The 56,960-nt window shown below is 32.9% G+C and overlaps 6 protein-coding genes across 9 annotated transcripts; 3 read left to right on the top strand and 3 right to left on the bottom strand.

Annotated features, from left to right (window-relative positions):
* Positions 1-16,491: 16,491 nt before the first annotated feature.
* LOC8277778 (transcriptional corepressor SEUSS) lies at positions 16,492-24,529 on the top strand. The gene is made up of 10 exons (XM_015719899.3): positions 16,492-17,036; positions 17,531-18,943; positions 19,030-19,149; positions 19,450-19,498; positions 19,618-19,832; positions 19,931-19,999; positions 20,802-20,899; positions 21,267-21,360; positions 22,291-22,360; positions 23,358-24,529. Exons 2-10 carry the CDS (start codon positions 17,873-17,875, stop codon positions 24,317-24,319), a joined length of 2,748 nt encoding a protein of 915 aa, XP_015575385.1. The 5' UTR covers positions 16,492-17,036; positions 17,531-17,872; the 3' UTR covers positions 24,320-24,529.
* Positions 24,530-26,730: 2,201 nt separating this feature from the next.
* On the bottom strand, positions 26,731-28,218 carry LOC8270413 (thioredoxin M-type, chloroplastic). Its single transcript, XM_002520199.4, has 2 exons — positions 27,788-28,218; positions 26,731-27,177 (listed from the first exon to the last, which is right to left on the bottom strand). The coding sequence occupies exons 1-2, from the start codon at positions 28,017-28,019 to the stop codon at positions 26,858-26,860; spliced, it is 552 nt and encodes a 183-aa protein (XP_002520245.2). The 5' UTR covers positions 28,020-28,218; the 3' UTR covers positions 26,731-26,857.
* Positions 28,219-37,986: 9,768 nt separating this feature from the next.
* LOC8270414 (mitogen-activated protein kinase kinase kinase 3) lies at positions 37,987-40,563 on the top strand. Its single transcript, XM_015719885.3, is given in 11 exon segments — positions 37,987-38,330; positions 38,333-38,382; positions 38,467-38,554; positions 38,647-38,709; positions 38,851-39,011; positions 39,107-39,182; positions 39,282-39,341; positions 39,456-39,563; positions 39,660-39,890; positions 40,005-40,109; positions 40,194-40,563. Coding segments are annotated over 11 exon segments (1,197 nt in total). The 5' UTR covers positions 37,987-38,081; the 3' UTR covers positions 40,200-40,563.
* A 437-nt stretch (positions 40,564-41,000) lies between these two features.
* Positions 41,001-43,870, bottom strand: LOC8270415 (ribosome maturation protein SBDS). The gene is made up of 5 exons (XM_002520201.4): positions 43,660-43,870; positions 43,441-43,570; positions 43,120-43,320; positions 42,690-42,857; positions 41,001-41,752 (listed from the first exon to the last, which is right to left on the bottom strand). The coding sequence occupies exons 1-5, from the start codon at positions 43,791-43,793 to the stop codon at positions 41,315-41,317; spliced, it is 1,071 nt and encodes a 356-aa protein (XP_002520247.1). The 5' UTR covers positions 43,794-43,870; the 3' UTR covers positions 41,001-41,314.
* Positions 43,871-43,980: 110 nt separating this feature from the next.
* LOC8270416 (small RNA degrading nuclease 5) lies at positions 43,981-50,715 on the top strand. Its single transcript, XM_002520202.4, has 14 exons — positions 43,981-44,243; positions 44,528-44,584; positions 44,667-44,732; positions 45,223-45,356; positions 45,454-45,566; positions 46,408-46,515; positions 46,601-46,671; positions 47,511-47,570; positions 48,215-48,270; positions 48,389-48,449; positions 48,578-48,845; positions 48,963-49,144; positions 49,238-49,533; positions 50,398-50,715. The coding sequence occupies exons 1-14, from the start codon at positions 44,121-44,123 to the stop codon at positions 50,519-50,521; spliced, it is 1,719 nt and encodes a 572-aa protein (XP_002520248.1). The 5' UTR covers positions 43,981-44,120; the 3' UTR covers positions 50,522-50,715.
* A 1,544-nt stretch (positions 50,716-52,259) lies between these two features.
* On the bottom strand, positions 52,260-56,150 carry LOC8270417 (scarecrow-like protein 1). 4 transcript variants are annotated; one of them, XM_015719908.3, is made up of 4 exons: positions 56,109-56,150; positions 55,530-55,586; positions 54,338-54,386; positions 52,260-54,222 (listed from the first exon to the last, which is right to left on the bottom strand). In XM_015719908.3, exon 4 carries the CDS (start codon positions 54,166-54,168, stop codon positions 52,489-52,491), a length of 1,680 nt encoding a protein of 559 aa, XP_015575394.2. In that variant the 5' UTR covers positions 54,169-54,222; positions 54,338-54,386; positions 55,530-55,586; positions 56,109-56,150; the 3' UTR covers positions 52,260-52,488. The 4 variants fall into 4 exon arrangements, with proteins under 4 accessions (XP_015575394.2, XP_048227037.1, XP_002520249.2 ...); XM_048371080.1 differs by having other exon boundaries at positions 56,069-56,109; XM_002520203.4 differs by lacking the exon at positions 56,109-56,150 and adding an exon at positions 55,840-56,024.
* Positions 56,151-56,960: the final 810 nt, after the last annotated feature.

Genomic DNA, 56,960 nt, shown 5'->3' with positions numbered 1-56,960 from the left:
TTATTATTATCTTTCTTATATTTTTCTTTTTATGGATGTGCTGATTGAATATTTGGTCGAAGAGTAATTTAATCATAAGAATACAAAAACACATCTGTTAGATCTTTCTAACCGAATCATAAAAGAGAGAAAAGGAAATTATATGATAGGTTTTATTTTTGGGAACCTATCTCAATAGTGGTAATTTCGGATGACCCTTGAGCTTGCATATTATAATAGAATTTTAATAATTATAGCTTCACAAAAGTAGTTTATTAATATAATTTAATTAGTCTTCTTTCTGCTTAAGATAAATGCTAAAATTAAGTAATTAAATTTTATTTTAATTTTTATGTGAGAAATTTTTTTGCCAGTCAGTCGCTATTAGATAAAGGTATGACAAATTAAATTGATCGTACATAAACATATAGGCATCCCAAATAATTTGATAAAAAAAATTAATTATATATCTGGCTGAAATTCATAAAAGAATTTTATTGGAGAAAAATATATGAAAAAAAATGTAAAATGAAAATGATAAAATTAAAAAAAAAAATTAGTGTTATAGAATGTATTGACTTACTAATATGTAATTTATTTGAAAATTCTATATGTATATTGTTAGAATTTAATTTAGTTATAATAATATAATTTCAAAGAAATTTAATTATGTAAGATTTTAAATTAACATTCACTTTATTAAAGCCCATAAACTTAAAATTTATAAAAAAATTATATAAATTTTAGAAATTTCAATCAAATAAAAGTTAATGCATATTCTTATATTCTTAAATTATTTTCTATGTTAGACTTGGCTGCTTAATATATTACTATATTAATTTTTATATATCACATTCTAATTATTATTTTAATTACATAAAAAAGTTTTTTAATTATATTTTATATAAATTAAATAAATAATTTGTATTATAAGTATTTTTTATTTAATTTTTTAAATAATATATATCTCTTATCTATCAATTTACAATATAAATGAATATGTTTTCTAAGAATATTATATATAATTTATTTACATTCTGTTCAATTTACATGTTGAAAAAACACAAAATCATATTGGCCATGCCCATACTTTCTTATAATATATTAAAAAAATCAGAAAGTAAATAGATGATTTTTCTTTAATTTTTATTGTTAGATATATTTTTTAAAAATCACATATCAAAAGGAGCGGATGAATAATATTAAATGCCCTATTTTTAACATTGTCAAATATGATGACCAAAATTAGAGATGATAATTCCCTCAAACTAATGAAAGAATAATTATTGATTAATAACACCCGATTTATTATTTTATAAGTGAAAATATCAGAGCGGAATATGGACAATGCAGATTAAGAAGGTAGATAGGGATATACCGAATCGGACCTCAAAAGAAATATTTTCTATATTTTTTATATTATATTAAGGGTTAAGAGAAGACAGAGAATCTTCTTTTAAACCACTTAAGGGTCAGGGTCCAACTGTCATGCTTCGTTGATTTATAATATTACCTTTTAAACGGCCGTTATGCTCTTACTTGCCTTAGTAATGCCTTTTTCTTCTTCTTCTTCTTCTTCTTTATAAATAACGGACTGACGCTGTTCGTTCCGTCAAACTCCACGTAACTCCTGACCCCACTAGATCACCACTCGTGTTATACACACATACACATGATGTGATGTTATATTATGTCTTTTGCGTAGGCACATACATACATGCATGGATGCATTAATTTGACATGATCGTTTTTCTAGGTCAATATTGAATTTTCTAATTTTATTAAACTAAATACTTTTAATTTTTAATTTTTATTAGTTTTTATAATTTTATATTTTAAATTGATAATTTAGAAATATAAAAATATAAACGATTGTAAAATAAATAAAAACATAATCAAACAATAGAAATTTTTAATCCGAAAGAAATAAAAATATAAAAATCTGATAATAAATAGAAATTTCAAAGTTTAATAAAATTAAGAATTTTACTTTTATTTTTGGTTTTCTAGGAAGTCCTGCTCCACCTGTCGTCACTGACGTCAAATTTAGGAAACTTGTTAAAAATCGACGATTTAGTCCTTTTAAATTCCGATTGTACCCATTATGTGTATAAGTAAATGGTCAAAAGTATCAATTGGACCCTGGAATTTGTGTCTAATTAGCAAGTGATGGCAAATGAACCTTTTCTTTTAGCCAATTAGCACTATACTCTTTTTCTATAACTCAAATACACCCAAATAGAGATTGAAGTGGCAACATGTTATACATATTACATTTTTTGAAGATTTTTTTTTTAATCTTTTTATGCCAAGAATTTCCAATTTTGTTTGACATAATCAATTCTTTAACTTTTTTATTCCAAACATTCATATTTAAAATTTTTTAAGAAAAATGAAAGATTTGTGAGTTATTTCATCTCATTTTAAAAAATAAATTAAAAATAACATAAGATTTTGAAAAAAATAATAATAAAACAACATGTTGAAGACAAGGATTGTGCAAAGAATAATATAAATAAATCAATTGTATTTTAATAAAGCAAATCAGTTTGAACCAAACAATATATTTCATCATCTAAAATAGACCTTTATATATATGACTTTAAGATTTTGCTCCTTTATATTATGATAAATGGAGCTAAATGTAAAAGGAAACTGAAAATAAAAATAAAAGAGAAGAAATCATAATCAATTAAGAAAAGTAAAATCGAGTTAAATTGGATAAATTGTGAAATATTAAAAATATTGATCTATAGTATTTTTAATAGTATTATTTATTTAAATAATATAATTTTTATAATAAAAATAATTTCAAAATATTTAAATATAAAAAATAAAAAGTTTCATTTAATTTCAATGAAATTTTAAAATTTAAAGTTTTAAGTAATGGATATATAATTAAAAATTATATAAGATTAGAATATATTATTTTAAAAAGTTGAGGTTAAAGAATCAAGAATAATACATTTAAAGTATAACTCAAGTGTTAAAAATGTTTATTTTAAAAATAAAAATTTTAGATATAAGTTATTTTCTGTATATAAATATTTATAGTAAATATAAAAAAATAATTATTCCAATTGGCTTGACCTTCCGAGAATAGGAGAAGGGAGGATTTTGTTCCTGTACATGCAGGTTCTCTTGGTATTGGCATTTAATGGGCCCGTTAGATTAGTGGGTCCTGTAGCAAACCAAATTAAATGCGAGTATTGCAGATCAATCACAGTTGGATTTGTTCTTGATAGACGAAGATACGTTATGATGCGAATTCCTAAAAGGGATCGTGTAGATTGGACGATCCAAAATATTTTCTAGCTGATTCTGATTTTGGTTATTTTCAAAAGCCTCCAGAGAGAAAATAAAAGGAAAGTGTGGGGACAAATTAGGCATTAGGGTATTTCAGTGAAACATTCCTCATTGCAGCTGTGATGGTTCACTTTCACAAATTTGACGCCAGAGGATAATGCTTTTAGTTCTCAAAATAACAACTTAATTGTAATCGTGGCAAAGAAGAGAGCATAGCAACGGATGCAGGATTTATTTGACTTGTTAACCGCTAACTCGGACGTTGTTTGATTCAAAGGTTTGATATAATTAATAGTTATTTTTTATTAAACAGTTATATTAAAGTGTTTGATAAAGATAGCAGCTAATTGAAACTTAAAAAATCAGTAGCTGATAGTCAATTTAGTATCGATCAACTACTGATTATATCAGTTATATTTTTAATTTTTTTTTACTTGGACACTATTATCTCTATTAAAATTTATTAATAATAATTTATTTTAAATTGATTTCATATAATTAAATTTTAATTTTAAAATAAATAATTATTATTTTTAATAATCATATTATAATATTTAAAATTAAGAAATTTATTAGTAAAATTAAAATTTTTATTTTTATTTTTAAAATAATTTTTATAAATATTTTTAACAGTAAATACAATTGAGCTAAGAAAATTAACTATGATATCTTTAATTATTATAAGTTATTTTTATTAATTTTAATCATTAAATATAATCTAATAAATTAAAATATATTTAATGATAACTTATACATTCAATGGTCATTTAACATATTAATAATAACCGTTAATAAATTTAACAAACTGCTCCCTGCTTCCCTTTACTCTTTCCATATTTCATATTTTCTCATCCTTTTTTTTCTTTTTAATTATAAACTCTTCCATCACCATTCTTACATTTATATAAGCAATTTTATCTCTAGAAATAATTATCGTTTATTATTTATTCAGACCATAATTAATATACTCTTATAGCTATATCAATTAAAGAGTTTAATTTAAATAAATTTACCTAAAAAATAATGATTTATTTATACCTTATTAATATGTATATATCTATATATATCAAATTTTAAATTATACTAAATATATAATTCCCTTTAAATTTCCTGACTTAATTGAAAATGCATCATTTTTTTTTAATTTTAACCGGTTAAAAGAATAAGTTTTAAGAAAACTTGTCAAAATAACAATCAGAATTTAAAAATTATCGTAGTATAAATATTTATTTAAAATATAGTCACAATTAAAAAAATAATTATAGCTCAAACAACAATTATTTGCAGTGTAAATCATATAAAATACCATATTAATCATATTTAGAATTAGAAAGATATATAATTGGTAAACTAACTTAGTCAAATATTATAAAATTAATATATAAATCAATAATTACTAAGAAATTTAAAATAATAGATTAATATAAAATAAATTAGAAAATATTAAATCACATGATCTAAATACCAACTTATCATTGAAAGAATGTTAAGGATTATTAGTGATAGGTTAAGGATGGCAATTAGTCTGTTACCGTGGATATACTTTGTATTCCAATTCAAACGAAACGGAAATAATTATCTCGCTAATAGTAACGAGATAAAGACAAATTTAAGTTATCTCATTTTAAATTATTATGACATTCTTTTGAAAATTTAAGTCTTTTGGTAAGAATTTGTGTTAATTAGTAACACAATCGATAATTATTAGAATTTCTTAAAAAAATAAACAGTTGTATAATGGTGTTATTATTTTAAAAAATATAAATAATCAGAATCACTTAACATTTTTATTTTCAATTTTAAATTTGTAAACTAATTTTATAATGTTCTTAGTTTATAGACTTTTTGTTTCAAAATTTTAGATTCTTCTATTTATTTTAATTTTATAAAATTATTTTATATTTTCTAGACTATAAATATATGGAACTTTTATAATTAGGAGGGGCTAAGAGATTGTCTTAGTGGCCTACGTGAATAAATAACTTGTTGTTAGTAAAACAAATGTTCTTAATTAGACAACCCTAAAAGACTAACACCTTCTTTAATTAATTTTGACCCAAAGCTAATGAGATAACCTCCGCTAAAATTCTCTAATCGACTCAATCAAGGGTATTATTGCAACCTTTCTTCATATTTTGATGGCCAAAAAGGGGGAGCTTCCTTGTTTCTGTTATTTTAATGCCCGACTAGCAAATTAGTAGAGTTATGATAATGTATTTCTTTTATTTAGTGAAATAAAATATTGCATACTTATTTATTGAAATAAGAAACACTATGTTCTTAGATTCCAAAATTCACCAAATCACAAACTTTTTTTTTTTTTCACTTTTTTTCCCTTGTATCAAGATTGTATTATATGAATTTTTCTAAACCATTATTTGGTTATAATATAAATAATTTGCTTGTTAACAAATTATTTTGTTTTAACCTAATGTGAGATGATATTTAAAATAATTTCAGAAATTAAACATACTTCCTTTCATTTTCGAGATAAAAGGTTAAAAATCTGTCAACACTCTAAATATGTAGATTTATTCATTAAGAATAGCAGTAGAAATCAAACATATTAAGGCATCTAAAAAAAAGTAAATATGATCGTATATATTAATTAAAATATATTATATTTTGTGTAAAAATATATTAATTTTAACTATTTTAACTCCAATCTCTCAACGAGTGAAATACTCTTATTAAATTTGTAAAAATTATAAGTTAGAGGATCACAAAATATATATGGAGAACCATTTCAATACTCATAGCTCATTTGAGACTATTTCTTTAGACAAGAATGCATCAAAGATAATAATATTTATAACAAATAATCATAGAGTATTCTTATTTAAATATCCAATTTTCTACACGTGTATTAATATTTAGTAATAATTAATGAATAAAATAATAAAAGTTTGAAATGAGGTTAAGACTCAAGAGGGGCAATTTTGTCAATGGGGGAAAGAGCTGAGATATGGGAATGTGTGGGTTACATTCACCATCATTGGAAATGATTTCAATTGATAGATCATAGAAAGCTCACAAAGGCACAAACTGGAGGAGAGAGAGAGCGACTGTCAGTATTTGACAAATTGGTAATTTCAAAAGGAGGCAAAATCTTTTATAGCCTGTTATGGGGATAGGTCAAGGGGCGGTGGGATTAGCATATCCCTTCCCTTATCGTTTCTTTGTTTCTGTCATTTACTATTCTGTGGGTTTTTCTTTTGTCTATCTGCTCACAGCCTTCGTTCTATTTCCTTTCTTAAAAGTAGAGTTACCCACAACAACACAAACTAGCCCTTAAAATATGGAAAAAATATCAATACTGTGCGCCAAGTTTTTTTTTTTTGTTGGACAACATTGGGCGTCATATTCATTATAATTGGAAGAATTTCAAGCAAATTATTATGGAATCTGATTCTTTTTTGAAAAGCAAATTAATCAACTTGAAATAAATAAAAGATGTTTTGCAGAAATAAAATCAAGTGAAATGATTATTTATAAATTCTCATAGTAATTTCTTTTAGAAAGAAAATATCGAATGCTGCTATATTTATTATTGCAATTTACTTTTGCTTTTATCATTGATGTAAAATAAATTAAAGTTGAATACGGGAAGTCTCTTTTTGTTCCATTTTATTTGTAGGATAGAGATGCGTATATTGAGTTAGTTATATCATTATAAGAAAAAACAAATTACATTAATATAAAGAAATTTGCCGTCATATCTTAATATGAAGAGAAAATTTTTTATCGAATAAATTACAACAATTTTTAGGGTTGTAAATTGATCGATTGATCCTTGAGTTCTTAAAGTTGGATTAAAAATTGCTCAAGTTAGTTTAGAAGACTCATTTAATTAACAAATTAATCTTAAATTATATAAAATTTAAGTTAGTGAATTCACAAATATGTTTATTTATTGAAATTAGTCGTTTATCCATGCGTTGCACGCCATTATTATTATTTTGATTATAAAATTAAGTTGATAAATATAATTTTAATAAAATTTTCGATATTTAATATTAATGTATAAATTTTTAAAAAAAATTAGAAAGCTAAGTATTTTTTAAATATCCTTAACTTTTTGAAAATTTTAAGATTTTATCAGTGCAATGATATATAAATTTATTTATTAATTAATATTAATATTACATAAATTAATATATCAATATAATTAATATTACTATTTTATTGAATATAATATTAAAAATATAATTTAAGATGTTATTTTCTATTATTAAAATTATTATCTAATTATAAAATTAATTTATTGGTTAATAAAATATTAAAATATAACTAATATGCTAGTAGGATATAATTATTACCTCATCTTGTGCTCTACAATTTAACCATATATTCTTCTTACTATCTTATTAAAATATTTTTATGATTTAATCTAATATTATTTAATAATAACAACTCAAAAATTTATATAATTTGATTTTTATGGCTTTGTCCCATAAAATACTATTTTATATCTTATTCAATTATATTATAGAAAGAGATTTCAAGATTATAATTCTATAAATAATGAAAAGTTGGGTGTATGTTTGCTTGTTGCTTTTTAAAATGCTATTTAAATATATATATTATAATTTGAAAAAATTTGAAAGAAAATACTAAAATGATCTAATATCGAAATATTTCGTTCCAATAATAAATTCGGGATATAACGAATGAAACAGAATTCATAACTTTGCTTTAGAGTGTTATTTCTTTTCTTTTTTTCCCTACTTTAGCTTTAATTTTTCTATTACATTTTTCAATAAAAAATTAAGGATATTTAAAAATAGTTAGATTGCTATTATTTTTAAAATTATTATAAATCAAATATTTAATATTAAATTCAATTATATTATAGAAAGAGATTTCAAGATTATAATTCTATAAATAATGAAAAGTTGGGTGTATGTTTGCTTGTTGCTTTTTAAAATGCTATTTAAATATATATATATATTATAATTTGGAAAAATTTGAAAGAAAATACTAAAATGATCTAATATCGAAATATTTCGTTCCAATAATAAATTCGGGATATAACAAATGAAACAGAATTCATAACTTTGCTTTAGAGTGTTATTTCTTTTCTTTTTTTCCCTACTTTAGCTTTAATTTTGCTATTACATTTTTCAATAAAAAATTAAGGACATTTAAAAATAGTTAGATTGCTATTATTTTAAAAATTATTATAAATCAAATATTTAATATTAAAAAAATTATTAAATTATATCTATAAATCTGATTTTATAATTAAAATAATGATAATTACCGTGCAATGCTCTGGTAAATTACTAGTTATATTTACATTTAAAATCTTCTAAAAATATTTTAAATTAAAATTGACATGGAATCTGCTAAAAAATTCACGAAAAATTGTCAATGGAGCAAAATAAGTAAAAAGAATTAATAATAACTATAAGCAAATATATTCTACATCCTATAAATACCAATATATAATGGAGAATTGACTTCATTTTCTTCCTTTATTATTATATATATATTTATCGTATCTTATATAAAATATTAAATATATAATTCAGCTTATCTAGGAGGTAATTCTATAAAACTTTAAAGACATTAATTAAAAGATAATTTTAAAAATAAGCAGAATAGTTAAGGAAAAACTTAAAGATTTTAAAAAGTAAGTATGAGAATCATAACTAATAGAAATTGGAGTCAAGTTTATAAAAAGAATAAAGAATCTTAAAATATGACTTTGAAAACTAGTAGGATAGTCGGCTTTGTTTAGAGATAGCAGTCGGACGGATATATTTTGGTAACTGACCCGACCGAATTCTAATATGACAAATTCAGATAATAATATATGAATTTGGGATGAATTTGGAATTTAATTTTACTACCAATATCAGGTTCAGACTTGAACTTATAGGTATCGATTATCTAAACCTGATTATATTAAAATTATTATATTATTTTTATTTAGAATATTATTTTAAATTTTACTGAATTTATGTATGGATTATATTAATATATTGAATATCTAAATTTGATTAATTTATATTTTGTGTTTTCTACATTAATTTTTATTAATATATTTTAGAATTTAATTATTATAAACGGGTTCGGTAAATGGATTATCCTTTTAATTATCCAAATATTTATATAAATGGGTAGAATACTTGCTATCCATAAATATATTAAATAGATTTTAAATTTTTAATCGAGTCTGGATAGTATGCGGGTATTTCTATTCAGGTTTATGACGGATTCGAGTAATGAAAATAATTTCTTAAATAAGTTTGGGACGGGTGCAGATACATGTATTTTAATCGGATTCGAATTCGAGTATCCTTAAATGGACGGATAGGTAGATATCATAAAAGAGAGGTGCATGATACCAAGCCGAGAAACTTTTGCAACACCCTCTATGTGCCGATCACTAGAGCATCGAAGGACCCAACGCCTAGCTCAAATGGAGAGGCCTAGCTTGATTTGAGAAGTGCTAATTGAGTTCGGATAGACTTCATCCAAGAACGCCCTCCCCTAAAAAAATAAGAAAAAATAAGTGCTAAGTTTCGAATTAGTGAATAAACCGAAATAAAAGAAGAGATGTTTCTCACTCGGCGCCTAAAGCGCACTATACTCCACTTCAACAAATTAGAGTTGAATATCCTTAAATGGGTAGATACCTTATCTGTCACCATTTCTAGCTCTGTTGGCTATAAATATAATTGTTATCGTGCTTAAGATTTTTTGTTGTGTTATTATTTATATTTTTAAAATATTTCTATATATGGAAAATATTATCTTAAAAAAGAAAATATATTTGATTATTAATGCTTGTAAAGCCTATAAACTTTAAATTTTATTAATAACAAGTGAAAAAAAAACACACTAATAAAACTTCAGATTTCTAAAAAAGATAAATACAAAAATGTATCACGTGTTTTCAAAATTTAGGTACATATTTTTCACATAAATGGAGATATATAGTTACAAATTTTCATAAAAATTCACCATTAAAAAGTTTCAACTTATAAGGATTTAGTCATTTTCATTATGATCGATCATCATTATTATATTGCTTGTGTTTAATAATATGAGTTTAGAGTTTAATAATTTCTAATTTTATTGTTTGAATATTAAATTGCGGTTTAAGTAGTTATTAATATAATAAATTAATTTAATGGTCAACTCATATTATCAAGCACAAATAATATAATAATGATGGTTGATTAGGATAAAAATGTTAAATTCTCATGAATGCAAATATTTTAATACAATATATCGTGTTCTGTTACAATATGTACCGCACACATCTATTTATCTAAAGGGAAAAGATAAATATTTTGTTTAAAAAACAATACTTGAAATTGAAACTGGTCAAGCTACAATATATCATGTTCTGTTATATTTTGTGTTATTATATTAATATTTATTAGTATATTTATAATTTAATTATTGTAAACGGATTCGGTAAATAAATTATCCGAATATTTATATAAATGGGTAGGATACCTGCTATCAATTTAAATATCCATAAATATATTAAGTAGTTATTTAATTTAAATGGATTTTAAACTTTTAATCGAGTTCGGATAGTATGCAGGTATTTCTATTCAGATTTAGTACGGATTCGAGTAATAAAAATAATTTCTTAAATAAGTTTGGGACAGGTGCAGATACATGTATTTTAATCGAATTCAGATTCAAGTATCCTTAAATGAACGGATAGGTAGATATCATAAATGAGAGGTGCATGATGCCGGGCTGAGAAACTCTGGCAACACCCTCTATGTGCTGATCGCTAGAGCATCGAGGGACTCAACGCCCAGCTCAAATGGAGAGGCCTAGCCTGATTTAAGAAGTGCTAATTCAGTTCGAATATACTTCATCCAAGCCCCAGCCCCTTTTAAGAAAAAAAAAAGAAAAAACAAGTGCTAAGTTTCAGATTAGTGAATAAAACGAAATAAAATAATATATGTTTCTCGTTCGGCTCCTAAAACGCACTATACTCCACTTCAACAAATTAGAGTTGAATATCCTATCCATTGCCATTTCTAGCTCTTTTGACTATAAATATAATTGTTATCGTGCTTAAGATTTTTGTTATATTATTATTTATACTTTTAACATTTTTCTATATATGGAAAATATTATCATAAGAAATAAAATATTTTTTAATTTGATTATTAATGCTTGTAAAGCCTATAAACTTTAAATTTTATTAATAACACATAAAAGTGAAAAAGAAAACACGTTAATCGAATCTTAAATTTCTAAAAAAGATAAATACAAAAAAATATCATGTGTTTTTAAACTTTAAGTACATATATTTTTCACATAAATAGAGATAAATAGTTACAAATTGTGACAAAAATTCACCGTTAAAAAGTTTCAACTTATAAGGATTTAGTCATTTTCATTATGATCAATCATCATTATTATATTGCTTGTGTTTGATAATATGAGTTTAGAGTTTAGTAATTTCTAATTTTGTTGTTTGAACATTAAATTGTGGTTTAAGTAGTTATTAATATAATAGATTAATTTAATGGTCAAATAACAAAATTAGATGTTGTTAATTTTAAACATATATTATCAAGCATAAATAATATAATAATGATGGCTGATTGGAATAAAAATATTAAACTCTCATGAATGCAAATATTTTAATACAATATATCGTATTCTATTACAATATGTGTAGAAAAATATAAACCTGATAGAGCAAAATCACAGCTAATAATTTGAGAAAATAAAGATAAATTAAGATAAAATACATAATAGAACACATAGATTTACGTGGAAAACCCCTAAACAAATTAGGGTAAAAATCACGGGCAAGAATAGAAGAATTTTACTATAAGAAAATAATAGGAGTTACAAACTCTCTATTTATAAAGGAGAAAACATTAAAACTCTCTCTTTATAATAGGAGAAAAATAATTGCTTAACTCTCTAATATTTTTCTCTTATTTTTTGGGATGATAGAATAACAAGGTGAGACCTCTATTATATAGGCTTGGAAGGTACCTCAACATTGTTAACTTAGCAATGTGGGAGAAATATCCCTCAAAAATTAATAACTTAACAATGTGGGAGAGATACAAATCCCTAAATATCAACAATCTCCCACTTGAAGATTTGATTGAGGATCGGTCGGATCTTCACACCGCTTCTTCTTCCTTGCCTTTCCATGCCGCTTATACTTTTATCGAGGCCACTAGAGAATTGACACCAAATAAATTTATCGGTGTTAACGCCGTCAAAAAAATCTGCTAGGTTGTCTTTAGTATGAATTTTTTGCATATCCACAGTGCTCTCTTCCACTTTTTCATGAACGAAGTGATACTGGACTCGTATGTGCTTTGACTTTGAATGAAAAGCTGGATTCCTTGTGAGATGCAAGGCACTCTGATTGTCACAGAACAGAGGAATATGCTCTTATTCGTGCCCGAGTTCCTCCATCATCATTTTCAACCATACTGCTTCCTTACTAGCTTGTGTAGCTACTACATATTCTACTTCTGTTGTTGATGTCGCCACAACTGACTGCAATTTTGATACCCAGCTCACAGCTCCACCAGTAAGTGTGAACACATACCCTATAGTAGATTTGCTTTTATCAAGATCACCTGCATAATCTGAGTCAACATATCCTCTGATAATAAAGTCTGATCCTCCATAACACAATGCAACATCTGAGGTTCCCTTAACATATCTTAGGATCCTCTTTATAGCATTCCAATGCTCTCTGCTAGGATTCGCCATGTACCGACTTACTACTCCCACTGCATGTGCAATGTCTGGTCGTGTACAAATCATCGCGAACATTAAACTCCCCACTACTGATGCATACAGTACTCGAGACATTTCCATCCTTCCTTCTTCACTGCTAGGACTCATACTGAAGGATAATTTGAAACTAACAGGAAGTGGGGTAGAAATTGACTTACAATCTTGCATATTGAAGCGTCGCAAGACCTTCTTCAAATAATTTTTCTGAGAAAACCAAATCTTCCTATTATTTCTGTCTCGGTAAATTTGCATCCCTAGAATCTTGTTTGCTGGTCCCAAGTCCTTCATTTCAAATTCTCTAGCCAACTTTGCCTTTAGTTCTTCAATATGATCTTTGTTGGGGCCTGCCACATTTCCTTAAGGATTGGAATTCTTTAGACTTCAACAATCCCTCTTCAGGTGACCTTTCTTACCACAATGGTAGCATTTATAATTCTTCTTACTTTTTGATTTTGATCTACCATGATTGTGACTCCCATTTGGACCACGCCTGATCTCACTCTCATCACCATCAAGGCTTCCACCCTGTTGTGAACTCACCGCTTTTCTTCCTTTTTCCTTCGCCGATTTTCTTCTTCAAGAATAGCGGCTGCTATATCATCAAAGACTAGAATTTCGGTAACAACATTATTTGTCAAACTGATGATGAGTTGATCATACGAATCAGGTAGACTTTGGAGTAGAAGTTCTACACGTTCTTGTGACTCTATTTTATAGCCCAAAGATGTGAGTTGAGAAAATAGAGTATTCAAGACATTAAGGTGCTCTGTCACTGAAGTAGATTCTGACATTCTTAATGTGTAAAGTTTCCTCTTAAGAAAATTTTTGTTGTGTAATGACTTGGCTTCATACAGTCTAGTGAGGTGGTCCCAAATCTCCTTTGCCGTTTTCTTTTCTTCTATATTGGACAATATCCAATCTGCAAGTGCCAGATGAAGGTTTGCAATAGCATTCCCATCCATCTCGTTCCACTTATTATCATCTGTGAGTGTTGTCGGTCGTTCACTGATAGCCGCAAGACAATTGTCTTTTCTCAATACAACCTTTATCTTTAATTTCCACAGTGAGAAATTACTCCCGTTGAACTTTTCAATCTCAAATTTTACCGCCATTGCTTTTATCACAAATGGTGCCTTTTAGCTTGTAAAATGAACCGCAGTAATGAACACAACTCACTAGGTAAGTTCCCAGGAAAGACTGGAGGGTCACAAGCGGATCTCTTAAATATCAATCTCCTTAGACAGAACCTTCCCTAAATTGTAAGTATTCTTACTACTCCACACAAGCTCTTTTGCACCAAAGAAACCTCAAAAAAATCCTCTTCTGATGTGAAAGATCAGACTGAGCTACAATCACAAAATTTTAAGGAATTTCTTACCAACCAAGCTTTGATACCAATTGTAGAAAAATATGAACCTGATAGAGCAAAATCACAGCTAATAATTTGAGAAAATAAAGATAAAGTAAGACAAAATACACAATAGAACACACAGATTTACGTGGAAAACCCCTAAACAAATTATGGTAAAAACTACGGGCAAGGATAAAAGAATTTTACTATAAGAGAATAATAGGAGTTACAAACTCTCTATTTATAAAGGATAAAACATTAAAATTCTCTCTTTATAATGGGAGAAAAATAATTGCTTAACTCTTTAATATTTTTCTCTTATTTTTTAGGATGATAGAATATCAAGGTGATGCCTCTATTATATAGGCTTGAAAGGTACCTCAACATTGTTAACTTAGCAATGTGGGAGAAATACTCTTCAAAAATTAATAACTTAACAATGTTAGAGAGATACAAATCCCTAAATATCAACAATATGTACCGCACAAATCTATTTATCTAAAAGAAAAAGATAAATATTTTGTTTAAAAAACAAATACTTGAAGTTGAAACTGGTCAAGCTACAAAGTATTTTATTAAAGTAGAAAAATGTTAAAGTAGAGTATTAATTTGCAAAAAAATAAATAAATAAAAAAAGAAGAATGGCATGCTAACGAGAGAAAAAAGAAACAAGAAGGAGACGAGAAAAGATTTCCAAGCAGTGACGGTACCTTATGTACAACGCCACCTTGAAAATTTGATTGTCCGGAGGCGAAAGAGGGTTAAAAATAGTTAAAAGTGGGTCTAGGACCCTTCAACGGCCATGATTGAGACCCTCAAACGAACAAAAAAGTGTTTTTATTTTATTTATTGATCCAATGCAATTTAAAATGCTTTTTCACTATTGCAATTTTGCTCGTATCTTTGGGCACATTATTGACCCAATGTCTCTCACCATGTCCTATTATTATTATTATTATTATTATTATTTTTCTTCAAAATTATAATGGTCGAACTCCAATACAGAAATAGATTATAATTACCAATAAATAATTAATAAGGTATATGATTTATATAATATTATAAATTATCTCATGGGAAAAAGATAGAAATTGGATGGATCCAAATTTATTATAAATTTTTGATTCATAAAAAAATTTAATATGTAAATTTATTTTTGATACATAACACTTAAATAAATATTATTTAAATATTTATTATAATTTATTAATTAATAAATTAATTTTATATAAATTATAATATTTCGGAGCCCGACTTCTTATCCAAGATACTGATCGAGAAAGTCATAAAGGAACATTAAATATAATTTTAAAAAAGTATTACTACAATAAAAAAATATTCGAGTCTTAGAAGTTTAAGTGAAAGTTTATTAAACTAATTTCATTAAGATGGTGGGAAATGGAGCTAGACAAATTCTATATGGCACAATTTTAACACTGCCAAGGTAATGAAAAGGAGGGAGAAGGAAAATGTATTTCAAAAAGAAAGAAAAGGAGTTGAATTATCCACTCTCTTATTTTAATTATATGACAAATAATTATTAAAGGAAAAAAATTAATTAGATTTTAATTTTTTGTTAAAATCACAAAAGAAAAAAACAATAATTAATTGTATCTTTCCATCAATTGAATTTTTTATCCTTCAAATTAGAATGTAAATAATGTATTCTTCTTATTTTTTCTAAAATATTTTAATAGCTAAACATTATTATAGATGTTACCTTCTTTTCTCTTTTTATTATCTTGCTATCTATGTATAGTTTAAGGTACCATAATAGAGTGTAAGCAAGCACACATAAAACCCTCCAACATCAAACCCAAGAGGACAATTCAGTAAATAACAACCAACCCAATGCCACTTTTATTAGCTCAAGAACCTACATACATAAGCTACCTAATAGTGTATATATATATATATAAATATATATATATATATTATATTATAGGATATAGGACAGTTGTTTATAATCATGCCATCTATGTATATATGATGATGATCGTGACAAATTGGATGGATGTGATGCATACATATCATCGCATAGAAGAAGAAGGAGAGGAGGAAAAGAAAAGAGAAAGAATAGCATTTGACTTCATGTTATGTGTGTATATATATTTTTAGAGAGAGAAAGGGAAAAAAAAGAAAAGAGAATGAAATGAAGAAGAAAGAAAAATTCAATTGAATCGAATACAATTTTGACGTCCGCAAGGACACAAACACTCTCTTTCTCTCTCTAAACATTCTCTCTCTGGGTACTACCGCAGCAGAGAAAAACAGGGCAAAGCAAAACAACTCATACTACTGATAGAGAGAGAAAGGCCCCCCTCAAAAAAAAAAAAAAAAAAGAAAAGAAATTATAAACCCCCCAAAAAAGAAGCCAAAACTTAAAAAAGGTTAGATTTTTGATAATACTGAGCAAGCAAAACCCTAGAGTTAGTTTAGGAGAGACCCTTTTGGACGTTAAATAAAACTTCTTCCTCTTCTTCTTCTCTATTCAATAAAAGGAGACTTCCGTTTATGTGGGTTTTGTTTTTTCTTTTGATGATTATAGAGATTTTCTTTTTTTGCTTTTGATTAGAGAGAAAAAATAAATCTTTGCTGCTTGCTTCACTGTTCTCTCTCCGACTACAGTTAATTTACACTGCGGGTAAGTTTTATTCTATATTTGTTAGTTTCTGTGTTTTTCTTTTTTGAGCAAAGACTTTAGCTTTAGCTTTGGATCTTTGATTTAGTTTATTAAGGCTCGATCGAGCTGATTTTAATGGTCAGTTTTTAAGCATTTTCCTGGACTAACTATTTTGCTTCATTACAGAAAGTTTTTTTGTCTTTGCAGTCATTTTGAAGTTTAATGTTTTGGGTTCGCTGTTTAGACTTGCGTATTTGGTGTAGATAAAAAAAGAAGAAGTGTTTTCTTGTATGGGTTTTGTTTAATTTTGATTGAACTTTTTGGGGTTTTTTTTTATATAAATTTTTTGGCGTCATGGGTTTGTTCTTAGGAGTTTGATTGAGCTAATTTATGGTCAGTATCATGTGGGTTCTTAAAAGCTGTATTTGGCAGTGGGAATTTGATTTCTTTATTGTTCTACTGTATTTGGAGGTATTGTTTATTGAACTGGATCTAAAAGTGCTTCTGTAATACAGAGATTTATGCGAGGGGCAATACAAGATTGCTGGTCTTGTGAGGATTTAATGACTCTAGGATGTTCAGAACCAAAGCATGTTCCTTTGCTTTTGTTTACTTTCTTCTGCTGCTTGTGTTTGGTAAAAAGCAATACCATCTGCTCAGGCATAAAACCTACTCATTTCGATTGGTGCACAATAAGGAATTTGAAGTCTGCAGATGTGGAGTTGAATGCTTAGTAGGTTCAGCTGTTCGCGGGCTTTATTCTGATTGTTGATGTAATTTTAGGTTTATTAAATTCATGGTGTTTTAGATAGTTGTAATATTTCAAAGAGTGTTTTTAGATTGTGATTCTTGATAAAATGGTACCCTCGGGGCCGCCTACACCGATTGGTGGTGCCCAGTCTGTTTCTCCTTCACTTTTGAGATCGAATTCAGGGATGCTAGGAGCTCAAGGAGGTGCTCTTTCTTCTCAAACTGCATTTCCTTCACTAGTGTCTCCGCGCACTCAGTTCAATAATATGAATATGCTTGGAAATGTACCCAATGTATCCTCCTTCCTCAATCAGTCTTTTGGAAATGGTGGTCCAAACCCAGGGCTTTCTGGTCCTGGGAGCAGCCAGCGTGGAACTGTTGACAGTGGGGCTGAGACAGATCCACTTTCAGGTGTTGGTAGTGGAATGGGTTTCAATGCTCCTTCATCGTCATTTGTACCATCAAATATGGTTAGTCCTGGTCCATCTGGTCAAGTTCAGGGACAGCAATTTTCAAACCCTTCTGGCAACCAGTTGTTGCCAGATCAGCAGTCCCAACAACTTGAAGCTCAAAGCTTCCAGCACGGTCAGCAAGCAATGCAACAGTTCTCTGGCCCTCATAATACCCAGCAGGTGCAGCAGCAACACCAATTTCAGGCAATTCGAGGAGGATTAGGTGGGGTTGGACCTGTCAAGTTGGAACCTCAGGTGACAACCGACCAACATGGAGCACAGCAACAGCAAGCGCAACAGCTGCAGCCATTGAGAAATCTCGGTCCAGTCAAATTGGAGCCACAACAAATTACTATGAGAAGTTTACCACCGGTAAAACTGGAACCCCAACATTCAGATCAGTCATTGTTTCTGCATCAACAGCAGCAACAACAGCAGCAGCAGCAACAACAACAACAACAGCAGCAGCAGTTCCTGCACATGTCAAGGCAGTCTTCTCAGGCTGCTGCTGCACAAATCAATCTTTTACATCAACAGAGAATAATTCAGATGCAACATCAGCAACATCAAATTTTGAAATCAATACCATCGCAACGTCCTCAGTTATCACAGCAATTTCAACAGCAGAATTTGCCTCTGAGGCCTCCAGTGAAACCAGCATATGAACCTGGGATGTGTGCTCGTCGTCTTACACATTACATGTATCAGCAACAGCACAGACCTGAAGTAAGATATCCTGGTTCTGCAGGTTCTATTCCGAGTATATGTTTTTGATTTTTTTTGGTTTGTAATCATGCCTTATTGTCATGTAGGACAACAATATTGAATTCTGGAGGAAATTTGTGGCGGAGTACTTTGCTCCTCATGCAAAAAAAAAGTGGTGTGTTTCAATGTATGGAAGTGGCAGACAAACAACTGGTGTTTTCCCTCAGGTCTGATGCTCAAGAAAACCTAACAACGCTAAACAATTTTTGACACACCTTGAGCGCTTTCGAAGTTGCTATATGAGTCATAACTAGACAATAAAGTCACTTGTGTCAAGGATCTTTGCATGTTTATACTGCCTTCCTAATTTTTTGTATGAATGCTTTCTGTGGAATAGAATAACAATAAAGTCAGAATTCTCATTTATCTTTTTTTTTTTAAAAAAAAGAAAAATCAATGCACTTATTTTTGCTGGAGCCAATTAATATTGTAAGTCATAACAGACATCTTACTTGCAACTTTTGCAGGATGTATGGCACTGTGAAATCTGCAATCGCAAGCCAGGCCGTGGCTTTGGTATGTTGCTTTACCTTTTTCTGCTTCTTGTTGCAATTCATGGATGAGACTACACATAGTTTTAAGTACTATATCCCTCTATAGTACTGTTATCTTATTCTGATCTACCTGTGCTTCAGAGGCGACTGTTGAGGTTCTTCCTAGGCTTTTCAAAATCAAATATGAAAGTGGTACCTTGGAAGAGCTTCTTTATGTTGATATGCCCCGTGAATATCAGAACTCTTCCGGTCAAATTGTACTGGACTATGCAAAAGCAATACAGGAAAGTGTTTTTGAGCAACTTCGTGTTGTCCGTGATGGTCAGCTGCGGATAGTCTTTTCTCCAGACTTGAAGGTTGCATGTGATTCCTTTTAACTTTCAATAATTTGTGAATTGTTGAGGCATTGATAACCAAATTCGTTCCATCTCTGCTCTTTCATTCTTTTGGGCAGATATGCTCATGGGAGTTTTGTGCTAGGCGGCATGAAGAGCTTATCCCCAGAAGATTGTTAATCCCACAGGTTAGCTGCAAACTAAAATTGATTATCAATACTAGTTTTATTTTCTTTTGGGGACAACTGGGATCTGAATGGAGTTTGAACTCTTTCACAGCCTTGGAGACTCCAGTAATTCTTAAACAAAATATGCGTATGTATTTCGTCTGAATGGAGTCTTTAGTATCTGCAAGTCAGTTGGTTGAATTAACTTGTTTGTATTAGTTTTGAATTGAGCTTATGTTGAAACTAATGATGATAAAATATGTTTAGAATTTAGATCCCTTGTCCTGAATTTCGTGCAGAGTACTATTATCAGACTACTGGAATTTTCACTAATAAATCATGAATATTAATAATCCCCTGTGTTTGGTTGCATTCCTTGCGACTGTCTGAAAAGATGCAATAAATTATGGCATACATTTTGAATGTATTTTGTGTTAATGAGATTTTGATTGTGAGTGATGTGACATGACTGGTTCATACTGCATTTTAGGTAGTTGTAGTGCTCATGTCTTCTCGTCAGTCTGGATTCTCTCCCTCTCTCAGTGCCAAAGGTTCTTATTTTATTCTTCCAAAATGCGCTCTCTCCCCAAACCCAATGAATGTGAAAGAATAGCTATTAGAACATTTCTGTAGCATCTAATTTGGAAGTGAATATAGCCGAAGTTTTCTATGGGATTTGGTGTTAGTTTGATTACCTAGAATATCACGTTTTGAGTCCTCTTGGTGATCAAGCAGTATTACATATCTGAGATTTCACTTTTTATGTCATATATCAGGTGTCATTGCAATTGTTCTATCTTATATCGTTTTTCTCTTTTTGCAGGTCAGTCAGCTTGGTGCTGCAGCTCAAAAATACCAGGCAGCTACTCAAAATGCATCTTCCAATGTGTCTGTCCCAGAGTTGCAAAATAATTGTAATCTGTAAGTTATTTATAGGCACATTTTTCTGAAACAATGCGCCCATTTGGTTGTGCTTTGATTGTTAAATTTCTTTTCCTTGCATAAAAAATTGAGAGCTTGTTGGTTCCTTGATGTCCTGAATTGTTAAATCAACAGAGCATGTTCTTTGTTTCTTTATTCTGATGCTTGCTCATTTCCATTGTTCATTATGTTAATAGGTATGTTTAACTTATTGTGGTGCATCTGCACACATGTATGCTTTTATAGATCCTGTGTATATTTCATTTACAAACTGTTGACATACAAGTGCAGCAGTTGATTTGATGTTTTTGACAATGTATTGTGTCTGGCTGCTTCTATTGATTATTGGTGTGCTATATCTTTGTAGGTTTGTTGCATCAGCTCGGCAACTGGCAAAAGCCTTAGAAGTGCCATTGGTGAATGATTTAGGATATACAAAGAGATACGTGAGGTGTCTGCAGGTGACTTTACGAAACATCTTTTACTCATTGTGGATCTATGACTTTTAGGATGATCATCAAGGTTACAAGTAGTGGTAGTGACTGGGTGAGTTTGCACTTTGGCATCGTAAGAATTTTAGATTAGGGAAGTGGCCTCCTGGATGAGTTTGCACTTGGGGAGTCGTAAGAATTTTTAACTAGGAGAGGAGCCTCCTGGTTTGAGTTACTGTATATTTTTCCCCCCTAACATATCTGCATTGTAATTTTAAATTTCCATTGTATTGTTGGATTTAATCTCGATGTTTTCTCCTATACTGCTTTTTGCTGTTTCTATGGAAAATAAAATATTCCTCTAAAATGAGCGTTGCAGAGAATTGTGAGGAACTGCCCTTATTTATTTTCATAAAACCCAGCAGTTACGAGACCACACTGTACTTGTTTGTGATTCTTTACTTTCCTCTTAGAAATAGATACTCCTTTTCTCTCTCATTTGCACATTCTACAGCCTAGCCCTTTATCCTCTAATATGTGTATTTTTAAATTCTTTTATCTATTTGGTTTATCCCTCAAATTTAAGATACTTTTTCTGTCGGGATTTTAATCATGCTTGTGAGTTTCTGTCTCAATTACTGGCTTGTTGCTCTGAGCCTTGAGATGATTTGTCAATAATTGTTGAAATTTCTTTTGATAACAATCATGGCTGTAAATCAGTCATGGTTTTGATAATGCAGTTTTTAGTGCATCTACATGCTATATCATGGATTATAAACAGTTTCAATGTTTTAGTTTGCCTGTGCATTTATAATATTATTAAGGAAATGGCCTTGAAAAGGGCAATCAAATGATGGAAACTTTGTCATAGGATTCTGTTACCAAACTTATACTGCTGGTTTTCTCCAGTCTTGAGTGATTACTGCACTTTTCTTGACAATCTGTTCAATATTGTTGCAGATATCTGAAGTGGTAAATAGTATGAAAGACTTGATAGATTACAGCCGAGAAACAAGGACTGGACCTATGGGTAAGTTTGATTACTGTTTCTTGTAGTTCTTATCTGTTCTTCAATCTTTGACAATTCTCTTGGCATAATCAGGGCATTGATTCTGAAAATTTATGTACTTGTAGTATTTTTTCAATGCAATATGTAAGAGTCTATTGGGGTATGTTATCATATGGGTGTTCCATTATTGATGTCCATTTGCTTATAGAATAAGGTTGTTTAACTTCCTAGATGGTTAAAACTAACAAACTATATGTATTTTAAAATGCAATGAACAGTATTAGCATATTCATATTTCAGGTTACCTCTTTATCAGTAGCTTTCTTCTTGTTCATCATTTGGAGGATTTGTTTCTTTTCAGGTGTAGACCTTATTTTGTTCCAAAGTTGATGACCTGTTAGTAGTAATAGAATCCTCAGAACTTATGTCTACTTCAACCAGACCTATGGTGATATCTGGGTGATGAATTTGTTCTAGTGTATTATCATTATCTGATTGTATGATTTTGTGCTTCTCATGTCGTATGACTTGTTTTGTGATTCTTTGTCATATGTAATGTTTAGGTGAACCATAGATGAAGTTGTTAGGGGTATCATAGGTGAACTAAAATGTACCGATAGTTCCATCTGCTTTTCTATTTCAGAAGGGCCTAGAGTAAAGATGGCACAGAAAAAAGGCAGGGTCGTTGCCCTTCAACTATTAACGTAGTTGTATACCTGTTTGCATCAACTTTTTTGACCCTTTAGGACAATGAATTGTAATTTATTAAATTGCAATACTGGACACCTTGGGAACGTATGTGCTTGCAATGCAGTGTGCTTTCTAGGAGGTGAATTTTCTTATGTGTCTGCTGTCTGTTCTTTATTTCTTTGATCTCTTTACTGATTTGCCCTGTAGTATATGCTTCTTCTCCGCCTTTTTTAGTTTTCTCATCTGTGCTTTAGATTATTTGTTTTCGTATGAGCATATAATGTTTCATATAAGGGACCCTTGATCTCATTTAATTGTTTGTTCTCAGAGAGTTTGGCAAAGTTCCCTAGGAGGACAAGTGCCTCATCTGGGCTTCATAGTCAATCTCAACAGCCTGAGGAACAACTGCAGCAGCAGCAGCAAACAATGCCCCAGAACTCAAACAGTGATCAAAGCTCCATCCAGGCTGGTGGTATGCAAATTGCTGCTAGCAATGGTGTGTCTAGTGTAAATAACTCCATCACTACAGCATCTGCATCTACCTCTGCCAGTGCTATTGTTGGGCTTCTCCACCAGAATTCTATGAATTCAAGACAACAAAGTTCTCTGAATAATGCAAGCAGCCCATATGGAGGAAATTCTGTTCAGGTTCCATCTCCTGGGTCCTCTAGCACAATTCCGCAGGCACAACCTAATCCTTCTCCTTTCCAATCGCCGACGCCTTCCTCATCCAACAATCCTACACAAACATCTCATAGTGCCTTAACAGCTGCAAATCATATTAGTTCTACAAATTCACCGGCAAATAATCCATTGCAACAGCCAGCTCTTTCTAGTGATGCTGACCATAGTGATTCTCAAAGCTCTGTTCAGAAAATCATACATGAAATGATGATGTCCAACCAACTTAATGGCACAGGTGGTATGGCTGGGGTTGGCCCTTTGGGCAATGATATGAAGAATGTTAATGGAATCTTGTCAACAAGTAACAATGGGGTTGTCAATGGAGGAAATGGCCTGGTGGGGAATGGGACAGTTACTAATTCTGGAATTGGTGGCGGTGGATTTGGCCCCATGGGTGGCGGGCTCGGGCAATCTGCCATGATTAATGGAATTAGAGCTACAATGGGAAATAATTCCATGTTGAATGGCCGGGTGGGGATGCAATCGATGGTTCGAGAACCAAGCATGAATCATCAACAGCAGGATTTGGGAAATCAACTGCTTAGTGGGCTAGGAGCTGTTAATGGATTTAATAATCTTCCGTTTGATTGGAAACCATCCCCTTGAAGGCTCCATCAATGATACTGATGTTTCAGTACTTTGATTGTAGCTGCTTGTGCAGCATGAGCGTGGGCAGAATTTCCTATAGCCCTGGCATCGCACGACGGACTAGTTATCAGGGCTGACCTGCCACCTTGTACTAATTTCAGAGAAAAAGTAAAACATATAGCATAGTGTTTTATCAATGAAATGTTAAATCCTCTTTGAGTTGCTTCATTTTCTTCTAATTGTTTTTCCTAATTTATGATTCAATACAGCATCTTTTCCAACTTTTAACAGTCTAGGAAATGGATTCAGGGAGGAATGGTTATCTGGTTGAAAGCTCTTTCTCTGTGTAGTTCCTGCTTATTTTCCAGGTCATATAAAATAGCGTATGTATCTCTCTCTCCTCTCTATCTGGGTGTGTATATTCATGATGTGCCTGATAGCAGCATCGCTGTAGAATAATTCCATTAAGCAGTGGCTAGAGTGTTATGTTTACTGCTATATCTTTTAGAATGATCTTCAGTTTTCCAATGTCGCACTCTTATTTCCTTCTGCGCTGCCTGGTTTACTTGTCAGCAAGTCCGCAGGTAGTTCCTAGTTCCAGTCTTTTTGCCAGGTCGTGCCGGCTTGTAATTAATAATAATGTAATTGTCGTGTAATTATTCCAAGATAATTATTATTATTTTTTTAGCGAGTGACCTGGTCTTATCATTGGTCAGAGGGGATGCAAAATCAGATGAAGAACATGGTCTAATCAAGATGAGCTGTGGTTATATTTTTCTTCTAAAGTTGACTGGAATATAATCTTGTGGGGCTGACCTGTTTATGCTTGGATTCAGCTCTGGCTCAGCCTTGTCGGGCTTAATTTTCTGGTCAAGCCCCTCTAATAGTAATAATTTTTTAAAATACTAATTATTAATTAACCCACATCCAAATTTTGTGTTAAATCAGGTCGGATCTTAATGGGATCTATTTCCCAAGCCCATTCCACTTTCAAATTCATAGGAAAAAGGTTATTGTGGAGGGCTTTGATGAAATTCTGTTTTCGCTTGAAAAGAAAAAGAATTGGGCCTCTTTTGATTAAAAAATACAAATATTGGGCGCTTTTCGAATTCGTCTTGAAGAAATTTGCAGTGCACTCTTTTTCTAAAAAAAATATTTATTTTTACGGTCACCTTTTCCTTTTTAAATTTATATGGTTTTTTTGGAATTTTTATTTATACAGTTTTTAGAATATAAAATATTGAAAATATACTAAAAAATATTTACCTAAAAATTATATGAAAGATTATTTTTAATTTGTTTGTGACTTCAATTTTTTTAATTTTTTTTAGTTTTTTAGAATTTCATAAAATAAAATAAAAATATACTTAAAAAATACCAAAAGTTTATTTATTTTAATTTGTATTATTATAATTCTTTTAGAATTTTGTTAGAAAAAGATATAAAAATATATCTAAAATATATCAAAAAAAATTATTTTTAATTTGTATTATTATGATTTCAATTCTTATTTTATATATTTTTTATTTTTTAAAATTTCATTAAAAAAGATATTAATGATATGTTTAAAATATACTGAAAAAAAATTATTTTTAATTTATATTATTATAAATTTAGTTCTTATTTTATATCTTTTTTATTTTTTCAGAATTTTGTCAAACTAAAAATACTTATCTAAAAGATATTGAAAATTTATTTACTTTAATTTTTTAAATTTTTTTTTTGAGAGAAGAATACTAAAAGTATATTTATAAGATACCAAATAGATATATTATGAAAATAAATAGATATAATTCTTAATTTGTATTATTGCGAAATCAATCAAATGAGGTATATTTATTATTTTTATTTTATATTTTTATGTTTAATATTTATAAATTAAATGATATTATATGTTCTTACAGTAATTAGTGTTTTGATGATATAAAAATATATTTATAATATTACCAAGTGTAGTTTAAAATATATGAAAATATAATTAAAATAAAATAAAATAATTATTTAAAAATAACAAGATATAAAAAATATTATAATGTAGTTAAGAAAATCGAATAAATAAAACCTTTTGAGAAAAGAAAGTGTTAAAAAAAATTATAGAAAAAAAAAAGAGGGTAAAAATAAAAATCTTCCCCCACGTTCCCGTACTTCTGTAAAAAGAAACCCTTCCACTTTATCTCCGTACCTTCAGCTTTTCAAATCTCATAACAAGAGCTACCTTTATTCTGTTCTAACAATTAGACCTTTTCTTGATTAATAATTTCTGTGGAAAAAAAAAAAAAAAACTCAAAAAACTCTCTTTTTCTTTTTTAAATGACAAATATCAATATATTATCTCGAATAGAAACATTATCCAATCGGAATATCAGTTGTTTTTTTCTTTTTCTTTTTACATAAATAATATCTGAACTGAAGATGTAGACAAGTATTCATGTCTGAAATATGCAGAAGTGAATTTAATGATTGAAAAGTGAGATTTACATAAGATAGAAGAAAGATTGAAGAGTGTCATGCAAGTGATTTGATTGTCATAGTCGCTGCAATCTTGAAGTTGTGGTTTCAGGCGTCTACGTATTTCTCTATGGTACTGGACAGAGTAGTCTTCGGCACTGCTCCGATGACGCTTTCTTTCTTCTCTCCTTTGTTGAAGAAGAGTACTGTTGGTATGCTCCTTATTCCATACTTGTTGGCAATATTTGGGCATTCGTCGGTGTTTACCTTGAAGCAAGCAATCTTCCCGGCATATTCCTTTGCCAATTCATTTATTACCGGTGCTATCATTCGGCATGGTCCGCACCATGGTGCCCAAAACTCCACCAGAACAGGGTTTTCGCTGGCAATTACAAGACTCTCCCAGCCTGAATCTGTCACTGCTTGAACTGCAGATTTTTGCATAAATCACTTCACATGCAGCATATACACAAATGCATTTGTGATACATATTTCCCCTAACAAGGAGTTCACAGCAAAATTAACCAGAAAAGGAAGAACATTAGCAAATTCAGAAATGGGCTTTCTTGATGATATTTCGGGTTCAAATATTTGCGAGATTTCATCACAAAGTGTCAGTTGGAAATTTGGATTAGATTCCAGTTTCAGATGGGATGTTCTTCAATTCCATTTTTCTTTTTTATAGACAGACGAAACATCAAAACTTTAACAAGTTAACGACTTCAAAGAAAATACAATCTTTTTTTCTGAACCCACAAAATTAAAAAGTAACTAATTACATGATATGAAAAGCAGAACCTCAGTCTTCCCTTTTCTTATATGAAGCCTATATAACTTATAGAGTTACCATTATTTATTAGCAAAACTAAAATTTATAAGATCCTAAAATATTTGAACTTATAAACAAAGTTTTCAAGACTGATTACTCAACCCCAAAGGTAGAAGCAACAAAAAAAGATTCATGTAGATGTATAATGAAAGGCAAAATAGTAATCAAGAAGTGCTAAGTAGCTATACAATACTGCAATTTATATATACCTTCATCTAAAGCCTCACGAGCTTTGCAGACAATGCGAGAATTTTGGCTTCTGCTTCTCAAATGGGGAAAGAAAGGAGAAGATGAAGATGCTGACGAAGATAATGATAAATTGGATATATTCAACCCTTTACAATAAGTTGGCAAATAAATCTTGTCTACATGAAAACATTGCATCACACCTGCTCTTGCACTACTCACTGTACTCACTTGAAAGCAATTCTTCATAGCCATCTTTCTTTATGTTTCTCTCGTTTTTCTTTTCTTTTCTTTCCAAAGAAAGTATCTGTGATGAGAAAGGAGATGTGGCCTTGAGTCCCCTGGATAATATTAAGAAGAGTCTATTCCAAGATTTTTATTTATCCATTTTTTCCCTTTCTTACATTTATTCCTTTTCAAATTCTGATCTCTAACTTTTCTATCTCCACTATTTAGGAGTGGATATTCTTGTATTTTATTGTTATTATTATTTTTCTGAGGTGATAGATGCCTTATATTTCATGTGGACGACATTTCGTTAAGCTATCACATGTAAAAATCCAATGATCCAAAGGTTGAGGTTTTGTAAGAAAAGAAAAATCTGCATTGCTGAATTTAGTGACTCCTCATTGGTTGACCATATGCATCTCATCTACTTGGGTGCTTTGGATCATTCTTTGTACTCATCGGAACCCTGGTTTGTTGGTTTGGATACAGACTTTTGACAAACTTCCAAGGAACTATTTAAGTGTTTTTTTTTTGGCATTGGGGTAATAGATTAATACATATGATTATTGTTAATTTTTCTATTCTTTTTTTTTTATTTTTTTATTATTGCAATTATGCGATAGATATATAATGACTCAGTTCTTATATATTATATTATAAAATTATTTATCTAATTTGATATATATTTTTATCTATATATCAAACTGATCGATGATTGACATATATATATTAATTTTATACGTTGAAAATGTATTAATTATCTAATACGAAAATATAAACACTTATATATACATATCAATTTTTTATTTATTATATTTTATAAATAAGATTTAGATAAATATTTTTTATTATATTAAATTTGAAAAGCTAAAATAGATTTGAAATCGATAAAACAAAGAATAACCATATTTTTATACTTCGTATAAAAGTAATAATTTATCTAATTAGAAAAAAGAATTTAAAGCTGAAGTCTCTACATATATTTTCTACATAACAGTGAAAATAGCTACCCCTTACACTCTCAAAACCTTTTAGATGCAACTTAGTCTGAATTATTAACATAGTTGATATTGATTCTCACATGACAAACCGATCAGACCACACCCTTCGTGGGAATGGTGAGAATTTGGAGTCAATCTCTGTTATGTGATGAGTCAATTTGTTGTTTATGTTATGAGAAAAGTATGAATTTGTTCAAGGGCCTGGACTGTTGGATTCGGAGAAAGGCTTGAATTAAGAGTTTTAATTTAATTTTGGGCTCTAAGTGCCCAGCTCTTGAAAAGAACAATGGCATCATTTTCAAACGATCTTAAAAGCTTTCCCATCTCTACGGATATTCTTGCAAAATTGTGAGGTGTAAAAGGTGCAGGAGTTCATGTGGAGGACAATTGTGAAAGTGATATATCAGTTGGAAATATCAGTAGGGTGTCAAGTTGCATGCTACAGAAAAGATTTTTCATGACTGGGGACACCAAAAACTTCCTCATCCATTAGGGTGCCGGATGATCTTCATCACTAATGATGGATTAAGTCTCTGGAGCCCGTCTAGGGCTTACCTTCTTATATCCTAGGCATATGGACAAGATTTTTATATTTTTAATTTAATAAAAATTTGAAGAATTTTTAGTAACCCAATTTGAAAAAGAAAATGAGCAAGTCAATAAAATGTAGGTTTTGGTATGGAGCGGATGTATAAGAGCAAATTCTTTATAAATTTCCTTAATCACATATATGAACGGTCATAGGGTAGGAATTCTTCAAGACTCAGACCAACATATCCCATTTCAAAGAAGATGAATTTGCTGAATTTATTAAATGCTATCTGGTGGGTCTCTCCTATTCTTGGTTCCAAGGTGAATAACCTCGAATGACCGGTTTCCTTTGATTCCCATACTTAAATTTAGTTTGATTTTGGCATTCCGGAATTCTTCATGCTTAATATTGCTACTGGTCAAATTAACACTCTAAAGCTCCACAACCTTCAAAAGATCTCTAACTTCACAGGAAATACTAGGAAATTCCGTGTCAGGTATAAGGGTAAATTATTTAAGACAACAGGAGAATACTCACGAGGGTAACATACAGTATAATAATATTTGATTTTTAGAGATATGATTTGACCCTAAATCATTGAGATTATAGACTATATCATTAAATTTTTCTTCTTTTTATTTTTATTTTTTGGAGAAGTTTGATTAACTTCGGTTTAGTTTCAGTTTACTTAATTTATGTCGTTCTTTATAGAATAGATGATTAACTTTGGAAGAACTCAACCCTCACTGCAACTTGCACACAAATGAAAGAAGATCCTGTTATATGTCTGATAATCGAGAAATTATTAGCATCTGTCTGAATCTAAGTCCCAGCCCGCACGCACTGATGAGTGGTGCCTTTCGTTCAGTGAATTGTATTAGAAAATGTTGCAGGGAAATAAAAAACAAGTTGCTCCACATTGAAACCATAACTCATTAACACACACTTGTATACTAACAGCTGCTGATAAATACCAAAATCACGCAATCATGAGTGTTTAAAATCTGAGTGGGAGATGTTATTTAAAAATCTTTTGTTTTTTAGCTTTTGTTCTGCTTTAATATGAGATGATAGAATCAGTTGGAACCCAAGAGGCAACAAATGTATATGTGTGCTGATGAGTAACAAAGATCTAATAATAAAATTTCTGTGGCGGGTGGGCGTTGTTTCAGATTCTTAATGTCCATCACAACATTTCTGTTTGATCATTAGATTTACTGACGACAACATATATGAATTGAAAGGCCGACAAATAATGGGATAAGTATAAAAGATTTCTTCAGTTGAAAGGTTCGCAAAACGGATGTGATCCTCTCGTGTTGGCATAAGCATGACATGAATCCTCCTTTTATTTGTAATAACATGTGAACTAGTTTATTGCCAGATAAATAACATTTAAGAGTAATTATTAGTCTATTAACATATAATATTTTTATAGACTAAATATAATTTTTTTTTATTAATTTAAGTATAATATGTCCAAGAGCATGCGGATGAGATGGTAAACGTCGATATGTAGCTATGAAACTCTTGAGGTAGTGTTTTCCTATCCTTGAGAGTTACGTCGACACACTAAATTAACTCTTCATATATATACATTAAAAAAATAATTTGAGTGTAATAAACTAATGGTAACTAAAATTCTTTCAAAATATCTTATTAAAAATAATTACAAATTTGAAAATTTTCATATTTTAAACAAATAAAATATATTATAATTTCAATATGTTTTTCAAAATAAATAGTCGAGATATTTTGTAACTGCTTCAAAATGTAAAATAGAATTTATCTGGTTAAATCTTCGAAATGGTCAATTATACATTAGAATTTGTTATATATTAATTTCAATTGCTTATTTTGACTTTAATTATGGGATTATGCAAAACATGATGTTTTCACAAACATTAGAGAATCTAAACCTTTTCTTTTTCTTTTGAAGAAGATGGACCCTAGATACAATTCTTTGAATTCAAATGCTACAAACATGAAAATATGCACATAGACCGACAAAGACAAAATATAAAATATAAAATATTAATTGAATTCATAGAGAACCCTTGGTTTAACTTCATAGCAAAAGCAAGTGAATGAAAGGGGATATGAATGTAAATATTTCTTTTCTTTGTTTCTTTTGGTCCAAATGTAGTCTATGAAGTAGGGAGCGTACAACATATCACAACAGTCCAAATTGAGCTATCCTTACTCGCATGAGGATGAATAAATTAATAATAATAATGAAAATATTTATTTAGATTTGACATATGCGCATCAAGTAATAGAAGAGTAACGGTAAGTGTGTTTTACATTTTTACGTTGATTCACACATATTTTATTATTTAAAATTAATAAATATGTGTCAATCATTTCTCGATTTGATATATAAATATAGAACGTGAACTAATTTTTAGTTAAATTTTTGTTATAATAATAATAGAAAATTTATTTTTCTCATTGTTATTGCAAGAATGTGCATGAATGCATGACAAAGTGTGTCAGGCCAATTCAATCTTATTCTGGAACTATTTAGAATCACATCTAAAGCCAGCCGCCTGGCCCCAACTATCTAATCTGATGTTGCTATGTCCATTTAGTTTTCAATAGGCTTTCAACTCAAGTTGCTTGCTCTCAGACACGCGCGTAAACAGGCAAAACTTTCACAATTGCATATCAATACATATACATAGTTGAGAAGATAACAAGAATAGTTCTGTTCAATTTCTATCTTCTTCTTTTTCTCTGTATGTGACAATGCCATCTTGGTGGAGAAGAAACTCTGAACATAATCATAATAAAAGTAGTAGCAGATCATCAGAAACAAGAAACAAGTACAAGAAAGAAAAATGTAGAGATAAGCTGAAGACAAAGAGTTTCGACGAATCAATCTTGCTAGCTCACGATTTTTCAAGAAACCACAGCCTTGATTTGAGACCTTCTTCTCTTTCTGTTAGTGGGTACTCTTCGGCTTTTTCAGGGTTTGACTCAGGCATTGGAAGTGAGATCCCAGAAAAGAAAGCTTACATTCAAGAACTAGCTCTTCCTTGTATCTCTCATCTTCTATTTCTTCTAAGGATATGAAGATGTTGATCCTGCTGGTAATGATCGTGGAGATTTTGCTTCTTTCAGGTTAGTTTCCTATACCTCCCCTGTTTTCTCCTCACTTATTTTTATTTTTCTTTTTTCCCTCTAGCTAGCAACTATAACTTTTCCGGACATGACAATTGATAATACAACTCGACTAAATCGAATTTTTGCATATTTAGACTTCCCAACACTATGTGCCAGATCTTTTCAGTATCAAAATTTAAGTTCATCAATGATGAAACTACATCTACTAAACAGAATGTTGACGAAAACAGAAAATAACAGCTCCTTTTGGTCTCAGAGGCTGCACAAGCTAGGTTGCTTGTGCAGACCTTTCATCCTTGACCAAGGAGAAAAAGGAGCATCCTTTCCTGGCAGGAAAGGTCACTTCCACCTTTTCTCCAAAAACTCAGAAGTATCCGTTAGGAAGAAAACTCAGAATTCCAGCATGTATATATTTCCATCACAAGATGTAATAAACTCAGAATTCTTGTAACACAAATATTCATCATTGTTATATAAAAATTCACATGGTATCAGAGCTGGTCTAAAACATTCTCCTGCGAGGCAGCCACAATTATTTTGAGTGGTCAAAATCCATTTCCATTGCCCTTAGTGGCAGAAAAAAATTAGGTTTCATTACTGGAAATAAACAAAAACCCAAACCCATAATTCGAGAAGCTCCAACAGACGAAGAACTGGACAGAATGGAAGAGTGGCAGACTAATGACCATCTGGTCATGTCCATGCTCACTAATACCATGGAAAGCCAGATTTCCCGACTGTGTATACTCATGGAGTCATCAAAGGCAATCTGGGAAAAACTAAAAGGCCTTTACGGGCATCAAAACAACTTTGCTCACATTTTCAGATTAAAGCAGGAACTTTCTCAAATCACTCAGGGGACTAAAAATCCCACAGAATATGCAACGGAGATATTAACTAGATGGGAAGAGTTACAAAATTACCTTCCTCCGTCTAATGATCCAGAAGAACTCCAAAGAAGGGCAAAACAAGATTTGATTTACACTTACCTCGGAGGCCTGGATTCAAGCTACGAAAGCTTGCGTTCTTAGATCCTCCTCGCCTCTCGGCTGCCGTCAATAGACGCTGTGATAGCGACTATCCAGCACGAAGAAACCAGACGGAACACTATGAATGGGTCATCAGAAAGCACGGACAACCACTCATACCTCACCCGTCGAGACCAAGGCCGTCCGAGAGGAGGGCCGAGCGCCATCGTGCGATGTGACCACTGCAAAAAGCAGGGTCATCATCGCGATGGCTGCTGGCACCTCCATCCGCAGCTAAGGCCATTAAGAGGGTGGGAGGGGACTGGCTCAAAGGGAGGCGAGAGGAGAGGCGGGGGAATGAGAAGGGAAGAAAACCCTAGAAAGGGTGTGGGAGCTCATTCGGGAATGGGGGCGTCATATGCCGAAAAATATATGACGCCCCGACCCGAAAGGCAACCCGAATTTCTAGGGTTTTCTCGACCCGACCCGGAATGAACCAAATTAGGCAACCCGACCCGACCCGACCCAATGATCCATGGTCTTCATGGGCTGGACCTCTCCACTGGGCCAGGCCCATTCTTCACTCAAGCCCAGCAGGCCCATGGGCCAGGCCCATTCTCCAATCAAGCCCAGTAGGCCCATCCAGCTCCACAGGCCCATCCGGGCTCCCAGGCCCAGCCCACCAGTCAGGCCCAAATGACCGAATTTTTGGCCCAACTCCAAGCCTTGATTCGGCAACCACATGGATTCGGGTCGGTACAACCCGAAGGGTCAGGTTCGGTTCAAAACAATTTGTTTCATAATGCTAAATCTTATCTAAATACATGGATTATTGACTCCGGTGCCACTGATCATATGACTTGGGATCCTGCAAATTTAAACAAAATTCATTCCATCAAGGATCCTCATCATGTGACCGTTGCAAACGGGAACAAGGTCAAAATTCATGGCCATGGCACCACAAATTTATTTAATTGCAACATTAATGATGTTTTATTTCTGCCTCAATTTAATTCTAACTTGTTATTTGTTAGTAAGATTACTAAAAATTTGAACTGCAATGTCATTTTCTCACCATTTTCAGTCTCCTTTCAGGATCGAAATTCCGGAAAGACGATTGGTAAAGGACACTTAGAAAATGGCCTCTACTACCTTCATAGTTCTTCCCCGCAATGCCTTATATCAACCACCCCTGGCATGCTCATGCATCAGAGATGTGGGCATCCCTCCGACTCTGTTCTAAATAAGTTATTTTGTTACAATTTAAACTTGAGTAATTGTGATGTGTGTAAATTTTCTAAACACACACGATTGCCTTTTTCCTTATCTTCTAGTAGGTCAGAAATTTTTTTTGATTTAATTCATTCTGATGTTTGGGGACCTGCCCCCATTACTGCCTATAATCATTTTAGATATTTTGTCACTTTCATTGACGATTACTCTCGTAACACATGGATCTATTTATTAAAAGAAAAAAATGAAGTTTTCTCTCGATTCCAAGAATTTTTTAATTTTATAAAAAACTAGTATAATGCAAAACTAAAAATATTTCGTTCCGATAATGGTACGGAGTATGTAAATCACAACTTTTCTAGTTTCTTTAAACAAAATGGAATTTTGCGTCAAACCACATGTGTTAATACTCCCGAACAAAATGGTGTTTTTGAACGCAAAAATCGACATCTTCTCAATGTCACTCGCATCCTTCTTTTTCAAAATAATGTCCCTTCTGTTTTTTGGTCGGATGCTCTCTTAACTGCCACCTATCTCATCAATCGATTACCTTCTGTCACCTTAAAAAATATGAGTCCTCTAGAAATTCTCAAAGGCCGTCAAATAGATTTAGGTCACCTTCGAGTCTTTGGTTGTGTGTGCTATGTCCATATAAAGTGTCAGCATAAATTAGACCGCAGCTCTGTAAAAACCCTCTTTTTAGGATATTCCTCCACCCAAAAAGGATACAAATGTTATGATCCCGTGACCCATAAAACCTATGTCTCTCGTGATGTCAGTTTTGTAGAGAATGATCCCTATTACACCACTCCCACCAGCACAGACTTTCCCAGTGGTCCCCCCCCCCTTCCTTATTTTCGCTTAACTCGATTTCCTCTTGCATTTCGGACCGGGCCTTGGGGAGTCCCTCTCGTCTCTAGGCTAATTCCTTCAGGGGGAGACAATCCTATTCCAGAGGTCCAATCTCAAGAAGTAGCAGAAGAAGAAATTGCCTTGCGAAGATCTACCAGACAAACCAGACCTCTTGTGAAATTTAGAGACTATGTGTCTCATTCGGTAACATACTCGATTCAGAATTTTATTTCCTATAATGTCTTATCTAATCAATACCGCAACTATCTATGTCAGATTTCCAAACTCGTTGAACCCGCTAACTTCTATGAAGCCAACACTGACCCCACTTGGTGTAAAGCTATGGAAGAAGAACTCCTTGCTCTAGAAAGGAATGAGACATGGAGCATTGTTCCACTTCCACAAAATAAAAAACCCATGGGATGTAAGTGGATTTACAAAATCAAGTTCAATAGTGATGAAACCGTTGAAAGATACAAGGCAAGACTTGTAGCCCAAGGTTTCACCCAGACTTATGGGGTTGACTATCAAGAGACGTTTGCTCCTGTAGCTAAGATGAATACGGTCAGAATCCTTCTCTCAATAGCAATCAATCAGGGTTGGAATCTGTTCCAAATGGATGTCAAGAATGCCTTCTTACAAGGAAACCTAGAAGAGGAAGTTTACATGAAGCTACCTCCCGGACATAAGTCAACCTCAGATTCTTCCCTGGTATGTAAACTAAAAAAGGCAATCTATGGCCTGAAACAATCCCCTAGAGCATGGTACGCCAAACTCAGCCGTTTTTTATTAAGCATTCGTTTCAATAAATGTGAATCGGATTCATCTATGTTCGTTAAACAGACTAACAAACATACTATTGTTATTCTAGTATATGTTGATGACATCATAATAACAGGTAATGATGATCAGGGATAAAAGAGGTCGAACAGAGCCTAAAAAAGGAATTTGATATCAAAGACCTAGGCCAACTTTCTTATTTCCTCGGTATAAAAATGGCAAAATCTGACAAGGGATTATTCCTATCTCAAAGGAAATATACCCTTGACCTTTTAAAGGAAACAGGAAAAATAGGAGCTAAACCGGCCATCACTCCAATGGAAACCAAAGTCAAACTCAACCTTGAAGATGGAAAACCCTTAACCAACGTAGGGCATTATCAGCGCCTGGTAGGAAAACTGATTTATTTGACTGTCACTAGACCTGACATTTCATTTGCAGTTAGTATGGTAAGTCAGTTCATGCATGCTCCTCGCTTCAGCCATCTCGAAGCCATAGACCGGATCCTTAGATATCTCAAGAGAACTCCCGGTCAAGGAATCTGGATGAAGAAAAACAACTCCACAACATAGTTGGTTTTTTCTGATGCAGATTGGGCTGGAAGCTGTGACAGGAAGTCAACCACTGGTTTCTGTGTCTTTGTCGGAGGAAACTTGGTAACATGGAAAAGTAAAAAACAAAGTGTGGTTGCTAGATCAAGTGCTGAAGCCGAATATCGTGCAATGGCATCCACAGCTAGTGAACTCATTTGGATCAAACAAGTTCTCAAGGATATAAAGATTGAAAGCGAAGAACCTATGAAAATGCATTGCGATAACCAAGCTGCCCGTCACATAGCGTCCAATCCAGTATTCCACGAGCGAACTAAGCACATCGAAGTGGATTGCCATTTTATCAGAGAAAAAGTCCAGAAAGGAGAAATTGAAACACCTTATATTAAGAGTCAAGATCAGCTAGCAGACATATTCACAAAATCTCTCGACAATCAGACTCATTACTCTATTCTCAGCAAGATGGGCTCGATAAACTTATTCAAACCCACCTTAAGGGGGAGTGTTGACGAAAACAGAAAATAACAGCTCCTTTTGGTCTCAGAGGCTGCACAAGTTAGGTTGCTTGTGCAGACCTTTCATCCCTGACCAAGGAGAAAAGGGAGCATCCTTTTCTGCCTTGGAGGAAAGGTCACTTCCACCTTTTCCCCAAAAACTCAGAAGTATCGTTAGGAAGAAAACTCAGAATTCCAGCATGTATATATTTCCATCATAAAATATAATAAACTCAGAATTCTTGTAACACAAATATTCATCATTGTTATATAAAAATTTACACAGAATACAGGAATTTTGTTTATGGGGCTTATTGACCTCCTAAGTGGATGGTGGTTCTATTATCTATCGTCAGAAATTTAAATATCAAAAAACGGTTTTGGTCTTTTTGATACTAAAAATAAATATGATCACGATGAGTACCTCTACTTTTCTACTTCGTTTTTGGGGTGAATCAATAAATCTTTTGGAAAAAATCATGTCCATCAAATGTTTAATGTACCATATTGAAATATATGATCCCTTCTGCTTTTAAAAGAAAGAATTGAAGGATGTTATATGATGCTTGCAGGTTAGTTGAAGAAAATAAAAATAACTCAAGGTCAAGAATTTCATGTCCTGGATCAAAAGCTTCGAGAATACAGGTATCACCTTTACCTCCTCCACTAGTATGGGATGCTGGTACGGAGTCCCAATCGGAAAAGCACGAAAACCGAAAACATCCCCGTCATCCTTTGCCTCTTCCCCCAGGTTCTCCTGTGAAATCTTCTCAGAATCTTCAGTCAAGTTGGAAGAAGGGAAAAAGCTTCTAGGAAGAGGGACATTTGGCCATGTTTATGCTGCATTCAATAAGTAATCTTTTATCTAATGATAATCAACACTATGGATTTTTTGCAAGGGAGAAGCCATTTTAATGCTGTGATGTTTTGTTTGCAGTGATAATGGACAAATATGTGCAGTGAAAGAAGTACGGGTTATTTCTGATGATCAGAGCTCAACTGAATGTCTCAAGCAACTGAATCAGGTATCCTCCTCTCTTTCGCAGTCGCCTCAATTTTAAGCGTTGACAGCCTGAGGCAACTAACTTGCTACTGCTTTCTCTTTCTGTATGACCAGGAGATTGCATTAATTAGTGAACTGTCACATCCGAACATTGTTCAATATTATGGAAGCAAAATGGTATTGCATTCTTTTATCTTTCTTCTCCCATTAAAAATAACTGATATCATATTTGTGTCAATGTTGATACTTTGGTTGAACTAACTACTCAAACATGAGATCAGGTGTAAGCATGTCACATAACTAAATTCTTATTTGCAGGAAGAAGATAAACTCTCAGTCTATTTGGAGTATGTTTCTGGAGGTTCAATCCAAAAATTGCTTAACGAATACGGTCCATTTTCGGAACCTGTAATTCGAAGTTACACGAAGCAGATTCTTTGCGGGCTAGCTTACTTACACAGACGGAATACAGTGCACAGGTATTTAAATTTTCCAGCAGTTTTAGTGCTTTGTCAGGCGTCATCCTTACTCTGCTCACCTGAAATCCCTCAGGGTATTGTATTTTCACTGGCAGGGACATTAAAGGCGCAAACATACTAGTAGATCCTAATGGTGATATTAAGCTTGTTGATTTTGGCATGGCCAAACATGCAAGTCTCTTCTTGTTAAGATCAATCCACTTTTGCTATTGCTAAACATTCTGTTTATTCTACAAGCTGTATCTGATCTCCTGTAGCTTAAACATCCAGATAAAATCAGTTTCTTCGATGCTTTCTTTTAAAGGAAGTCCTTACTGGATGGCACCTGAGGTAGATCCATTATCATCATGTCTTTTCTTTCTAGCTATGTTCAAACTTATCATTTCTGTTTCCTCTGCAACTTTATAGCTTTGACAAAATTTGAACTGTCTGTAACATTTGCAGGTTATAACGAACACTAGTAGCTGTAGTCTTGCTGTTGACATATGGAGCTTAGGCTGCACAATTCTTGAAATGGCCACTTCAAAACCCCCATGGAGCAAGTACGAGGGGGTATGATATAGTAACTAAACCACTTCATGCTTTTTTCTTTCACCAAGCAAGCAGAAAATTGTAGGTTCCTTCTCATAGAATCCTGTATCTGATCAGGTGGCTGCAATATTTAAGATTGCCAACGGCGTGGATTATCCTGAAATCCCCAGTCACCTGTCCGAGGATGCAGAGAGTTTTGTAAAGCTTTGCCTGCAGAGGGATCCATGTACACGCCCCACTACTGCACAACTGCTAAATCATCCTTTCATCCAAAATCAAGACATGAGAGAAGTTGCCAGTGTTTGTTCTGTTGATGAAGCCTGCTCTCCATGCCGTAGACATTCCATGGTAGTATTAAAAATGCTTAGATATCTTTGAGAATTACTTATAACAGAATCGTTCTTGCACTGTTCTATTCTTGTTCTTATATGTATTATTATTATCTTGTTCTTTTACAAACAGGCAGCTCCATGTTTTGGCTCCCAGCAATTAATTTCTCCCATGCAAGGTAGAAATCACAGGATAAAGCATGTCCTTGAACCCTCAAGAACATTGAAGATCTCAATGGTACCATTGACCCGAAATCCCCTCATTTCGACAAAAAGATCTAAACGTCCTTTATTTTAACTCAAAATGTAAGTTTATCTGCAGGGATGAAGTATTGATCATAGCACAAAGCCCAATTTACCTTGCGGCAGGTACCTTCCATCTCCCGGTTCCATCATAACTGTGAAGCGCAGAAAAAGACCTCAAAGTATAAATCTAGCGCGTGAAGCTCGGCAGTGAGCTTGAATGCAAAAACCTGCTTGCTCTATATATATCTGAGTTGGGGTGCATATGCATCACTGGTTTAGTAACTCATGGCGCATAGTTGCCTACCTGCCTTGAAGGTGGGTAAGAATTCATCACACAGGATAGAAAGACTTTTGGGATGAATTCTGTTTCATTCCACCACATGGCCTTCTTTAGGTCCATCGCAACAGAAATACAAGAAATTCCAATGTTGATGGGATGTTATGGATGCAAAGACTTTTGAAAGTAATTTGTTCAACAAGCGTGTACAGAGAAAATAAAATGGAATAGAAGGGCACTAGCAGATCACCCTGGATTTCATAGAAGGACACCTTGATCATGGAAGAGGTCATCGCAGGTGTTTTTTGAATCAATCTATGTTAAAACAGCAAACTGTCACCCACTGTTAAACAGTTGAACTTAGATAGGGAATCACGATGCACATGATGCCATCCTCTAAGCATTAAGAGCATTTCGAAATAGTTTCAGAGCAGATATAATTACCCAGATTATTCTATGTGATATTTGACATGGAATATGTTAAAGGGAAAGGTTCTGGGCCTTGTTTCTGTAAATGCACACCAAAGGAGGACCTTGCTGTTCTTAAAATTAGAGGAAACAAATGTGCCACCAAATGAAATAACGGAAAGGAAATAAAAAATGGGATATTTGCAACAATAATTACTCATTTCACAGATTTCAACGAAGACAGGAAATGTGTGTTATCCACAAAATAGAGAGACAATACTTGACATAATGTTGCAATCCTGACTTTCGATATTTGGATGAACAGATTCTGCATTATGCAGAGCCTACTGAAAAATTAATAAACTAGAGTATAACCTGCATTCAGTTAACTATATCAGAAGACAGATTAGCAATGTTTATAAGCAAATTTAAGAGTACCATGTCACATGGCCCAATACTGTACAAAATAATGCCAATCTGCATTCAGTGATCAAACAGGGCTCTGCCTCATCTCAAAATGAGTAATCTTTCAGATCTGCCTTTGAGTCATCCAGTTCAACATCAGCTAAGCATTCCTCAGCTGTGAGAGGTAAGAGGTGCCTAGTCTTGCGCCTCAAATTATGTTTGTGCCATTCACTCTTGAAGTGATCCCTATACTCCTTGGCGTCCCCAACAAAAGCATTGCATGTGTTGCACTTGTGTTGCTTTACCTCCCCCTCATTCTTCTTCTCCGCAGAGATGGTCTGCTTTTGTATTTTCTCACTCAGTTGAACCACCGAATCAGTGGATTCCTTGGGTATGCTTGCTGGTACATCTTCATAATCATCATAATCATCTACATGAGCGTCCCCTTCAAAATGCACAGACATGGCGAGAATTTCCAACCTGCCCTGCAGATTCCTCACCAAGACATCACACTCTCGAAAGAGACCTGGATCTAATTCACAAATCTGAAAACACAATGATATATAATTATATAAGCAAAGTCTAGAAGAAGGTTAAGGTTGAGATCAAAAGATGCATCTAACTAGCATGTGAAAAAGTACATTACCAAGGAGAAAAAATAACTAGCGAAACCTAAAGTAGAAAAGTAGCACAACAGGATAAGGAATAGCAGCTTAAATTTGGTTAGCAACTACGGTTTCTCATTCATCAACAGATTGTGAACAAGTTAAAGACCGCAGAACAATTACACAACTTGTGTATGAATGGAGAAACAGTCACAGGGTAGCTCACTTTGGTACATGCTAGCAATCCTTTTTCCAATGTCTACATTTTTACACCAAGTTGAGCAGACAGGAAAATATAGTAGTAACTAAATTTACAGAAATTCCTGAAAGAAAGAAATTTTTTTGCAAACTATAATTGTCTCCTTAAATATACAGGTTTTAATCCAAGGACAAATAGTAAATCTCAATCACTCTGTAAACACAAACGATAATCGTCATCTTTCATCTTCTATAAGTGCAGTATTCTACTGCAATCAACAAAAACTAATCTAAGAAGTAGAATTGGCAATATCTCTTGAAAGCAAACTTATATCAGAAGTCCCTATCTTATATCAACAGCCTACTAGTTTGATAAGTACTTTTAACAGGATGAAAGGGAAAAAAACAAAAAAAAGAACAAGTTATTCAGAGTAATCCTACAAATTCCTGGTACATTCATTCTAGACAGCACTTACTTGTTTCAGATATTACCAAAAAACCATTGAACAGCCTGTACATTTGTTGTAAACACCATTTACTTGTTCGAGATATTACCAAAAACCATCCAAATTAGGGCTACACTCAATCTGGGTAGAGGCAGTACATAGGTAAGAAGATAAAACACATGAAAAGTGAAAATACAATTTACATGAGATTAACATGGCAGACTGAAACTTACAACAGATAGCTGACTCCCAGATTCATCCTTAGAAACCACAGTAGCATTCCATGTATTTAACTTTTCCAAAAGAGAAGAGATATTAGGTTCAGAAATAGCAAGTCTCAGTCTCATTGGAGACCGTTTTATCGGAAAATGCTTTTGAAGCTCCCGAATAACCTCCAGAGCCTGCACAGGACATTCAGTTAGCAAATTAGAACTTCTCCATAAAACTAAGGCCCATGTCAACAAGTTGCAAAAGAGAAAAAAAGAACAGCATTAAAATCCAATAATAGATTGATAACATGGAATAGAAAGACAACTCTATCCTAACAAAATCATAGGATAACCAATAAACTAAAAACATAGTCACATTGTACATGAACTAAAACTTGAATGAGAAATTATTGATAGCATTTTTCACATAAGACTTGATAGGGTAACAGATAACCTGCTTCTTGGAGCTGCTATGTGGATCAACAGCAAAGTGAATTTCATGCATAAGCCTCTCAATCATACTAATAGTATAAGGGCGTTGAGTTTCAGGATTCACTGTTTTCTGCATAACCATGGTTGCTATATCCCTAAACTGACTTGTTAATTGAGATTCCCTCTCTTTCCCAGCAACTTGAAGCTCCCCTTTCTCCAATATCTATTCATCATCATCACAATTAAAACAATAATTCAAATCATAAACAAAGACAAAAACTTGCCAAATAAAATGAGGAGGTTAAAAACTTTGATAATGGAACTACTATTACTATCATTTTACCTCAAGACAAATCTTGGTTTGATCATCAGTACCAAAAGCTTTTTCTAAATCTTTAGACTTAGCGAGAACTCCTTTTGAAACATTTGAATAAACAGTATGTGACTGTAACACTTCATCTAAATCTTTCTCTCTGAAACAAAAACACAACCCAGTTACTAATTATGCAAAACAAGGAAATGATTATATTATTATTAAGAAGAAAGATCATTTATTACTTACACGCCAGAGCGCCAAGAAAGGACCTTGTTTTTGTAACAAGCAATTTCGAATCGAAAACCATGTTTCTTTAATCGAACCACCGCTACGTTTGTTAGCCTTTTTTGGCCTATTGGTTGCATCAGTGATTTCGACATTTCTCTTTCTAATTGTGGATGTCCCGATCTTTTTCTTTTAACTTCTTCTTCTTCTTCCTTTTCACTCCTGCACCGCCACAATAAGAGCGAAAGTGTGTCTGGAAACCTCGTTGGGCTTATTTAGGGCCTAGTTTTCAGTCTTGGGTCTGTTCAAATTATGGGCTGAGCTCAGCCCACATAGTAGGGCTTATATTTTCGATTTTTCCGAAGTTACAATTTAAAGAATCTTGCTTTCTGCCAACTGCGAGGCTACCCCCCACCTATGTGGTACTATTTATTCTCTTTGTGAAGAGAAACGGAAGAAGGGAAAGCAAAGAAACAGAAACCATGCCATCTCCATGTCCATCTCCAAAGCATGAGATCCAAGCTGTATCTTCTTCAAAGGAAGATGATTCAACTGATAATTGTAACAACATCACCAACAATTACTTCGATATCTATGGACCACAAGTACTCTTTCTTTTGGTCTTTCTTTCTTGCTCGGTGAAGTTATATGTTTGTTCAGTTATTGTTAGTTGATATGCTTAATTAAGTGGAAAGAATGTGAACGGAAACTTGGTTTCCTGGAAGTAACTTACAAAAGAAAATGCGTGTGCTTCATGTTAACTTCCACTTGTATGATTTGCTTTAATGCCCAAATGATGTCTTTTTTGCCTTTTTTTTCTGGGATTTTATTGAATTAGGAATTTTTGGGATTGTGATTTTTTTTCTTATATAAAATGTAAACTTTGCAGGCAAAAGCTGAAATTGTTTTTAAGATGCCAGAAGCTAATCAAACTTTGAATTTGGAAGTAAGTTCTTTGTTTAGTCTATTTCTTGAATCTTTGGATAAAGCTTGAAACTTCTATGAATGGAGTTTCTGTTCTGAAACAGGACGTTCAAGGGCTTGTAACCTGGGTGCTTGCTGAAGGGTTCATGCCGTCATGGGTATTTATTAAGGTAAAGGACATATTTTTTTCCCTTGTCTTCTGCTTTAGTTTTTTATTTATACACATCCTGATTATGTGTTTTGCAAGTGCATATACCTGAATAATGTGTTTCTATGAATTTAACTGTATTTGCAGTTAAGAAAATGAGTATAACTGTAATCAGGTTAGGTTTGAGACCGTTTACTTTTAGCCATGTGGGGTCTTCAGCAATGAGTTGATACAGTAGAGAGAGAGAGAGAGAGAGAGGAGTTTGAAGAACAACCTGTCCTTATCTTTTGGGTCTTAACATTTTGGTTTTGATAAGTAAAAATATTGTTCGTCTTAAAGCTATACAGTCTGGCATCATATACATCATTGGGCTTGAGTCTTCCTAAAGTTCCTTGCCTTCATATGATCCGTTTTGAATGACAGTGCATGCTAGAGCTTGATAGAATAGTGTTACATCCTTCTTGATAAGTACTATATTCTGAATTTATCACTCAGCTTTTTGTTTTTTGCAGAACAAGCCTCTCATTCCAAAAGTGGCTATGCTTTTCATCCCTGGCCTGGATGCATCATTATATTTATCACACTCTAAGTTACTAGCTAGTTTTAAAGAATACTGCAGCAATCCAAGGGCCCTTTTAGCACTGAGGTTAGCAATGCTTCTGCTTTCTTTTCCATATTTTGTAGTGTTGTGGTGTCATCCTTTACTATGAAATCTCATGGCTTTTGGTTTTATTCTTTGCTAGCTGTGTATCAGATGTAATGCAAACAGTTGATGCACTTCTAACATGCAAGATGAAGAGAAAGAGAGATAGAGCTGATTCATTTTCAAGGAAATCTATGCAGACATCTGAACAAGGTTTTCATCTGTTTCGAGAACTCGGTTTATTAAATTCACTCATTATGCGTTAATTGAATTTCTTATTCATGATGGGATTAGGCATGTTACAGGTTTCAATGATTGTTTTACTAGGAGATTGCTAGTTTAACTAGTGTGAGTAGAAAAGCAAGCCAGAAGCACCCAAAGATGAGCATTTGTACTTTTGTGGGTGTTTCAGTAATTTGCATGGGACAAAAGCAAGGTATACAAATTCAACATATGCTTGTTCATAGTGTTGTTGTTACTTTGCATTCTACTCACCCTGGCTTGGCTAGCAGTCTCTGTTTTAGCATAAGGGCCCTTTATTTGTGAGGATGTGTTTTAAATTGCTTGCTTTCTGTCACAATCCAGACATTTGATTATGAGATGCAAGAGTAGGAATCACTGGAAGTAGTTAATGGACCAACTCCTTCCCTTCAAATACAGGAAAACAATTTAGTGGAACCTCATGTGATATTGGAGAACCAACAGTGTGACTGGAGTCCCATTGTAGTCATGCAGAATCCTTGTCTATTATTTAGACGGCTTTTGCCTTTTCACATGCAAATCATTTTGGTATATGTACTTTTCTCTTAATGCTGCATATCACACCAATTGGGTTTTATTGAAAGTGATATGCGCCATGGAGTAAATTAGGAAGTGAAAATACTTTATTCATGTTGTTTGCTCATGATCTTTTATTGATCTGGTGGTAAAAATATCAATATGAAGTAAGGAAATAAAAGATTGCATGACTATTTTGAAACAGTAAATAACTGCTTTTTAAGGATTTACTACAATTCATATGTCAAGGTAACAAAAAGTTATCAATTTCGCGCAGGGGATTTATCATCAATTGAACTCATGAAAGACCTACCTTTCCCACCGACATATTATACACTTACTACTAAACAACTTGAAGAAAATGATTATCCTATTAGTCAACCAGGTAATATGACTCGCTAAGATTTGATTTTTTCCTTTTACCGTTTGCTTTTTCCCTGATCAAAAACTTTTTTGATGATTTCATGTAGGTTTTGTTTCTACCCTTCCTGCACCTTCAGGTTCTTCTGCTTATGATATGCTGGCACTTGATTGTGAAATGGTATTGTGTTGTTCATGAAATAATATTTTGAAGCATCAGAATAGGCATTGGATATCCTCATTTAGTATAAAGTTATATGGATGTTGCAGTTGGAAAGAGTATAACCATAGAAAAGAATATGGCCAGTTTATCATTTAATCATGGGTCTCAGATGTTTTGTCGATCAGTTGGGTATACAACAGGCCATAGCCTTCCTTTCTTTAAATTTGGTCGCACTTGAACAAGTCGGAATCGGGCTTTAATCACTAGGGCATCCCCTTAGGGAGATTATTACTTCCCATTTGTTTGTGATGTTCTATCTTTTGCTTAATGAAGAGACAAAAAAATACCAGGTGTGATAATGTTTGAGGAGAGAGCATTATTTACTAGAGTCAAACGAATTTTTCACCATCTTGTTAGTTGTGAAAATGTGGTTTAGTTCAGCCAATATCACCCTTGTGATTTCTAAAATCTCAGTGGAACAATGCATATTATATTGGTACTCTCAAAACTTCCAATGTTTGTATTGACCAAAACTGAGAATTATATAGTTCTTGAAAATGCGACTTCTAAAAACAAACTCGCTCTTCTGATTAAAGTTTAAAGCTGCTTCTTTAATGCATGTTTACATCTCCTTGAGAAGCAGCTAGAATTGCATAATTCATATCCTCCATTTTGAAGAATGATGTCAAATATAAATCTATGTCAATCAATGCATGAGAGAGTTCTAAGTTCTTTGTTTGATTGTCTTGTGTTTTTATGGATCATTAAGCTTACAAGTTTGGTGCATAGCAGATGATTGATAGTGTATACTCTTAGTGACTTGATCTTTTCTATTTTTCTTTGGTTGTATTCAATAGTGTATCACGAAGGAGGGCTTTGAGTTGACAAGAGTGACAGTGGTGGATGTTAAAGGACAGGTATGTTCAATGAATGTTTTTTTGCTGTCCATTAGAAAAGGAAGTTTTATTATTTTCAGATTGGTTATGGGTGTGCACTGGCATTAAAACCTGTACTGAAAGGCCCTAATTGTTGGCCAGTTTCAATAAAGCTTTTGTATGATGTGAAAATTTCCTTCAAGTAGTTTCCCTTAGCATTTGGCCACAAATACAATATTCAAATCATACTGGACTACCTTCTTTTCTTCGAACTAGCATTCATATTGAATCATTGATTTACCATGACGCTGTTCTTAATAAGTTTTGAGAAATTTGATAAAAAAAGTAATTGATACTAATATGTTTTCGTGATTTTTTAAGAAGACAAGAAGGATATAGCGAATCGTATTTTACTTGTCTGAAAATTCTGATCTTGTGGTTGGTGCATTAGATATTTGTTTCACTCTGTATCCTTCCAGATTAGATTTATCAGCAGTTGTTATTATTATGATAATTCTGAGAAATGTAGTAACGATATTTTGTTCAATTGAAATAATGGTCTAAAATTTTTGGATATCCGAATTCTTAAAATGAGTTATAGCCTCTTTTAAGTTCCTGGTTTACTGTTAGCCTCTTAAACTTACATGTATTTAATTCCACAAGTAACTTTGGTTGACCTTTTGCAGGTTGTACTGGATAAATTGGTTAAACCATCAAACCCTATCATTGACTACAATACCAGGTAGGTTAATGCTTGTTAAACTTTATAAGAACTTTACTTTTTCTTGATTATCTTCAACATGCTCAAAACATTTCAGTTCTAATATTTAATCAATTAATCCTGAACTGAATATGTGCAGGTTTAGTGGAATTACATGTGAGATGCTGAATGGGGTACCTACAAGCCTTAAAGATGTTCAGGTTTGATCCAAGTTCCTTTTTCCTTTGAATTTTATGTTAGTGTCTAATTTCGGTATGCTGTTGCTTTAGCTATCAGTTTCTTCTTTAAAATTCTTTTATTATTATTTACTGTTGCTTCTTTTATTCAGGAAGATTTCTTAAAGCTGGTTCACAAAGAAACTCTCCTGATTGGCCACTCCTTGGAAAATGATTTGTCAGCTCTAAAAATCTCTCACGGATTGGTAATTGATACTGCTGTGCTATACAAGCATCCCCGAGGTGGATCTTATAAAACTGCTCTTAGAGTTCTTGCCAAGAAATTTCTTTCTAGAGAAATACAGCAATCAGGGGATGGACATGACAGTATTGAAGATGCAAGAGCAGCTATGGAACTAGCATTGTTAAAGATTAAAAATGGCAAGTAAATTTTTCCAAAAATAGCATTTGCCTTTTTTCTTTTGGTTGGTTTCTCTACATTATTCTTGGTGTTATATATATATCCTTGCAATCCTTATGTAAGCCTTTGACCGTTAGGACCTGATTTTGGTTCTCCTCCATCATTTGTACGGAGAAAACTCCTCACTATTTTAAGTGAGTCTGGTAAAGCCTCCTCTGTTATTGATGATGTTTCCATAGTGAAGCGGTATGCTTCTGAGTCATCTCATGCATTTCCTGTGTCTTCTGATGATGATGCACTCTCAAAGGCCCTTAAAGAGGTATGTAATTGACAGTAACCAGCACGTAATTATACTTCCCTTCTCTTTTATCGTTGGTTGCCGGAGGTATACTAATTTGAATAGTGGCTGTAGGTGAAGAATGATCGTGTACACTTTGTCTGGACCCAGCTGTCAGAGTTGAATTCTTATTTCAAGAAGCAAGCAGATGATGAAGGGAAAGTAAATGCTAAACTGGCCGAGATGATATCTTTGCTAACATGTCAAAAGAAATCTGCAAATACAAAAGGTGTCAGGTGCAGTATGACATCTGAACTAAAGGAAATTCTTATTAGGATGGATGCAAGGGTGCGTTGTCTATATTCTGCATTGCCGACTAACACAATGCTCATAATTTGCACTGGACATGGAGATACAGCAATTGTTAGAAGGTTTGCTTTTGTTCTATGGCTAAGATTTTCTGTTGTTATGCTTCTTGTCACCAGTGCTTTCATTACTGTATTGTAGAGTCTGAATGCGTAGCCAAGCAAATTAGATCGTGTCAGATTGTGGTTTGCCCTCAAATTTGACTGATGTATATTGGGTGTTATTTTCAAAATCTTCTTTTAACAGGAAATTAAACATGGAATACAAATCTGGTTTCTAAACTCTCATAGTGGTGATGGGAATGCCAAATTTGTTATGCATACTATGTTTCACTGGTGAAGAACACATCAGATGTTTAGAAAACATTTTGTTTTTCTTAGTTCTTCCTGTCCATGCTATTTCAATCTGTTTAAATCAAGCCTATGCTTAGTTCTTGGAAAGACTTGTGATTTACCCACCTCTGAAATCTGAATACAACACTGAATACCTACTAAATAATATCTTGTGTTGTCCTCATTGATGCATTTCTATTTTAATTGAGTTTAGTTTTGTACTTTGAAGAGTCAAATTCCAGTGCACTGGCCAGTCTTTCATTCCATATTCAGCTTATTGTAATTTAGGCATTGCTTGTTTTGCAACTGCTCCCATATTTAATGCCCTTTCAATTACTGGATGGAGCTTAATGAACGATTAATCCATGCCCTAGTCTGAGGCGCAGGCTATGTTTCACAGCCTATGTTTGAACTTTCATGGTTAATGCTTAATGCTTAGGATTTTTTCACAGGTTGACATCAATACGAAATATATAGACCTGAACTGGCACATTGTATTTGCCGATTATACTGGTCTAGTTGTCCAACCTTTATATGTTGTATGAATTCTCATTTCATGCTTCTGTTGTTTCTCCTTTTCTTTAAACATGGATGAAGACTGCGGAAACTGCTCACAGAAAAGCAAGAAACCAGGATATGCCGTGAGAAGATTGTAAAGGTCTTGGAAGAACTTCAGGCCCAAGCTGAAGTAGCATTGTGTTTTGTAGGTGTGAAGAACTGAATAGTGAATATCTGCTAAATATATACTTCGGCAGTATTCTCTCTGCTAATGCCACCAGGACTAATTTTAGTACCAGCTTTTCACAATTTTGGCGGAAAATAGTCATTCATTGAATGGTTAAGAAATGTTGTAAATTTTAAGATGTAAACATGTGTTAATGCTAATAGAAAATTTGTGCAATTTTCTTTTCTAAATGTTATTTGTTCAACTGTCTCTTATAATCTAGGAAAGAAAATCTCTGTAAGTGGGGATGATGTAAAGGCTTTCTGAGGTATCAAATGATTATCCTGAGGGAATGATAATTCTGCTGTTTCTTTTGTTTTTAATAATGGGGTTTGTCAGCTTGTCTAGAATAATTATTGAGGAATACTGGGATCTTGATCAGAAAATGTGACTGTTACCTGATGAACCAAGAAGAATAAAACTTGGTTGACTTGCAGACAAATTGTTTTCTGGGGTTTTCTTTAATTATCCTTTTCTTTTCCAGTTCTGAGTTGAGTGGAATGCTCAAGGTTCCAAGGTTAAGCGATGGACATAGCATTAAAGAGAAATATGGCCACATTTTATGGCATGCTCCCTCTCCCTCAAGAAAAGTAGCAACATTTTTTGACTTGTTAAACTTGATGGAGACAGACATGATTTCTTTGGATAGACAGTTAGGATTAGCATAACGTTGAATTTTTCTAGTCAGTCTTTCACCGTACATCTAGAAGTAGAATGGAAAAAAGTTTGTGGTGGCATACTTTTATTTTAGTGGAGTCCAAGAAAACTTTTCCCAGTTCATGAGATCCTTGAAAAACAGTGGGAGGGGTAATACCAGTTCCTCCTCTTTTATTTGACACTGTTTTAAGAAGTGGGTGTGGGTGGAATAAGGGGCAGATGATAGGAATTGTTTAGTGGTATCTTTTTCAGGATTTCTCATAATAAAATGATGTCTTCTCTAGAACCAGTTGGTAAGGGTGTAAAGACAGAGACAGACCAAACAACAAGAAGAATTTTTCTCAAAATTGCACTCATACAAACTACAGTTTCCTAAATGGGAAAAATAAAAATATAATTAGATTAAAAATAAAGAGAAGACCCTATCAACTTTTTTTTTTGGGGGGTTTTTATTTCCTTTTTTCAGTGCTCAGTTTTAAGGGGAGGAAATTGCTAAGCAAATAAACTTCGACTTAGTAGTTTGACATAAACAAACATGTTGGTCCACCATTAGCTAAAATTAGGTCTAAAAGAGGAATTTTCTGTTCAATGCCCATCGTTTTTCCTGACAGAAGTTTTAGTGTTAAATTTCTATAGATATCAACGACTATAAGGATTTGATTTGTGTATATTTGATCAAACATCTAAGTTTCCGCAATTAAATTAAGCCTTCCTAATTTCCTGAATTTTGGTGAGACGAGGCACATAGATTAGACAGCTCTTGATCTCTTAACTCATTCTGGAAGCCAAAGCCAGAGGTTATGCTTAATGGATTTATAGTATGAAATAGTTCCCTGTTCAATGTTTTGTTTCAACTTTTCAAGACAACAAATTTCAAGAACCCTAAAGCCAGGAGCAGCATCAATAGAGAGAGATTCTATTTTTCTGAATTAATGCTGCTGGAAGCTGGTGCCAGGATAAGGAAGGTTGAAGCAGGAATGATAAAATCAAGGCCAATATGACTTCTGAAAATAAGCAGTGCATGCATCTAAAAGCCTAAAGTATAGCTAAATAAATGAGGATGAAATAAGCAATGATGTTTAAAGCAGCAAGAGAAAAAATTAAAATGAAATAAAAAGGAGAAAAATAGATAATGTTAGATACTTAGCAATCTCCCCTACATCACTCTAGCAGGTTTAATTTGCATAACTCCAGGAAGTACTTATTAAACATCATACATGAGCATACATCTTGATCTCACACAAAAATATGTATACAGCGACTAATCAGTCGAAGATGTGGGCCAAATGCTGCTTCTGCTGTACTAATCACCTCCATGCCGAAGCAACTATCAAGCTTTTGTCTTCCCACCCGAAAAGTAATGCACCCATTTCCTCCTTCAACTTGTACCTGTCGCAGTACTGCTGCTTTATGACCTTTCGAATCATATCCACCACATTAGGACCCATTGAACTTGAAGTGAAGCCAGCCATTGTCATTCTTGCTCTCCATTTACCAGCAACTTCATACCGCTCGATCCTTTCGTCTCCCTCGCATGCTACTATGTTTACTATGTCCCGTGCCAGGCACTGCTTTTCAACATTCATCCTGTCCTGACTTTCCCTTGGGAGAGTTGCATCAAGGGACTCAAACACAGCAGAGTAGTAATTGTAAGCTTCAACAAACCTTGGGAAAAAGGGTGCTGTATTAGTGTTCACATCTTGTTCAACTACAGTTACAAGTTTTGGATTTAGGCTTTTAACCATTCGCAGAAGCTGATCTCGCTCATTTACTGTTGATACACTCTCATCAGGCATGTGGTGGAGTTGGAAAGCAAAATTCACAACAAGTGCTTCCCCTGCCTTGCAGTCCAACATTGAAGGACTAACAAGTGAAGTCTTGGAGGCAACTGCATGAAACTCAAATGGCACCTTAAGTGCTTCTGCTAACTTCTCAAGCCTTTGACCGATGATCTTCAGGCCACCAGTCGAACGTTGAACTGACTCAGGATCATCAATGCCAGTTAGCCTCAAGTGCGGTGGCTTACCTGGCTGATTGGCAAGTGTTTGTATCAATGTTATGTATTGACTCCCTTGGTTTATGTCAAAATCTATTATATGAACTCCCTTTTCACCGTTAAATGACTCAATCATTGCTCCATTTGCAGCCATAAATCCAAATTTAAAACAAGGGCAAATCTCAAAGAGGATTTGCATAGCTGCGAGCCTATCAGAAGAAGGGGGTTCCTTGCATTTCAGTGCTTTATATAGATATTTGCCAGAGGCAGCCATGCGAGCTGCAAGACCTTCCACCATGTATGCTGCAATCCTCGAAGAAGGATCTCCCTGAATCGAGACCATCTGACGGAGCTCATTTATTAAAGCATCCGCTGCCTCAATATTATCTTCTGCAAGTGCATTAGCACATTCCAAAAGTAATCGCTTGGGAGCCCGAGGAGACAATTGTGATACTTCTTTATTACTGCTCGTGCTGCTTGAGTTAGAATCTGAAGATGAAGACTCCTTCGGTGAGTCATGGAGCATCACATTCTGGATTGGTTCACACCACTCACCATCAATTTCCATGCTGTGACTATTGCCAAACATGTCATTGTCATCATCATCTTCATTATCATCCAGCAGTGCTCTCTCGAGTTCCTGAAGCTTTAACCTCATCTCATCTGCATCATAGTCCACTAGATCTGGGCTTTGAAATTCCACGTAATCTGATTCAGTTCTTAGCTGGTAAGAGGATGCATCTTGTAGGTGAAATGAATTCCCGGAAATGCTTGAACTAGATAACTGTATGAGTTCGTCGGTTGGGGAATCAATGAAGTACTTCTCGTAACTCTCACTAGAGTAAGACTCAGTCATATAAATTGTCTTCCGCTTATCAGTGCCAAACATTTGGGTGGACAAGCCAGAATTGTCATTGCTCCCGTTCAGTGAGAAGAGCTTATGATTTCGGTATGATGTGGCAGAAAGCTCTGCAGGTCTAACTAATGACATAACTTCTCTAAATTAATGCAGTCTTCAAGATTGATGGATGTATCACTGTAAGACCTGCATCAATCACACAAGTTTAACAGGAAACAGCTTGTTAATATTTGTCCAACAACCAGACAGCACACGCTGATATATTCTTTATGAAGACAGAAAAAAAAGAAAGAAAAGGCACCTGGACTTGGCTTCTTGGACTTGAAATGACCTTGCAGTTTTCTAGGATCCTGTATTCCTCCATGGGAAATGGAAAGGAGCAGTTCAGTAAAGCAGCAGCAAAAACAATACAACTTCATCATCTTATCTACATATCCAAAGTGCATGTGCACCTACCTGTACTTATAGACACAACAAAGAATATCCTTCGCAGAAATTTATACACAAAGATCAATGAAAGATTAGAGGGGAGTTTTCTGCATTACCCCTTAGGAAGAAATGAACATTTTATACGCAAAAATCGAGAACTACACTAAAAGATTTCAAAAGGGAGGAAAATTTTAAAAGCTATCTGAAAAGCTAAAATTTGAAATATTGACTCGAGCAGTATTTTAATGGAAAAAATTCAAATTCTAGTCCTTCAGTTAAGTAACTGAGATCACTGAACTTCAGGAACTTTAATCAAGGTCTAACATTTTGAATGTAGCCTGAATTCTTCATTTGATTTAATTGGTTGGCCACAAATTCCTTACAAGCAAGACTTCGTTTTCAAGCCTAAGAGAAAATTTGACAGCTTCTAAAGAAGATTGCTTTCAAGGAAAAATAAAATTGATTCTATCATGTAGATATCAATTCTGTAACCCCAGAAGACACAAGGACTAGCATATCATCAATCAAACCATAATTAATAATCAAGTTATAGATCCAAACAAATTCTGCTCTTTCGTAGATATATTCAAAAGAAGAAGAAGCATGGAACAAATTGTGCGTATTGAGGTAACAAGCACGCAATTCAAGAAATCGTCTTTTTTTAATTCTGTAAATTATATTCACATTTAAAGCTCGAGACTTTTTATGGTTAGAAAGTAAATAGTTCAGATCATCAATAAGGGTCTCTCACTGTTAGGAGATATGGTTGATAAACAATAGACAAACTAAATAAAATCTAAGCTTTCAGAAACGGACAAGACTTCTGTTTTTCAATCAAGGACTGAAATTACAACAAAAACAGTAAGCCAAAAGCACTTCAGAGACCTCAGCAATAAATTCTTGTAAGGTTGAAACATAGAATTAGCTTCCAGAAATAAGAGATCAACGAAAACCTCCCATCAAAGCAATCAAATAAAAAATGGCCTAAGCTAAGAGAAACCAACCCAATTTAGCTCATCAACCATACAAGGGCTAAACCAAAAACAAAGAGAAAAAGCATGCACCTGATGTATAAGAAAGATCTTCAGAAGAAGCGAGAAGGATATTATAAACAGCTAATCCTGCAATTCAAAAATATAACAAGATAGACATAAACCTCAAAAGATTGGCTCTGAAGAAAACAGAAAAAACATAGGCTTGAAGCCTTTGACTACAAACAGCAGTGGTTAAAGAGAAGCCAAAAGTAAACGAGTCTCTTTAACGTATCTTAACAATAAAATATACATTGGATTGTAAGGTTAGGTAAGGTTGAAGTGCAATAAATCAAATAAAAAAGACATTAGGGACGAACAAACTTTGAAAAAAAATAATTACCAAATGAGTAAAATAAACAACCCCAGAGACCCAGAAAAGAGAACTAAGACAAACAATTAAAGAAACAGAATTTAACTAGTTGGTGAGAATAGCTATCCACAAAGTCCAAGAATCTAAACAAATGAAATTTCCAAGAGCCCAGTATCTTATTACTGAAGAAAATCTCATCTTCTGGAATCTAAAGAAAGTTAATGGGAAAATATTAAAAAAGGGTGACAAGAAAACTCACCCGACATTTTATTTAGCAAAAGAAACTTCAAAATCTTTACCTTTTGTCTTTGGATTAACTGTATGTTTCTTTTCTTTTTTTTTCTTTTTAATTTTATTTTGGCATGCATGTTTATACCAACCAATGTTTGACTAATATAATATATGGTCTAAATGCACCATATGATCACGTGACTTCCAATTCCACCACCCAATCATGACCGTTCAAATTCTGATGTGTATCCGTACTTCCATGGATAAACTCTTATTTATTGAGTATTGACTTTCTTTTCTTATTATCATGGGTTTATGTTGGAAGATTAGGATAAAATTAGAAGACTTTTAGCGCTAAGATTGACTAAATTTTATTTATAGACACTGAATAATTAATTATTTAATACGAATAATATAAATAATTTATCTATTGAATTAGTGTATAAAGTGTAACATATACTAAAATTCAAGACTATATAATTATTTCAAGAAAGTTTGGCTTTTGAATAATGCATAATAATTTCTTAGTTTGTTAATTTTGCTCATTTCATTTCAGTACTAAAATGTCTAAGTCTATCCAAAATTCTAGTCACAATTGATAATAGGAGTATATGTTTACAGAGAATGAATCATAACTACCTAATGTCTAGTAAAATCCTTGTTTTTGACCGTCGATTTATTTGTAATTATATTTATTTTAGGTATTCAGGAATTCTTTGCATGACTTACCTACCTTATTATTATTGTTTCTTTTACATGGAATGACTTACTTAGCTCATGAACCATTACATCACTTTAACATCAAATGTTATCTTAGGTTTCCAACTTAAAATTAACTTCAGAAACGAAGACAGGATTAAATTTTATAAAGTTAAATTCAGTGTTAACTTACAATGGATTTCTATTTCTTTCAACTGATA

Source organism: Ricinus communis, chromosome 2 (genome assembly GCF_019578655.1).
Source record: "Ricinus communis isolate WT05 ecotype wild-type chromosome 2, ASM1957865v1, whole genome shotgun sequence".
NCBI classification, from domain to species: domain Eukaryota; kingdom Viridiplantae; phylum Streptophyta; class Magnoliopsida; order Malpighiales; family Euphorbiaceae; genus Ricinus; species Ricinus communis.
Note: the sequence above shows the minus strand (reverse complement) of the source record. Positions and strands in the feature narration are given on the sequence as shown.

Excerpts from the sequence above, each read along its gene's own strand:
- LOC8277778 (XM_015719899.3), top strand. The coding sequence starts at position 17,873 with ATGGTACCCTCGGGGCCGCCTACACCGATTGGTGGTGCCCAGTCTGTT. Across the intron at positions 18,944-19,029 it reads AGCAACAGCACAGACCTGAA|GACAACAATATTGAATTCTG; the intron begins GTAAGATATCCT and ends ATTGTCATGTAG. Across the intron at positions 20,000-20,801 it reads GAAGATTGTTAATCCCACAG|GTCAGTCAGCTTGGTGCTGC; the intron begins GTTAGCTGCAAA and ends CTCTTTTTGCAG.
- LOC8270413 (XM_002520199.4), bottom strand. The coding sequence starts at position 28,019 with ATGGCTATGAAGAATTGCTTTCAAGTGAGTACAGTGAGTAGTGCAAGA. Across the intron at positions 27,178-27,787 it reads TCGTGAGGCTTTAGATGAAG|TTCAAGCAGTGACAGATTCA; the intron begins GTATATATAAAT and ends AAAAATCTGCAG.
- LOC8270415 (XM_002520201.4), bottom strand. The coding sequence starts at position 43,793 with ATGTCGAAATCACTGATGCAACCAATAGGCCAAAAAAGGCTAACAAAC. Across the intron at positions 43,571-43,659 it reads CTTTCTTGGCGCTCTGGCGT|AGAGAAAGATTTAGATGAAG; the intron begins GTAAGTAATAAA and ends TTTTTGTTTCAG. Across the intron at positions 42,858-43,119 it reads ATAGCAGCTCCAAGAAGCAG|GCTCTGGAGGTTATTCGGGA; the intron begins GTTATCTGTTAC and ends TGTCCTGTGCAG.
- LOC8270416 (XM_002520202.4), top strand. The coding sequence starts at position 44,121 with ATGCCATCTCCATGTCCATCTCCAAAGCATGAGATCCAAGCTGTATCT. Across the intron at positions 46,672-47,510 it reads TGGCACTTGATTGTGAAATG|TGTATCACGAAGGAGGGCTT; the intron begins GTATTGTGTTGT and ends TGTATTCAATAG. Across the intron at positions 48,846-48,962 it reads ATTGTTAAAGATTAAAAATG|GACCTGATTTTGGTTCTCCT; the intron begins GCAAGTAAATTT and ends TTTGACCGTTAG.
- LOC8270417 (XM_015719908.3), bottom strand. The coding sequence starts at position 54,168 with ATGTCATTAGTTAGACCTGCAGAGCTTTCTGCCACATCATACCGAAAT.